This window comes from Monomorium pharaonis, chromosome 1 (assembly GCF_013373865.1).
Source record: "Monomorium pharaonis isolate MP-MQ-018 chromosome 1, ASM1337386v2, whole genome shotgun sequence".
NCBI lineage: Eukaryota > Metazoa > Arthropoda > Insecta > Hymenoptera > Formicidae > Monomorium > Monomorium pharaonis.
In genome coordinates, this window is record NC_050467.1 from 30,967,310 (window position 1) to 31,039,398 (window position 72,089).

At 46.3% G+C, this 72,089-nt stretch overlaps 4 protein-coding genes across 4 annotated transcripts; 2 read left to right on the forward strand and 2 right to left on the reverse strand.

Moving 5' to 3' along the window:
• Positions 1 to 29,946: 29,946 nt before the first annotated feature.
• LOC118646901 lies at positions 29,947 to 31,194 on the forward strand. The gene has a single exon (XM_036290833.1). The coding sequence runs from the start codon at positions 29,947 to 29,949 to the stop codon at positions 31,192 to 31,194; it is 1,248 nt and encodes a 415-aa protein (XP_036146726.1).
• A 2,723-nt stretch (positions 31,195 to 33,917) lies between these two features.
• LOC118646902 lies at positions 33,918 to 35,165 on the reverse strand. The gene has a single exon (XM_036290839.1). It carries the CDS (start codon positions 35,163 to 35,165, stop codon positions 33,918 to 33,920), a length of 1,248 nt encoding a protein of 415 aa, XP_036146732.1.
• A 9,556-nt stretch (positions 35,166 to 44,721) lies between these two features.
• On the forward strand, positions 44,722 to 49,977 carry LOC118646903. The gene has a single exon (XM_036290850.1). The coding sequence runs from the start codon at positions 44,722 to 44,724 to the stop codon at positions 49,975 to 49,977; it is 5,256 nt and encodes a 1,751-aa protein (XP_036146743.1).
• A 13,108-nt stretch (positions 49,978 to 63,085) lies between these two features.
• Positions 63,086 to 67,163, reverse strand: LOC118646913. The gene is made up of 6 exons (XM_036290860.1): positions 66,995 to 67,163; positions 65,389 to 66,905; positions 65,041 to 65,334; positions 64,675 to 64,982; positions 63,676 to 64,588; positions 63,086 to 63,526 (listed from the first exon to the last, which is right to left on the reverse strand). Exons 1-6 carry the CDS (start codon positions 67,161 to 67,163, stop codon positions 63,086 to 63,088), a joined length of 3,642 nt encoding a protein of 1,213 aa, XP_036146753.1.
• Between the last annotated feature and the right edge of the window lie 4,926 nt (positions 67,164 to 72,089).

The following is a 72,089-nucleotide window of genomic DNA, read 5'->3' on the forward strand; positions in this document are numbered from 1 at the left end:
GACACTTATTTTCTCTTACGAGTTCAATAAGATATTCATCGGCTTGCATCGTGCTTTACATAACTTCAATCCACTTCTTTTTACGTAAAATTGTAGTGCCGATCGAAATTGGTCGAGATGAGCAGTTTCGTATAAAAACACCGATATACGACTCACGACTAAAAGCCAGAGTAGTGCGCATGCTCCCGACTGCTCCTGACATCCGACACGTCTTACGACATCCATTGTAGACCAGACCTAAAGAAAATATAAAGGTGCCTTTTTGCCCAAAATTACATAGTCTATTCAATATCATATTATTTTATGTTAGGCTTGCAAATAAAGGTACTATGTATATATACATATAGTACCTTTACCGAACCACCATGTAGATACAGTCATGGGACTTGAGCGATTAGTTACTTTATTACAAGGGAAAAAATCAAATTATGATACTGATCTCTTCCAGCCATTGTTTGATGCGATACAAAAGCACTCTAATGCTCCAGAATACTGATCTAAAACAGGTAAAATAATTAGAATTAAAACTATTAAATATATATATATATATATATATATATATATATATATATATATATATATATATTGAAATAAATTATTAATAAGTACATTCTCCTATCGAGACATATTTTATATAATTTCAATGTTGCTGAATGCAATTCGTTAGGTACAAAAGATGAGAAAGAAAATGAAGAAAATTTAGTAAAGAAATTACATAATACTTCTAGTAAAATGGAGAAGGATTGAAATTAATCCCGAATTAACAGCAATCAGCGATTGGATGGCTCCTGTTCTAGTGGATGATTATAAATATCTACAATCCATATTGAAAGAATTGTAAGATGTAGATCTTTTAATTGTAGGGGAGGATGAAGAGTTGTGAGACATGGGGAGTTGTGAGACACGTCAATCTCCGCCATACTGAGAAAGTTAGAAATGTTCCAAGAAGTGTTAAATGTTTATCTTGACATAACATTACTTTTCCGTTAGCATTCGTCGCGTCAACAGGCATTCTAAGCGTCTCTGTATATAGTGATATAAAAAACATTGTTGAAAGTTTTTTCGACCATTTGTGTTTGTAGTAATTTAACTCAAGTTTAGAAGCTATTTGCAAAGCTAAGTACGTGCAAAATTATTATTGAGCGATTGCCTTTTCATACACATAAGGAATTTTGGACGAACATTCGGTGTGTCGATAGCGATGCAGTCAGTTTGAAAATGTCCAAAATGGGGAGTTGTGAGACACAAGAAGTGGGGAGTTGTGAGACACACAGTTTTTGACATTTCTCAACTTGAGTTTACATCTTTTATGCGTATTTCGAATTATTCATACATAATTTGAATGTTTAATCCAAATTTATTGTGAGTTCAGCCATTTTCTGATTTTTTTAAATTTATCCTTGATTTTTGTAGTCGTCATGCCGCGTCACAAATATAAAAATGGGACAAGTAAATCAGCAGATATTAATGCGATAGTGGCTGCCATCAAGGAGGTGACGATTGAGAAAAAGTCGTTGCGATCTGTTGGTCAAGCATACGACATTGATAAATCAAAATTGTCTCGCTACATTTCGAAGCTCACTCAAGCAATGTTAGACCCCGATTCGAATGAACAATTGGTCAATTTCGTTTCATCACTAATTGTAAGTGGCCAAACTGACGGAAAAACGGTTTGTTGAAATGTGCCCGCATAACAACTGGTTCTTATACCTGTGTTCACTGCGAATTGGACTAAGAAGATTATTTGGGCTAACCGGATTAAGTTAACCCTAAGCCGGCTTTGTTTTTTTTTTCAACATTTTCTTTTTCCAAATTGTCTTAATTTTTATTTTTCACAGCTTAAATAAAGATTAATCATAAAAATATGCCATTTTCTCCTATTTTTTGTTATGTCTCACAACTCCCCACCATTTATGAAAATTACATTGATAAAATTTCTAAAATCACAACTTTTTTGCGAACCATATAAATTTTTACAGTCGCTATGAATTTCAACGAACTGCTACAGCCAATGGTTGTATTTTTAAGTCTACTACATATCCTAATTTAAAAATTTACAAATTATCGATTTTTATGGTAGTTGTGCTTTAAAAAAAAACCCGTCTCATAACTCCCCACCTTTCCCTATCAATATATAATCACAGCAATAATTTTTTCAAGATCTTCACAAATTAACTTTCTAAATTTTGCACTATAAGAAATTTCGGCACGGTTGACGACAATTATGTGTATAATGTAATTAAATTAATTTCATTAAAACTTATTATTAATGAGCTTTATTGATTCCCCTTGGGGTTTACAATCTCAACATGAACTTATTCTATCTTAAACTAACTTATTTCTATCTTAAATCTAAATCCAGGTTGCTTTGGCAGCCGCTGCTGCCTCCACATCCTGTCCTCCTACGCACACACACACACACACCGCCTATCTGTGGACTTCCGTTTCCTCTGCCCTTTCTTTAATAAATCAACTATTTTTCCACTCTTCATGCTATCTTCTCCTCTCTCTATCCGTTCCCTCTCTCTCATCAAATCCCTAATCCAACTCTCTCCCTTCCCATCTGCCCTTAAGATTCTTCCTACCACCTCCTGCCAACTGTCTCTGTCTAAACCCCAATCTCTACACTCTTCCCATACATGCTCCCACGTTTCTACGCCACCTCCACATAATCTACACCTTTTCTTTTCCTCCTCCTCCCAATCCTCTTCCTCTATTGCCTCTCATCTCGTTACCCAGTCTACACCTTATAATTCTCCTCCACCTGCTCTCTCCCCACCATTTTTTCAAGTATTCTGGTATGCCCTCCTCCTTCACCATTTTATACCACCTATTATATTCCGAACCTACAATTCCCTCCCATCTTTCCTCTCTCTGCATTTTTTATCCTTCATAAATATCGTTTCTACTCTATCCTCCTCTCTTTCCTCGCTTAACTCTTCCAAACTCCCTCCCCTGTCCTCCCAAAAACTCCTTCTTTTCTCTTCCCAGCCACTCCCTACTTTTTTTATCCTACACTTTAACTTTATTTCTTCTAAACACTTTCTTGCTAGTTCACTACCTCCGCCCTCTTCTAAACTCCTTTCATATTTCCATGCCCTTCTACCCGCTTTCCCTTTCAATTTATCCCTTAGTATCTCCTCTCTTACCATATAGCCCGGCGTGTGCCAATCCAAGCCTAGCATCCATCTCAGGTACCTCTTCTCTAGCTTCTCCATACTGTCTCACTCCTTCCATCCTCAAATTTCTACCCCGTATCCCATAACCGTCCATACCAACCTGTCGAATAACCACACCCTCCTTCCCCAATCACCCCCGTACCTTCTCTTCCCAATCCCCCAAACTTAACCCATCACTGCCCCGCCCTTCTTACCCTATCCTTTATTTGCGCCATTAAAATTTTAATCACTGCAAATTCCACATCTCAGCGCAAGACATTTTTTCGTGATTTTTTAATAATGGGTCCTCGTGCTGCAATATCGAATTCGAAAATTATAAAAACCTTAATTCAACTCGAAATTTGTGACAATCGAACCGGTAAATTAAAATCAAAATTTCATTCTGTTTGGAAAGATATATGCATAACTTGGGAAAATAGAATGAAACCTACGAATTTATATTTTTACGTTTTTCAAAACCGACATGACGTTTTTAAGCCTATAAAAAGATCAAAAACGTAACTAACTTTAATAATTTCAGAGAACAAAGTATTATTCTTAGTGAAACTGACGGGTGGCACTCACTTGGACACGGTTCAAATGACCACGGTGCATTTGCACACGGTGCATTTGCACACTGTGCATTTGGACACAAAAGAAATTTTATTAAAAATGTACACCAGTTATATGCACACGTAAAATTTGACCACCGGATATTTGCAGACAAAAAAATAATCACCGTTTATTTGGACATGTAAAAGTTGCACACCATTCAATTGCACACCGCTCACTTGCACATCATTCACTTGCACACCGTTCACTTGCCCACCACTCATTTGCACACCAAGAAATGCGCACCGATCATTTGCACACGGAAAGATGCACACCAATCATTTGCACACGGAAAGATGCGCACTAATCATTTGCACACAGAAAAATGCGCACTGATCATATGCACACTGTTCATTTGGACACGGTGCTTTTGGACACCGTTTATTTGCACACCGCTCAGTTGCACACCGATCATTTGCACACGAAAAGATGCACACTGATCATTTGCACACCGTTCATTTGGACACCGTTCAATCAAATATTGAATATTCATACATTATGGCTGCGTTTGCAATGTGTACATGGGTTAGCTACTTGGACGGGGTGGGTGCGGGAGGGGGGGGGGGTCGAAGACCCCCCTCGCACCCCCCTGTGTGTGTGCGTGCGTGCGTGCGTGCGCGCGTGTGTGTGTGTGTGTAAAGCATTTACTGCACCGCATGGGTTTGCGACTTAAATGGTGTGCAATTGAACGGTGTGCAACTGAGCGGTGTGCAAATAAACGGTGTCCAAAAGCACCGTGTCCAAATGAACAGTGTGCATATGATCAGTGCGCATTTTTCTGTGTGCAAATGATTAGTGCGCATCTTTCCGTGTGCAAATGATTGGTGTGCATCTTTCCGTGTGCAAATGATCGGTGCGCATTTCTTGGTGTGCAAATGAGTGGTGGGCAAGTGAACGGTGTGCAAGTGAATGATGTGCAAGTGAGCGGTGTGCACTTGAATGGTGTGCAACTTTTACATGTCCAAATAAACGGTGATTATTTTTTCGTCTGCAAATATCCGGTGGTCAAATTTTACGTGTGCATATAACTGGTGTACATTTTTAATAAAATTTTTTTTGTGTCCAAATGCACAGTGTGCAAATGCACCGTGGTCATTTGAACCGTGTCCAAGTGAGTGCCACCCGTCAGTTTCACTAACAAGGGAACCTCGCGAACTCGAAAATTCTGATTTTAATGAAACTTGGCATAAATGTAGAGGGGGTAAATACATGAATTTAGAAATTTATTGTAGCTGCCCATAAACGGTTTAAAGGGGTGAAACCACCCTTCAAAGATTGAGATATTTTTCGTTTTCTCGATATATCTCGTAATCTAAACAAAATATTAAAAAATGTTTTATACAAAAGTTTTACAATAAAAGTACTTCTATCTAACTACAGTAATTAAATTTAAAATAATTTTTTTTTAAACAATTGTTTTTTAATTTTTGAAAAAAAATTTTTTTTTTTAATTTTATTAATGTAGTTAGATAGAGATATTGTTACCATAAAACTTTTGTATAAAACATTTTTTGATATTACAATACTTTTCGAGATATATTGGAAAAAGCAAAAATCTGCTCTACGCTATGCACTGAAAAAAGCATGAGAGAATGCAATAGCACCGCGACGGAGAGCGTTAAAAAATATTTTAAAGAAATTTTTTATTAAGGTTTATTTATGATATTGAATATAATATAAGATACTAAAAATATAATAAAATAAAGTAATATAAATTAATAATATTTTGTATAATATAATAATATGTAATAATATAATATAATAATGTCGCACGTGAATGCATGCTGATGTGAGTGAGAGAGAAAGAGTAAATAATATTAATATAATATAGTAATATAATAATATAATATAATATAAAATATTTATATCCAGACTTCTTTGTCCGGATCCATTAAAGAAGATTTCTGGGATATTCCTAAAAGCCTATTAAAGAAGCTTAAAAAACTTTGATTTCTACTCCTACCAAATTGTCAAGTAAAAAAAAGAAACGATCTTCGATCTAGATCAAAATTAATGTAATCTATGATCTAGATCAAATGTATGAAAAATGATCTGTGATCTGATCTAGATTTAATATTTTGATAAAGATCTTGATCTGATCTAGATTATTTATTTAATGATCTATTACAACACTGGAAATAAGTAATGCGATATTTTTCATTGCGCATTACTTTTGAAATAAGTAATGCGATATTTTTCATTACGCATTACTTTTGTAATAAGTAATACGATTTTTTTTATTACGCATTACTTTTGAAATAATTAATGCGAGTTTTTTTATTACGCATTATTGTTTTAATAATTAATGAATAAAGAAATAATTACTTATTAAAAAATTAATAAGTAATGCATTATTTTTTAATTTGCATTTTCATTACCCTGATTTAAAGTATATTGTTGTTCAATGTATAATGCCACACTAAAATATGTTAATTTTGTATCTAGACATGGATATATCTTTATAACATCCACATACATGGATTTATCAATATAAGAAAAAGATTTTGGACGCGATACTTTTGCAAGATCGACAGAGAGCGAAATAATGCCTTAATTGACAAATCATATGGCCGATTTGGATTGGCAGATGTCGTCGATCTGCGTCGACTCTCTGGCATGTCACCGCTAATGGATCCGGACCAAGAAGTCTGGATATAAATATTTTATATTATATTATATTATTATATTACTATATTATATTATTATATTACTATATTATATTAATATTATTTACTCTTTCTCTCTCACTCACATCAGCATGCATTCACGTGCGACATTATTATATTATATTATTACATATTATTATATTATACAAAATATTATTTTATATTACTTTATTTTATTATATTTTTAGTATCTTATATTATATTCAATATCATAAATAAACCTTAATAAAAAATTTCTTTAAAATATTTTTTAACGCTCTCCGTCGCGGTGCTATCGCATTCTCTCATGCTTTTTTCAGTGCATAGCGTAGAGCAGATTTTTGCTTTTTCCAATATATCTCGAAAAGTATTGCAGATATCAAAAAATGTTTTATACAAAAATTTTATGGCAACAATATCTCTATCTAACTACATTAATAAAATTTAAAAAAAAAAATTTTTTTTTAATTAAAAAACAATTGTTTAAATAATTTTTTTTTTAATTTAATTACTGTAGTTAGATAGAAGTACTTTTATTGTAAAACTTTTGTATAAAACATTTTTTAATATTTTGTTTAGTTTACGAGATATATCGAGAAAACGAAAAATGTCTCAATCTTTGAAGGGTGGTTTCACCCCTTTAAACCGTTTATGGGCAGCTACGATAAATTTTTAAATTCATGTATTTACCCCCTCTACATTTATGCCAAGTTTCATTAAAATCAGAATTTTCGAGTTCGCGAGGTTCCCTTGTAAGAATAATACTTTGTTCTCTGAAATTATTAAAGTTAGTTACGTTTTTGATCTTTTTATAGGCTTAAAAACGTCATGTCGGTTTTGAAAAACGTAAAAATATAAATTCGTAGGTTTCATTCTATTTTCCCAAGTTATGCATATATCTTTCCAAACAGAATGAAATTTTGATTTTAATTTACCGGTTCGATTGTCACAAATTTTGAATTGAATTAAGGTTTTTATAATTTTCGAATTCGATATTGCAGCACGAGGACCCATTATTAAAAAATCACGAAAAAATGTCTTGCGCTGAGATGTGGAATTTGCAGTGATTAAAATTTTAATGGCGCAAATAAAGGATAGGGTAAGAAGGGCGGGGCAGTGATGGGTTAAGTTTGGGGGATTGGGAAGAGAAGGTACGGGGGTGATTGGGGAAGGAGGGTGTGGTTATTCGACAGGTTGGTATGGACGGTTATGGGATACGGGGTAGAAATTTGAGGATGGAAGGAGTGAGACAGTATGGAGAAGCTAGAGAAGAGGTACCTGAGATGGATGCTAGGCTTGGATTGGCACACGCCGGGCTATATGGTAAGAGAGGAGATACTAAGGGATAAATTGAAAGGGAAAGCGGGTAGAAGGGCATGGAAATATGAAAGGAGTTTAGAAGAGGGCGGAGGTAGTGAACTAGCAAGAAAGTGTTTAGAAGAAATAAAGTTAAAGTGTAGGATAAAAAAAGTAGGGAGTGGCTGGGAAGGGGAAAGAAGGAGTTTTTGGGAGGACAGGGGAGGGAGTTTGGAAGAGTTAAGCGAGGAAAGAGAGGAGGATAGAGTAGAAACGATATTTATGAAGGATAAAAAATGCAGAGAGAGGAAAGATGGGAGGGAATTGTAGGTTCGGAATATAATAGGTGGTATAAAATGGTGAAGGAGGAGGGCATACCAGAATACTTGAAAAAAGGGTGGGGAGAGAGCAGGTGGAGGAGAATTATAAGGTGTAGACTGGGTAACGAGATGAGAGGCAATAGAGGAAGAGGATTGGGAGGAGGAGGAAAAGAAAAGGTGTAGATTATGTGGAGGTGGCGTAGAAACGTGGGAGCATGTATGGGAAGAGTGTAGAGATTGGGGTTTAGACAGAGACAGTTGGCAGGAGGTGGTAGGAAGAATCTTAAGGGCAGATGGGAAGGGAGAGAGTTGGATTAGGGATTTGATGAGAGAGAGGGAACGGATAGAGAGAGGAGAAGATAGCATGAAGAGTGGAAAAATAGTTGATTTATTAAAGAAAGGGCAGAGGAAACGGAAGTCCACAGATAGGCGGTGTGTGTGTGTGTGCGTAGGAGGACAGGATGTGGAGGCAGCAGCGGCTGCCAAAGCAACCTGGATTTAGATTTAAGATAGAAATAAGTTAGTTTAAGATAGAATAAGTTCATGTTGAGATTGTAAACCCCAAGGGGAATCAATAAAGCTCATTAATAATAAGTTTTAATGAAATTAATTTAATTACATTATACACATAATTGTCGTCAACCGTGCCGAAATTTCTTATAGTGCAAAATTTAGAAAGTTAATTTGTGAAGATCTTGAAAAAATTATTGCTGTGATTATATATTGATAGGGAAAGGTGGGGAGTTATGAGACGGGTTTTTTTTTAAAGCACAACTACCATAAAAATCGATAATTTGTAAATTTTTAAATTAGGATATGTAGTAGACTTAAAAATACAACCATTGGCTGTAGCAGTTCGTTGAAATTCATAGCGACTGTAAAAATTTATATGGTTCGCAAAAAAGTTGTGATTTTAGAAATTTTATCAATGTAATTTTCATAAATGGTGGGGAGTTGTGAGACATAACAAAAAATAGGAGAAAATGGCATATTTTTATGATTAATCTTTATTTAAGCTGTGAAAAATAAAAATTAAGACAATTTGGAAAAAGAAAATGTTGAAAAAAAAAACAAAGCCGGCTTAGGGTTAACTTAATCCGGTTAGCCCAAATAATCTTCTTAGTCCAATTCGCAGTGAACACAGGTATAAGAACCAGTTGTTATGCGGGCACATTTCAACAAACCGTTTTTCCGTCAGTTTGGCCACTTACAATTAGTGATGAAACGAAATTGACCAATTGTTCATTCGAATCGGGGTCTAACATTGCTTGAGTGAGCGTCGAAATGTAGCGAGACAATTTTGATTTATCAATGTCGTATGCTTGACCAACAGACCGCAACGACTTCTTCTCAATCGTCACCTTCTTGATGGCAGCCACTATCGCATTAATATCTGCTGATTTACCTGTCCCATTTTTATATTTGTGACGCGGCATGACGACTACAAAAATCAAGGATAAATTTAAAAAAATCAGAAAATGGCTGAACTCACAATAAATTTGGATTAAACATTCAAATTATGTATGAATAATTCGAAATACGCATAAAAGATGTAAACTCAAGTTGAGAAATGTCAAAAACTGTGTGTCTCACAACTCTCCACTTCTTGTGTCTCACAACTCCCCATTTTGGACATTTTCAAACTGACTGCATCGCTATCGACACACCGAATGTTCGTCCAAAATTCCTTATGTATATGAAAAGACAATTGCCCAATGATAATTTTGCACGTACTTACTTTTGCAATTAGCTTCTAAACTTGAGTTGAATTACCACAAACGCAAATGATCGAAAAAACTTTCAACAATGTTTTTTATATCACAATATACAGAGACGCTTAGAGTGCGTGTTGACACGACGAATGCTAACGGAAAAGTAATGTTATGTCAAGATAAACATTTAACATTTCTTGGAACATTTCTAACTTTCTCAGTATGGCGGAGATTGACGTGTCTCACAACTCCCCATGTCTCACAACTCTCCATCCTCCCCTACAATTAAAAAATCTACATCTTACAATTCTTTCAATATGGATTGTAGATATTTATAAACATCCACTAGAACAGGACCCATCCAATGGCTGATTGCTGTTAATTCGGGATTAATTTCAATCATCCTTTTCCATGTTACTAGAAGTATTATGTAATCTCTTTACTAATTTTCTTCATTTTCTTTCTTATCCTTTGTACTTAACGAATTGCATTTAGCAACATTGAAATCATAGGAGAGGAGGTTTTTTGTGGTGGGTATTATGGAACGGGTGTTGGGAAGGAGGGCGACAGTGGACAAGGTGGATGAAAAGAAGGGGGAGGAGGAAGATGGGTGTTAATAACAGAGATAGAAAGGGATGCGGATTGAGAAAAGATACTGGCAAAGGGAGGAGAGGTGAAGGGGACATGGGAGGTAGGAGTGGATGAGTACTTGACGACGGAGGAGAGAAGAATGAGGTGGAGGATCTTGGAGGCGGCGAGAAGGGAAAGAGCGAAAGGAAAAAAGTGGAAGTATCAAATGGTTGTGGAAGAGAGGAAATGGAGTTGGGATGGAGAGGGGATTAGTTGGAGAGAGGAGGAAAAGGATTAAGGGACGAAGAAGCAAGAAAGGGGAGAGGGAAAGAGAAGAGGAGAGGGAAAGAGCTGAGGGAAGAGTTAAGAGGGAGAGGGGGGATAGACAGTGAGCAGTGGATTAGAGAAAGTGAAGGGAAGGAGTAAAGAAGGGAGGGTGAAAGATACTGTATTGCTGTATGTTCTTTATAAAGCGTGTTTTATTCTGTAACAGGTGGCAGAACGGCGGAGGAGAGAGAAGGAGGAAACGACGAGAGGAGGAGGAGAGGGGAGGGAGGAAAAGAATGTAAGGTCGCATATGGCCAGGCCGCGTAGTAGGAAAAGATAGAAAGGCAGAAGTGAGAGGCGAAGGAAAAGTAATACTGGAGAAGGCACAGAAGGACGAGAAGGAGGAAGGAGGCGTAACACAAAGGAAGAGGGAGAGAGAGCGTGATGAAAGGGGAAGAGTTAATTCAGAGAGGGTTTGGTGATGGGTGCAGTAAAGTGTATGATAATTAAGGATGTAAATAGTTTACAACATTTTTGATGAAAATGAAATGTATGTATATATGTATAAGAGGAGACTGCAAACCCTGAGGGGACGCAGTAATAAAGTCAAGTATATATATATATATATATATATATATATATATATATATATATATATATATATTGTGACGTGACAGCCGCAGGCTGCTGTCCGTCACAAGGGCCTCATTGGCCCTTACGCGTTAACATAACGCGAGTCCTGCGTCCTTCCGCTCGGGAGCGGACGCAAAAGTGTGTTTTTGTGTGTGTGACGTCCCGTGTGTTGTCCGTTTATTAATCGTTAAGATTTTTGCGAGCGCTACATCGCGAGTGTGGCGGGAATCGATGGCCACAGCAATCTATCTTGTAATTTTTGAGCGTCTTGTCTCGACGGAACCTTCCCGGAGATCACCGAGTGAGTGGACATCGAGGGAGTAAAGAAGACCCTTTTTGAGCGAGGATCCGCAGGTAATACCGCCCTTATCTTGCCTACAATTCGTGTCATTCGAGAATTCTGATACTGCCGCTGACTTGTGCTTTCAGGATCCAGCGAAGGCGCGAGACGGGCGCCCCGACGGGGCGACGTCAAATCCGATCCCGCACGATTCCAGCAGATATCGCGACAGCTTGCCATCAGTAAACGCCCTAGTCGAGAAAGAAATAACGTCCCGGTGGTGGAGAAGGCGCCCGACCAGGAGGAAGAAACCTGCCAGAAGAAAGCGCCAGAAATTCCCGCGCACGCGGCCCAACAGTGTCGACCACCGCGCCTGGATCGATCAGCCGGCGACGGCGTGCACGCCGCGCGTTGCGCAAAAATCGATTTTTGGAAAATCGAACAATAAGGGCCCGGAGTATCTTGGGCAAGATGGGGCGCGTCGCCGAGCGGCCCCCACAGGATCCAGGATTCCGCACTCAAGCTGTGGACGTCGTATTGTCTTGTGTGTGCGATCCAGATCCCGAGCTGAGATATCATGTAAGAGGACGCAGGAGCCGGAAACCTCCCGATCCGGACGAGGCCGAGACGAAGGAGCCGGCTTTGTGAGACGAGCGTCGCAAATTGTAAAGCCACCGATTTTGCGATTGGGCGACTCACGATGGAGTCACAAATTTATTACGATCTTGTAGTCATTAGATTAGAGACGCGAATTTATTACGCTTAGAAAGTAGTATTGGATTAGAGTTACGAATTCGTTACAATCTTGTGGTCATTAGACTGGAGTCACGAATTTATTAAAGTATCGTTGTTTCGCTCGATCGCACCCGCCCGCGTGAGTTCGCTCCGTGCTGTCCGTTTCGTGTTACAATTACGTTGCGTGTGCGTACCGATCCGCAGCCGAGTTGTAATTTCGTCCTATAGTTGTGTCGCGAGTCATTAACCGCGCTGTGAATTGTCGCGCATTTATAATTTATGGTTAGTAAAATATTGATTTAATTTGTCGCATGGGTATCGCGAATCTCAGTTAATTGCGCTTTGTCCGACTTCCTTTCCTTGTTTTGTATCGTTGGCAAGCTCATAAGAATTATTGCGCATATCATTCGCGGGATCTTGTAACGTGCGGAGGAGCACGAGCCCGTCACGTGTCACGTGGGCTCGGAGCTACTGTTCGTCCCGATCGCCCTTGGCGACACTGTTATTTCATCGGGAGTTGGCGTCCACCAATAAAAAGCGTAGACCCGTCGGAGAATTCCCGCGTACGTAAAATCATCCGTTCATTGATTATCCCGTATTCGCGACATGTAACTTCAAGCGATCGTCAGTCTGTAACGCGCGCAGGTCACCATTGCCACTTAACAGAGCCGTCTAACTCTGTATTATTTACTGTCAAATACATTTGTTAATTTTATTGTTAAATTTATATTGTTTCAATAGTTCTCTCGCCTTCCCAATTTCATCCGCCCGCGCCGAACCTCCCCCTCTGCCATTTTAGGGCTGAGCTGCTGGATATCGGAGTCGCTAACGTCCCGGTTGCCTACGAGGCTTATTCTTTTCGCGGCTTAGTTAATTTTAGAGCAATCTCCCGCAAATTACGAGAAGAGTGGTACGCTTAACGTACCTGGCGCCCAACCGAATATTTGTGTAGAAAACCTTGCTAGAAAAGGTCGCCCCGACACCCGGGCGGCTAAGGGCCGCGACCAGGGACGGAGGCAAAGTTGGCTGTCGCTCGCGAGCACGGTTACAATATATATATATACAGATCGGTTATTTTGGGGACCTTTTTTTTTCGATTAAGGTGACAGTTGATTTCGATGCGTAATTAACTGCTGATTAACGTATTTTATATGTACTCAATTTATGATGCGTAATAATGGATATACGTTCGAATAAATATAAAGTGATTATTTCGGGGACTTTATATATATACATATTGATCACTTCAGGGTATTTTATATTTTAAGTTATTTTAACTATAATGTAGCTTTATTTTGGTTTCAGTTTTGAACAAAATAAGAATAAAATCAGTTTCTATCGGAAATAAAGTAAAAATATGTAAGTGCTTATGAACTCTCGCATGACCAAGTGGTCCTCGCGCGACTCTAATAAACAATTTTTATTAATCAAAGATCCTTTGAGATTATAAAATTTTGTTTACAATGTAAACATTAATTTTAATTAATGAGAAAGCAGTTATTTTTAAAATGTAAACAATGTTTGGTTTTCTATAATAATATTTCTAAAAAATCTGTATCTTCGAAAAATTGGTTTTATGAAAATAATCGACATTAATATAATACGTATAGTAAATTCTACATCAATGCGGATAAATCAGTGCGGAATGAAATCAGCAGAATGAACGTAACAACAAAGATCGAATTAATTACAAGCGTTTCGCCAATTCCGTATTACGCATTTTCTACATAGGATCGCGCTCTAAAGACGAGTGCCTACATGAAAAAACACCTTAATAATAAGTGGTTTATGGTGGTTTACGGCCGGTTGTTCCAACTTGTTGGTAAATTTACCTATCAGATAAGCATGCGTGTATCATAATTTTTTTCTTGAATAAAGACAAACACATATTTATGTGACAGGTAAGTTTTCCAAAAAGTTGGAACAATCGATCCTTAATAACACGTCCAGTTGATATCGCCGTTACAGCAGGTTAGTAAATTCAGGTTAAGTTTTGCACGTGCAGTTAACTCATTGAATTAATATTGATTAATATTCACACACACACACACACACACACACACACACACACACACACACACACACACACACACACACACACAGACACACACACACACACACACACACACACACACTCTCTCTCTCTCTCTCTCTCTCTCTCTCTCTCTCTCTCTCTCTCTCTCTCTCTCTCTCTCTCACGCACGCACGCACGCACGCACGCACACACACACACACACATTCAGATTTATTAAATAAAAATATTATTTTTTTAGCAGAAATGAAAAACCTATTTTACTTTTTAATAAAAAGGAATAAAAATTATTGTGTGAGCACAAAAGGAAAGATAAGGAAAACCGATATTATTTTGGTTAAACATGGTACTCTTTTTACTTAAACTGAATAATTCTTATACAATTTTTGTAATAATGCTTTTATAAGGAAAATACATATATTATTATTATACTACTTTTTTAGAAAACCAAAATATACTTGAAAATACTGCAAAAAACTTAAATATGAAAATACCTTACATAAAAATAAGAATGTGTGACAAGAAAATGGGTAAGAAAAAAAAGAATATATGTATATATTTAAAGTATGATTTAAAAAATAATAATTTGTTGTAATAGATGCAGTTTTTTGTGTACAATTATATACAATTGATTATATACGATTATGGCTGGTATTCATAGTTGAATTTCTTATTTCAAGATTGTCTCAAGCAATGTCTTAAGATGCTAATACGGCTCTGTGATTAGCTGATGGCATCTTAAGACGGTACTTAAGATAATCTTAAATATAAGACCCGACTATGAATACCGGCCTATGTGTCTTTCGCTATATTTTTTATCATTTATACTTATTTTTATACATAAGAAAGATCAATGATTTTAATGCTGCTGATTAATGATTAATGTAGAAAACAAAACAAATATTTTCTAAATATTTAATTAAACTATTCTTGTTGTTGAAATAAATAATTATTAAAAATATTTTTAGTTTTTTGAAAGTTATGTCAAATGAATGTTATTCAATATTTTTAATCATTATGTAATTCTGATTGTTTAGATGAAATGCATTTGAAAAAGCGGCAACGTCCAATAATAATAGAAGACAAAATATTGAGCAAAAATTTTAAAATAAAAGGTATTTTTTAAAATAATTTAAATGTTACATCACATGAAGTATCATACGTATAGTATTTTACATATTTTACGTAAAGTATCATACTTTCCGTTATGTAAAAAATTACACAGAAATGAATTAGAAACAGAAAAATGTGTAAGAAATAGATAATAAAATATATTAGAAATATAATAATTATTTGATTTATCAAATATATAGATTTATCAAATATAGTTTGAATATTTTTCTTATTTTAATCTCTGTAACAAATTTGACACAAAAATCAATGACTAATGTTACAAATTACAGTATAAAGATTTTTAAGAGTTTCTAAGATACTTTCATCTTGTATTTTGTTAATCACTAAATGCTTGTATAAATAGAATTCTAATTTTGTATTATCATATTTTACATTATATTTTTATTTCATTTCCAATATACACGTATATATATGTACATGTATATAAATATATATTATATTTTTTCTTAAATTTTATTTATATTCTTTTGATTATTGTGATGTCAAACTATTATTAACAATTTATTAATAACATGTCATAATTTTTGAAATTGTCAATTACAGTTTTAAAAAATAAGTTTAATACAACTCCTGAAAAAAAAAGAGAAGACGAAATTGAAATAATGATCAATAATTCTAAAACAGACAGAGATAAAAGGGAAAATTTAAAGTATGAATTATATGAAAATGCACATAGTAAATTAGGAAATGCAGGTATATACTGTAACCGCCGCTCACGAGCGACGGCCAACTTCGCCTCCGTCCCTGGCCGCGGCCCTGAGCCGCCCGGGTGTCGGGACGGCTATCCTCGCGAGGTTTCCCGACGCAACACTAAGTTGGGCGCCAGGTACGTTAAGCGTACCACTCTGTGTGCACCAACTCGCAAACCAATGTTTCGAGACGTGAATCTCGGGAAAGACGGGCGCACGCTAGGCGACCGGGGCGTTAGCGGCTCCGAGATCCAGCTGCTCAGCCCTCAAATGGTAGAGGGGGAGGTTCGGTGCGGGCGGATGGAATCGGGAAGGCGAGAGAATTACTTGTACGACACAGATGTAACAAATAAAAATAACAAGTGTATTTGATCGTAAATAATACAGAAACTACCGACTCTGCGGAGCGGTGGTGGCTCGCGCGCGTTATCAGCGGGTGTCCGCTGGATATCAAATTCTTCGAGAACGGTCTGTTAAACGAGCGGGTTATGATGCGTACGCGGGAACTCTCCGACTTGTCTTACGCTTGACTCGGCGCCGTTGGAGGACGCCGACTTCCGTCAGGGTGACCTCGCCAAGGGCGAACGGGACGGATCGCAACGCCGAGCCCGCGCGACATGCGACGGACTCGTGTTCTCCCGTGCTCGAACGATTCTCGCGAAGATAAGCGCGATGATGACTAATGCTTCTCCCGCACGGCGGGATACGACAAACGCGTCGACAATTATCCGAATATACTCCCCGAAGGGCTCGCAGTCACAGTGCGATTGACCAAATTTTACAGCATTGACGAACAAAATCTTCTACGACGCGACAAGATACAGCGCGGGAATAACCCGCGACACGACGACCGGACGCAACAACAATTGACTCGGCTGCGGATCGGGACGCACACGCAACGCGAAACGATTCAGAAACACACGGCACGTAGCGAAATCACGCGGACGGGCGCGATCGGGCGAGACGACGAAGCTCCGTGGAATCCGGAAGCTCGAGATTCTCATAAACGCCGAGAGATTTTGCGACAAGTACGCGATTTCCTCGCGGCTCGCCCAACCCGCGAAATCGGTCGCTTTACAATATGCGCGACGCTCGTCTCACCACTTCGACTCTCCTCTCGTGGCCTCCTCCGGGTCGGGATAACGTTCTTCCCTGCGTCCTTCTGTACAGCTAGGCTCGGGAGCTCGAAAACGCACACACAGTTTTACGAATACGTCCGCAGCACGAGTGAGGAATCCTGGATCTCGCGGGGACCGCTCGGCGGTGCGCCCCACCTTGCCCCCGGCGTTCCCGGCCCTTATTGGCGGATTTCGCGAAAATCGATTTTCGCGCAGAGCGCGGTGCCCACGCTGTCGCCGGCTGATCGATCCACGCACGGCGGTCGATGTTTATGGGCCCCGGGCACGGGAATCCTGGCGCTTCCTTGCGCGGCCGACTCTTTTCTTTTCGCCCGGCGTATCCTCCGCCATCGGGGCGTCATTTCCTCCTCGACGGGGCGTAGGCGGATCTTGAGTTGTCGTGATTCCTTCGCCGCACTTCCCGCGGTATCGGGTCTGCAGTCGCCCCGTCGGGATGTCGGCCTCGCGCGCCGTCACTGGATCCTGAAAGCGTGATTCAGCGGCAGTATCGGAATTCTTACATGGCACAAACGGTAGGCAAGATAAGGGCGGCATTACCTGCGGACCCCCGCTTAAAAAGGGTCTTCCTTGACTCCCTCGTTGTCCGTTCCTCTGCAATCTCCGGGAAGATTTTCCGTGGAGACGAGACGTCCGACAACTACAATGAGATCTTCACAGCCACCGATCTCCGCCGCAACCGCGGTATAACGCTCGCAAAAATCTTAACACGTAATTAAATGGACAGCGCGTGGGACGTCACACACACAAAAGTACAGAGAATACGCTTTTGCGTCCGCTCCCGAGCGGGAGGACGCAGGGCCCGCGTGATGTTATTGCGTAAGGGCCCTCAGGGCCTTGTGACGGACAGCAGCCTGCGGCTGTCACGTCACAATACATATATTTAATTTTTGTATTTATATATTCTTATTATTATTAATATATGATATGTATGTATATTTAGAAGTATTTTATTTATATTTCCTTTTTAATTTAATTTCTATAAAAAACCTATAATTAAGAAGATATAATATTAACATTGTATATTAACATATACAGTTTAATTAATATATACATATACATATATACATTGTAATGACCGTTTTCGCGCGGAGATCTTAGCTCGTCGGAAAAATAAAGGCCAGGGCGAAAAAGGCTCAGAAACAGCAGAAACGCAATGGATAGTTTAGATGATACAGTTTTATTACTTTATTATAATACAATGACGGTTACGGATATTTACAACGCGAATGAAGTATATACAATGGTCGGGCTATGTACAGCGATGTTTCCCGGTGATCAGGAACGGAGTGCGTGACAGCGGGCCGATCAGCTGTCCGGTATGGCGGGATGTCGGCGGTGCGCGGTGAGGCGGGCGGCGCGTGTAGTGAGCCCGACGTTCGGATTCGGTGGCCGGCGGGCGCGCGGTGTGGAACCGGGTGTCTCGCGCCCCGACGTTTTTCTATGAATTGCTACGGCAATTCTTCGAACGGCGGCTTGGTTTTCTGGAACGGCGTCGGCCCCGAGTACTCTCGGGGGGAGACGGAGAACACTCCGTGCCGTTTACCGGGCCGTGAGGATGCGGTCGGGAAGGATCCCTGCTAGCTGCCGAGAGCTCTCGGCGGAGACAGAGCACGCTCTACCCCCGTTGTCTGCTTAGCAAGGAAGGAAGTCAGGCGAGCTAGGCCGAGAACTCTCGGCGATGAAGGAGAACACTCCACCGTTTTGCTGGCTCGTAGGCTTGTCTTCTCGTCGGAACGTATCGGACGGGATAACGAAAAGTGCAGTTTGTCGCTGCCGGGCGGCCTTATATATGGTCCCCGGCAGTGACTCGGGAGTTTTTGGAATTCCTCGGCCTCCTCTCGGTTACATCTCCGGGATGCTGGTTCGAGAGGAGGGAGGCGAAGCGCCTCCGAGATGCGCGTCATCTCGATGGCGTGGAGTGCTTATGGCGCGTTTTTGCCCGTTTCTCGGCCCGTTTCCTGGCCCGGCGGATGGTCGGCCGGGCCTTGCGGTCGTTGTTAGCCGCTTAGGAACGCGGTTCGTTACAACATTATTTATTAATATAAAAAAAATTAGCGACAAAATAAACAACTTGGATAAAAAATTTAAGTTTTTAATTGTTACAAAATGAGTTTGCCAAACGCCCAGCGTTTGCCAAAAAAGAATTTTTAAGTATACTTTAATTTAAAATAGAGAAAATTGTTAAGAAATTTACTTATAAGTTTTGAAATAATAATTACGTTACGTATGTATAATTTGTATACATGTATATATTTATATATATATATATATATATATATATATATATATATATATAAAACACATGCTATTTTAATATTATTTATACCTATCTTACAACGAAACTTAAACTTTTTTATCTGAGCATTTTTTTGACACTTTTATTTAAAATATTTTACAGTTTTTGTTTATTTATCAAATTTATCAGTTTTTGTCTATTTTTTAAATCTGTTCCTTTAAATATTAAATTTCTTATTTTAATTTTTCCTGTTTACTATTATTTTTTTTATAGATCACCCATTTTTACTTGCGGCATTTAACCGTGCATTTTATAAAGATTTATCAAATGATGAAAATTCTAATAAAGATATGACATGTAATAATAAAAGTCTAAAATAGTAACAATACAAACAGAAATGTGCAGGTAAATATTTATATTTTTATATCTATACATATAAACGCGCCTTTGATATTGTATAACATTAATGTTATAATTCTAAAATTATCAAACAACTTGTTAGTTATTTCAGATATGTAAACTATTTCTTCTGGAGTTGCAGAGTTAAATTATGTGACGACGTTATTTATAACCAAAAGCAAATCTGTAGTAAAATATATATTGTAAGCAAGTATAAAATAAAATATTACCTAATTTGTGTAATATTTTGTATATATTTTGTGTGGCTTGCGTGTATTTTTTTATAACATTTCATAACATACATAAATTGCTTACGTGTCGTTATTATATGCTTTATAAATTATTATATTGTTAAGAATATTTTTTTGGTGCAGGAAAAGAAGCTTTTGTGCAAAGCATGTTTTTCTATTTACTAAACAATTATTCTATTTACTAAACAATATTTTTTATGATTTCCTATTTTCATTTTTTTGTGTTCAATTTACTCACGTTATTTATTATAAAAATATTTTTTTGGTGTGATAGAAAAAACTTTTGTGTAAAACATGTTTTCTATTTATTAAGCAATTACATATTTTTTATGCTTTACTTACGTTATTTATTATGTTTTTATATTTATTTTATATACTTTATATATATTTTTATATACAATACAAAAGTCAGATCGTAAATATATGTATTTGATTTCAGGAATCGATCTCAAAGCGATCTATCCAATTTAAGTACATTTAGCGAACAATTTTTAAAAGAGATTGCAAATAATAATAACGAAGAAAATGAAAACAATTTATTCGACTTTATGAATATGTCTTTTATAATAGATGAAACTGAAAATGAAAGTTTCAATAAATCATTTACATTAGAAAATTTTCCTGAGGATATTATTGAAAGTAAGTTAATAATAATTCAGATTTTATTAATGTTTTACTTAAATAGGCTTGTTTTATTAAAACGGTATTTACATATGTAATTATATATGTAGAAAATATTAATTTATAACATAATATACATATAATATATACAGTATAATATATTTTACATAGAATATAACGTATAAAACATAACGTATGATACGTTATATACAATGTACATATACATTGTGCACAGGGTATTATAATTAAAATTGCAATTGGTTTATTACTATCCACAAGGCGCTATGTGGAAAAGTAACACCACGGTTAACTCTCCTTTGATTTGCTTAAATATGTGTTGGTAAATTATTTGACTCTATGTTCTAAATCATTTCTCTCAATTTTGATAAAAAAAATTTTAAGAGAAGCAAATTGAAATTTCATACAATTTATATAAAAATGGCAATAACTCAAATAACATATTTCCGGACTTATACTAACTTTTTTCTTGTTTTTGAATCCTTAATTATCCTCAAGCGATTAAATTCCACTTTTGAGAAATGTAATATAATATGGTATTATAATACATATAAAAGGCTCATTTTTCCAACATCAAGTAACTTTAACTTGGTTAATATAACTATATTGTCTCTTTTTACAATTTATCTAAAAAAAAAAAAAATGAAAATAGTTACTAACGAAGTTAAAATTACCTGACGTTGAAACAATCTTTTATGATGACTAATGACATTATATATGTTACATATGTATATACCATATATATTATATATACTGTAACCGCCGCTCGCGAGCGACGGCCAACTTCGCCTCCGTCCCTGGTCGCGGCCCTGAGCCGCCCGGGTGTCGGGGCGACTATCTTCGCGAGGTTTCCCGACGTCACACTAAGTTGGGCGCCAGGTACGTTAAGCGTACCACTCTGTGTGAACCAACTCGCAAACAAATGTTACAATACTTGAATCTCGGGAAAGACGGGCGCACGCTAGGCGACCGGGGCGTTAGCGGCTCCGAGATCCAGCTGCTCAGCCCTCAAATGGCAGAGGGGGAGGTTCGGTGCGGGCGGATGGAATCGGGAAGGCGAGAGAATTACGTACACGACACAAATGTAACAGAAAAAGTAACAGTTGTATTTGACCGTAAGAATTACAGTAGATGACGACTCTGCGGAGCGGTGGTGGCTCGCGCGCGTTACCAGCTGGCGTCCGCTGGGTATCAGATTTTGCGAGAACGGTATTTTGAACGAGCGGGTTATGATGCGTACGCGGGAACTCTCCGACTTGTCTTACGCTTGACCCGGCGTCGTTGGAGGACGCCGACTCCCGCCAGGATGACCTCGCCAAGGGCGAACGGGACGGATCGCAACTCCGAGCCCGCGCGACACGCGATGGACCCGTGTTCTCCCGCGCTCTAACGATTCTCGCAAAAGATAAGCGCAATAATTATGAGTTATTCGACAGTCCGGCGGTATACGACGATTGCGTTGATAATTATCAGAGTACACTCCCCGAGGGGCTCGCAGTAACGGTGCGATCGACCAAATTATACAACAGTAACAATTAAATTTTTCCACGACGCGACAAGATACAGCGCGGGAATAACCCGCGACACGACGACCGGACGAAACGACAATTGACTCGGCTGCGGATCGGAACGCACACGCAACGCGAAACTATCATGAAATACACAGCAGGTAGCGAAATCACGCGGACGGGCGTGATCGGGCGAGACGACGATGCTCCGCTGAATCCGCGAGCTCGTGATTCCAATGAAAACGCCGAAAGATATTGCGATAAGTACGCGATTTCCTCGCGGCTCGCCCAACCCGCGAAATCGGTGGCTTTACAGTTTGTGTGACGCTCGTCTCACCACTTCGCCTCTCCTCTGCTGGCCTCCTCCGGGTCGGGATAATTCTCGTCCCTGCGTCCTTCCTCACAGCTCGGCTCGGGAACTCCGAAACGCACGCACGCACAGTTTTTACGCTTACGTCCGCAGCACGAGTGAGGAATCCTGGATCTCGCGGGGGCCGCTCGGCGGCGCGCCCCACCTTGCCTCCGGCGCTCCTGGCCCTTATTGGTTGATTTCGCGAAAATCGATTTTCGCGCAGAGCGCGGTGCCCACGCTGTCGCCGGCTGATCGATCCACGCACGGCGGTCGATGATTATGGGCCCCGGGCACGGGAATCCTGGCGCTTTCTCGCGCGCCCGACTCTTTTCTCCTCGCCCGGCGTATCCTCCGCCATCGGGGCGTCATTTCCTCCTCGACGGGGCGTCGGCGTATCTTGAGTTGTCGTGATTCTTCCGCCGGACTTCCCGCGGTATCGGGTCTGCAATCGCCCCGTCGGGATGTCGGCATCGCGCGCCGTCGCTGGGTCCTGAAAGCGTGATTCAGCGGCAGTATCGGAATTCTTACATGGCACAAACGGTAGGCAAGATAAGGGCGGCATTACCTGCGGACCCCCGCTTAAAAGGGTCTTCTTTGACTCCCTCGTTGCCCGTTCCTCTGCAATCTCCGGGAAGATGTTCCGTTGAGACGAGACGTCCGACAACTACAACGAGATCTTCATAGCCTACCGATCTCCGCCGCACCCGCGGTATAACGCTCGCAAAAATCTTAACAAGTAATTAGATGGACAGCACGTGGGACGTCACACACACAAAGTACAAGAGAATACGCTTTTGCGTCCGCTCCCTACCGGGAGGACGCAGGGCCCGCGGGATGTTATTGCGTAAGGGCCCTCAGGGCCTTGTGACGGACAGCAGCCTGCGGCTGTCACGTCACAACTCCCCCCTCCCCGGAGAGGACCGAGGAGGTCTTGGCTTTTGACGAACACGTCAACAGCCACCAACTTCTTCCCGTCACGCGCGAATCCGAACCGATACCGAATTATAACGCGAACCAAGAATGATAGAAAATAATAGTAATAAAAAATTATCGGGGGGGGGGGGTTTCTAGCCGCGTCCGGCTACCACCGCCACCCGTAGACACCAAGACGCCAGATAACATGGGAGTTTCTAGGCCCGGGAAGCACGCCGTCCATCTCGTGGACCGGACATACCTTTTCTCCGCGGTCCACCCACGATCTCGCGAACACCAAAGAGGAAGGATCGACACGGCGGAGAATTCTTAGGATCCTCATCTTCACGAATGAAACTCCGATTTCACTGACGATCGGCCGCTCCACCGCCGACGCTAAGCCTCGATTTCCCCCCTTTTCCGTGCGACCTTCACCTGCCACTGCCAATCCAAAACAACAAAAGAGATAGAAAGAAAAAGAACGAACAAACGAAACAGGACAAGACAGAATGAAGAACAAGGTGTCCTCCCGGTAAATCCGACACCGCCCCACGATTCCGTGTAATGGTTAGCGTTCTCTTAAAGGTTTGAGGTTCGCAAGGAAAGGAATTTGGGACAAAAAAAAAGAAACACCCTGAAAGTAAGCCTCAGTGCCCTTTATTACGCTCCACCTCCCAGGAGGGAGCGAAGGAGAGACCGAAGGAGCGACAGAAAAGGAAAATTTAATGGCGGCACCTTTCGAGGGCCCGATCAGGGGCCTGGGGTCCTCCCGCGTCACGCCACCCCGGTCCGCACTTGGGGCACCGCCGCAAGGTGGTCCCGCGCCGGCCGCAGCGGTAACAAAAGTCACCCCGCTGGCCGAGGGGGCATTCCGAGTAGCGGTGGGCCCCTCCGCAATTCCAGCAGCACTGGCCGCGGCCCGTCTTCCGCGGCTTCTCCGCCGGGTCCTTCGCCGCTCTGGCGACGCTGCTTCCCTCGGGTGGCCCTTCCTCCGCTACGGCCGCGCCCTCCCATCCCGTGGTCTGGTCCGGGCCCGTCTGGGTCGCTCGGTCCTCCGTCTTCCTAGGTGCGGGGGCGTCGGTCCCGACACTGCGTCGCTCTGCCCGCTCCTCCCGCCACAACTCCATCACCGCCTCCAACATTCGGGCCGACCGCGGCGTTTCCCCGCGCATATCCACCAGCGCCGCCGCCAAGTGGAACTCCACGTAGCGCCCCTGCATCCTCCCCCAGGATAATGTGCGGGACTCTGGTACGATAATCTTCGGTGTTGAAAGGATTCCCCGGACGGACACAAGAAAGAATAACACAACAACACAAAAATATCAGTCCACACAAAAATATCAGTCGGCACAATGATACGGTTTTAGGTCTTTTATGTGGACTTTCCCCGCTCCTGAATTATCCAAATTTGATAGCTCGTACACCACGGGAGATAAAATTTTCGCGATTTTAAAGGGGCCATGAAATCTCGGTGACAATTTTGCGGCAATGTTCTGAGATGCCGAAGAAAGCGTGTGCTGTCGCCGTAATACCAACTCCCCCACCCCAAAGGATCTGTCACGCCTCCGCGCGTTATAATAAGTCGATTGTTTTTGATAGGCAAGCTCCAGATTTTCGTTAACCCACCCGTGTAGGGCCTGTAGGTCTTTCATTCGCTTTGACCACTCTCCCGCATCGCTTTGTTGTACTTCGGTAACATTTTCACGACGGCGACGTACCGTACGGGAAGGCTCCAATTCTCTACCGCAGTTCAAGAAAGCTGGCGACGTTCCTATCGACGAATGATGCGCGGTATTGTATGCGAAGCGAAAATCGCTCAGATGTACGTCCCATTCCCTATGATCTCTATCAAGGAATGCTATAATCATCGTCTTTAGAACGCGATTCACTCTCTCCACGGGGTTAGCTTGTGGATGATATGGCGGAACGGTAGTGTGCTTGATTTCGTAATCGTCGGCAAAAGAACGCAGCGTACGATTAATAAATTCTGTCCCGTTGTCGGTGAGTAGAAATTTTGGCGTTCCCCATCGCGCGATTACTAGATCTTCTAATGCCTCCCGTATTAATTTCCCGTTCGCGGCTCTTAACGCACGGCATTCTATCCACTTCGTAAATAAATCTTGAATGACTAAAATATACGCGAAACCTGATTTGCTACGCGGAAGCGGTCCCATAATATCGGCAGCAATAACGGTCCACGGGACTTCTACGACTCGACGGCCCATGAGTCCCGCAGAGCTCGCCTGCTCGACCTTCGTGCGCTGGCACGTGCCGCACTCTCCCACGTAAGACGCGACGTCCCTAAACATGTTAGGCCAGTAGTAGGCAATGATCAATCGGTGATGAGTTTTTTCCACCCCTAAGTGGCCCGCCTGAGCATCGTCGTGTGCCTCCCGAAGAGCCTCCCCCCGCAATTCCGACGGTAACACCAATTTCCACTCATTCAAATCATCGACCACGGCTGAAGTCGTAGCACGCGGTCGCGAATAATATAATTGTCCGTCCACTATTTTCCAATCTAGAAACCTATGTGGAGTTTCAGATACGTCGCGAACTCGATCGAGATACCAACGGTCACGTATGTCGTCGGGAATCTTAACATCGACAACGGCGGCAAGGGGGATCTCGGTGTCACTCTCGAACATTCGGGACAACGCGTCAGGCACGTGATGTAGAGCGCCTTTTCTATGCACGATCTCATAGTCGTATTCGAGCAGCTCCAGTACCCAACGAGCTAGTCGACCTGTCGGATTCTTCAAATTATGCAACCACCTTAGACTACTGTGGTCCGTTATTACCGTAAATTTATATCCCTCTAAGTACGGGCGGAATTTCTGAATAGCTCACACAACTGCTAAACACTCCTGTTCTGTTACCGAGTATTTTCTTTCGGGATCCGACAAGGCACGGCTCGCAAACGCGATAATATTTTCTACGTCCTCGATCTGCTGAATCAGGACAGCACCCAGCCCAACGAAACTAGCGTCAGTCTATAATACGAACGGAATCTGAAAGTCGGGACACGATAAAGTCGGAGCGGACGCCAATCGGTCGCGGATCTGCGCGAATGCGCGTTCCTGCTCCTCTCCCCACTCCCAGCGCTGCGCCTTCTTCAGCAATCGAGTCAGAGGCTCACTTACAGTCGCGAAGTGCGGTATGAATCGACGATACCATGATGACATGCCGAGAAAACGTCGTAATTGTTTAAGGTTGCGCGGCGCCGGATATTCAAATATCGGCTTGGCTTTGTCGGGATCAACAGTTAGGCCGTCCCGCTGCAAAATAAATCCTAAATAACGAACCTGTGAGCGGCAAAATTCACACTTCTCGGGATTTATCGTAAGACCGGCAGCCGTGATTTTGCTGAGAACGCGCTCTAGCCAATCTAAATGTTCCTCGAAGGTGGGCGTAACAATCACAATATCGTCTAAATACGCGAACGCATGGGGTTCCATTTCCGGCCCGATTAATTTATTCAAAAGATGCTGGAACGTCGCGGGAGCTCCGGTTAATCCATATGGCATTCTCGTGAAATGATAAAGTCCTTTCCCGGGGACGCTAAACGCCGTGATTTCTCGACTATCCTTCGCCAAGGGTATTTGAAAGTACGCCTGGCTCAGATCAATCGTAGAAATGTAACGCGCCGATCTCAATTTATCCAGTATACCATTCATATTTGGTAACGGATACGCGTCCTTTTTTGAAACGCTGTTAACTTTGCGAAAATCTAAACAAAACCGATATTTCCCGTTTGGTTTTCGTACCATAACGATGGGATTAGACCACTCACTAAACGACGGCTCGATAATTCTGGCCGTTAACATTTTATCAACCTCCCCGCGAATCGCTTCCTGCACTTTAGGCGAAACCAAATAACAACGCTGTTTAATAGGAGCGTTTTGACCAACGTCGATTCTATGCTCCGTAAGAGAAGTGACACCGGGATCGGTAACCGCGTCAGGTATCTTATTTTCCAGGAACTGCCTCAACCGATTTTCCTGGTCGGGGGTTAGTTCGGATAGTCCACAGCAAACGCAAACGCCATCATCGTCGGTAGGATCGAAGGAACGACGCTCCCAAGGTCGGTTCGCGAAATACCAGCCCCGCGACGCGAAATCCAAGCCAATACCGAACGCGCAGAGAAAATCCATCCCCGCAACGCATGAAACGGCCAGGGCCGGCAATAGGCACACGGTAACCTCACGCTGCAAATCGTGAAGTGAAAGCGTAAGCGAAACTTCCTCTCTGATTTCCGTTATTTGTCCGTTCGCGTTGCGAATCCGGAGATCGCGCGCTCTAGTCGTCGGCAACGCTAATCGTCGTACGATTTTAATACCCTCGTCTCCAAAAATTATTCGGCTAGACCCTGAGTCGACCAGCGCCATTAACGGGAATTCTCCGATAAAAATACGGAAATACCGTAACGGCGGTAATTCTAGGGCGCGAAACGTTAAGTTCAAATATTCAACGTCGTCAACAGAATCAATGTCGCGGGTCTCAACCGATTCGGCAGGAGTCGCGACCACCCGCTCTAGCGACTCGCCTCCGCGTTTCCCGTACACGTCGGGCAAGTTCTCACTGTGACGTCTTTCTTCCCGCATCGATAGCAGTGCACGCGGCGAGTCTCTGTGCATTCCCGCGCGACGTGCCCACTTTTCTCGCAATTCCAACAACGAATGGTCGAGGTACGTGCCGGATTCGCGGCGGCGGTCGTAGCCGGTACGACGGCGGTGGTCGGGACCTCGGCGGCCCTCACCGGCGCGCGAGCTCGTCGACCCGATCTTGTATTTCCCGTCGGGCCTGACGCGGCGAGTCTCGCCGTCAGGGTGTCGGTAACGCGAGATGACTTTTTCGGCGGCCTGTACGCTAGGTCAGGGAACAGAGACTTCTCGGGTGGCGTGTAGTTGCAGAACCGCGAACGAGACTCGTAGCTCGCCTCCACTCGAATGGCTAGTGTCTCGAAGGTCACGAAGTCGCGGAACTCATCGCGGCGCAGGGCCATCTGCAAGTGCGGCTGCATGTTACGATGGGCGTAATTAAGCTGTTCCTCGACAGTCCACGGGGGACTCAAACGCTCGAAGAACGATTGCATGCAGGAGAGGTACTCCGCGACCGGCTCCTGTTCCCCCTGCACGCGTCTCAAAATCTCATCTCGCAACGCGAACTGAAAGTCCGGTTTACCAAAACGCGCACGCCACGCGGCCACGAACTCTTCCCAAGTTCTCCATCCATCGCGCCGATTCCTAAACCAATACAGCGCGGGTCCCGTCAAAAAAGGCGGTAAGCATTTAAATAACTCGGCGTCGTCGACCGGGCACATGGTGCGGCCCTCCTCAATGCGATCGAGAAAGGCCTCCGAGTTACTTCCGCGCGCCCCCGAAAATGAGGAATTCCACCTACGCAGCGTGTGGTACATGTCCATCGCGTCATTTCGCTTAGGTAAGCGCGGGAGCGAATGGCGGGCGCGAGGGAGGGGAGGGGAGGCGACGGGCTCCATTTCAGCCACGTCGTCCTCGTCGAATTGCCCCGGGCTATCGGGTCGCACGTCCGCGGGTGGCGACAGGTGTAATAAGTTCGACGTACCCTCTCCCGCACTTGTCGAGGCCATGGGCTCTGCCGGGATACCGAGCTCGAAGCGCAACAGTCGGTCGCGCAAAATAGTACCCTCGCCCTCGCTCTCCTGGCCCCGCTGCAACAACTCCTCTCGCAATTGCTCCGTCGTTAATTTGTAAATCCACCCGTAACGCGCTCGTCCCTCCGACATCCCGAAAATATTATTTACGCCCAATAAAATATCCCTCAAGGATGCTAGAACACGCGGGCTCGCCGTGGACCCTCCGCTACGGCCTTCGATGACGCACAGCTGACAATTGATGATTCTTATAGTGGCACAAAGAAATACTATTGTCTTTACTGTAAATGTCTAAAATCAAAAATTGCAAGACATCTCGAAAATGTACATCGTAATGAAGATGATGTTAAAAAATTTATTCAGTTACCAAAAGGATGTCTTGAACGCAAAAAAATTATTGAAACACTACGTCGCGAAGGAGAATTTCAATTTAATACAAACAGAATGTTAAATGATGGCAAGTTACATGTTGTTAGACGACCAAATATTAAATTTAATAGAAAGGCTGATCAATATGGAGTTTGTGTCAAGTGCCATGGATTTTTCTCGAAAAACACTTTACGAAATCATACTCGGAAATGTTTAAATTTAAAACATTCTAATAATCGAATAATCACAGTTCTCGGCCGTGCAATTCTCGGGAGAATTAATGGAATAGCTTCTCAAACTTTAAAAAAAGTGATTTTTCCAGTACTAAGAGAAGATTCTGTTACGCGTCTTATAAGATACGACGAACTAATTATTCGATATGGCAATAAACTTTGTATGAAATACAAACCGCAGCACCAACACGATATGGTGCGAAATCGATTACGTACACTTGGAAGGTTTTTAGAAGCATTAAAAAGCATAAACACTGAAATTACGGATTTTGCCTCATTATACCAGCCAAAATATTATGATGACTGCATTAAAGCGGTATATGTAGTAGCTCGATTTGATCCAGAAACTCAAAAGTTTGGTGCTGCTTCTACAGCATTTCAATTGGGAACATTACTAAAAGAAGTTGGCGAATTGTGGCGATCACAATGTATAAAAAATCACGATCCTGTTAAAAAGACTCTCGTTGAAGATTTTCTTTCGCTTCGTAAAGAAGACTTTGGTCATTCAGTCAACAAAACGATAATGGAAACAAGAGCCCATATGACACGGCAAAAAGTGGAAGTAGCTCCAAGTATGAATGATATAAAAAAACTTTCTTATTATGTAAATACTAAACGACTTGAAGCATATAATCTTTTAAAAGAAAGATTTTCTTATAATATATGGCAAACTCTAGGTGAATGTACTTTAATCTCTATGCAAATATATAATAGAAAACGCGCGGGCGAGATACAAAGGATTTTATTGGAAGATTTTAAAACTTATGAAGGTTTAAATGAGCAAAGTGACCCGGATCTTTTTAAATCGCTTTCAGACTCAGCTAAAGAAATTGCACGCAAATACGTACGATTTCAGATTAGAGGAAAGCTAGGTCGTTCTGTTCCCGTTTTGTTACAATCTGATGTTTTAGATTGTATAAAATTATTTCTACAATTTCGAAATCAAGCTGGTGTACATCCAAAAAATCCGTATGTTTTTGGTATAACAGGTTTTTATAAGCAAAGATTTAAAGTCATAAGAGCATATGAGCAGATGCGGAAATTTGCATACGAATGTGGAGCTGATCATCCTGAAAGATTGCGAGGCACTCTTCTTAGAAAACATATCGCAACTAATTGCCATAAATTAAAAATAACAGAACAAGAAGTATCCGAATTAGCTAATTTTATGGGACACAAAGAAAATATACATAAACAATACTACAGATTACCTCAAAAAGAAGCCGATATACTTAATATTAGTAAATATTTGGAAGCTGCACTTGATTTAAATAATAACAAGTCTGATATTGATAGCTCTGATACAGATGATACAGACAATAGCAATATTGATGATGACAATAATAATAATGGTTATAATAATAGTAACATCAGTCTAAATGATACAAATACTGACAATGATCTGATTTATAATAATGATAACATGCAAGGTATGAAATAGCAATCATTATTTCTGATTTATAGCTTTTAAATATTATGTAAGAAAAAATAATTGTTTATATATACACATAAATATTATATTATTTATAGAATTATCCTATATGAGTAACAGCAGTTCTCTTATGAAAAGAAAGAAAAATAAAATTACAAAAAATCAAAAAAAAGTATACAACAGTAAGTTTACTAATTCTATATACATATATACATATATCGAATTCGAAATTATTTATTTACATATCATTTTAATTTTACGGATTTTAATTTATACATATTTCTATCTATACATATTTATGATTTATTTTATATATATTTAATAATTGGCAAGTAAAAACGGCATGATTAAAAATTACTTTAAAATTTGAGATGCATATTAGAATTTTTCAAGCAGAAAGCGTGAAGCAAAAGATTACAGTTGTACATTTTTTAAATTCAAAGATACGCCATCTGATTTTGAATTTATTGCATTATACGCATGCTTCTTTTTGTCTTACATCAGTCTAGTCATAAACAGGTTCATTGACCTAACAATAAATTTTGACACTAATTTACGCTTTTTGCTTGAAAAAAAAAATCTCATAACTGTACGTATTTTGAATTTAAAATTACTTTCACTCACACTGGTCATTTTGATTGCTTGCCAAAGTCCAACCTGTGAATAGAAGATAATACCACTTGTACATTGGGGAGTGGCTCAATTGGACGCAGGTGGACACGTTGCAAATGAACACAAAGAGTAATGTACATGGTTCAAATGGACACGGTTTATTTGGATACAGGAATTTTGTACACCGTAAAGTTGTACACCGCAAAGTTGTACACCGTAAAGTTGTACACCGTACATTTCTATACCCTTCTGTTTAGGGCATCCCTATCGACGGGGTGAGTGCGGGAGGGGGGCCGAAAGCCCCTCTTGCACCCTTTTGTGTGTGTGTGTGTGTGTGTGTGTGTGTGTGTGTGTGTGTGTGTGTGTGTGTGTGTGTGTGTGTGTGTGTGTGTGTGTGTGTGTGTGGGGCCACGGTTACGGTGTACAACTTTACGGTGTAGAAATGTACAGTGTACATTATTTTGTGTCCATTTGCACTGTGTCCAATTGTACTGTGTCCAAGTGAAGGCCACTCGTATATTGTAGTCTACTAATCGTCTCCCTTATGTAACAATGCATGTCCGTGATTTGGAAATTGCGCATACAGATTAATTTATCGGCTTGTACTTTGATTGTAATTGAATTAGTCCAAATAAAACTTTCTTTTTATATCAATAATTGTATAATATGTATATACATGGATATTTATATCTATATGTATACACATATGTGTACACGGATACGTGTATCCATATATAGATCTACATATCCATGTATATACATATTATATAATTGTTGATATGAAAAGAAAGTTTTATTTAGATTAATTCAATTTTATATATAATTCTATATATACATATATATTTATTTAATAAATTAATTTTCTTAATTTTAGAAAATGAAAATCAAATAAAGTACAAACGTACACGTTGGAATGATGCAGAAAAAAGTATTGTGCTGAAAAAATTTGGCTCATATTTAAATACTTATAAATGTCCCAATAATAAAGAAACAGCCGCTTTAATAGCAGCTAATCCTTGTTTACAAACACGAAATGTTAGCCAAGTAAAAACTCTGAGACAGACATTTAATAAACCAACATTTTTAGACATTTATCAAAACACAAACTTCTGTCATTTGTTAAACATATAAAATCACACACACACACACACACACACACACACACACACACACACACACACACACACACACACACACACAAAAGGGTGCAAGAGGGGCTTTCGGCCCCCCTCCCGCACTCACCCCGTCGATAGGGATGCCCTAAACAGAAGGGTATAGAAATGTACGGTGTACAACTTTACGGTGTACAACTTTGCGGTGTACAACTTTACGGTGTACAAAATTCCTGTATCCAAATAAACCGTGTCCATTTGAACCATGTACATTACTCTTTGTGTTCATTTGCAACGTGTCCACCTGCGTCCAATTGAGCCACTCCCCAATGTACAAGTGGTATTATCTTCTATTCACAGGTTGGACTTTGGCAAGCAATCAAAATGACCAGTGTGAGTGAAAGTAATTTTAAATTCAAAATACGTACAGTTATGAGATTTTTTTTTTCAAGCAAAAAGCGTAAATTAGTGTCAAAATTTATTGTTAGGTCAATGAACCTGTTTATGACTAGACTGATGTAAGACAAAAAGAAGCATGCGTATAATGCAATAAATTCAAAATCAGATGGCGTATCTTTGAATTTAAAAAATGTACAACTGTAATCTTTTGCTTCACGCTTTCTGCTTGAAAAATTCTAATATGCATCTCAAATTTTAAAGTAATTTTTAATCATGCCGTTTTTACTTGCCAATTATTAAATATATATAAAATAAATCATAAATATGTATAGATAGAAATATGTATAAATTAAAATCCGTAAAATTAAAATGATATGTAAATAAATAATTTCGAATTCGATATATGTATATATGTATATAGAATTAGTAAACTTACTGTTGTATACTTTTTTTTGATTTTTTGTAATTTTATTTTTCTTTCTTTTCATAAGAGAACTGCTGTTACTCATATAGGATAATTCTATAAATAATATAATATTTATGTGTATATATAAACAATTATTTTTTCTTACATAATATTTAAAAGCTATAAATCAGAAATAATGATTGCTATTTCATACCTTGCATGTTATCATTATTATAAATCAGATCATTGTCAGTATTTGTATCATTTAGACTGATGTTACTATTATTATAACCATTATTATTATTGTCATCATCAATATTGCTATTGTCTGTATCATCTGTATCAGAGCTATCAATATCAGACTTGTTATTATTTAAATCAAGTGCAGCTTCCAAATATTTACTAATATTAAGTATATCGGCTTCTTTTTGAGGTAATCTGTAGTATTGTTTATGTATATTTTCTTTGTGTCCCATAAAATTAGCTAATTCGGATACTTCTTGTTCTGTTATTTTTAATTTATGGCAATTAGTTGCGATATGTTTTCTAAGAAGAGTGCCTCGCAATCTTTCAGGATGATCAGCTCCACATTCGTATGCAAATTTCCGCATCTGCTCATATGCTCTTATGACTTTAAATCTTTGCTTATAAAAACCTGTTATACCAAAAACATACGGATTTTTTGGATGTACACCAGCTTGATTTCGAAATTGTAGAAATAATTTTATACAATCTAAAACATCAGATTGTAACAAAACGGGAACAGAACGACCTAGCTTTCCTCTAATCTGAAATCGTACGTATTTGCGTGCAATTTCTTTAGCTGAGTCTGAAAGCGATTTAAAAAGATCCGGGTCACTTTGCTCATTTAAACCTTCATAAGTTTTAAAATCTTCCAATAAAATCCTTTGTATCTCGCCCGCGCGTTTTCTATTATATATTTGCATAGAGATTAAAGTACATTCACCTAGAGTTTGCCATATATTATAAGAAAATCTTTCTTTTAAAAGATTATATGCTTCAAGTCGTTTAGTATTTACATAATAAGAAAGTTTTTTTATATCATTCATACTTGGAGCTACTTCCACTTTTTGCCGTGTCATATGGGCTCTTGTTTCCATTATCGTTTTGTTGACTGAATGACCAAAGTCTTCTTTACGAAGCGAAAGAAAATCTTCAACGAGAGTCTTTTTAACAGGATCGTGATTTTTTATACATTGTGATCGCCACAATTCGCCAACTTCTTTTAGTAATGTTCCCAATTGAAATGCTGTAGAAGCAGCACCAAACTTTTGAGTTTCTGGATCAAATCGAGCTACTACATATACCGCTTTAATGCAGTCATCATAATATTTTGGCTGGTATAATGAGGCAAAATCCGTAATTTCAGTGTTTATGCTTTTTAATGCTTCTAAAAACCTTCCAAGTGTACGTAATCGATTTCGCACCATATCGTGTTGGTGCTGCGGTTTGTATTTCATACAAAGTTTATTGCCATATCGAATAATTAGTTCGTCGTATCTTATAAGACGCGTAACAGAATCTTCTCTTAGTACTGGAAAAATCACTTTTTTTAAAGTTTGAGAAGCTATTCCATTAATTCTCCCGAGAATTGCACGGCCGAGAACTGTGATTATTCGATTATTAGAATGTTTTAAATTTAAACATTTCCGAGTATGATTTCGTAAAGTGTTTTTCGAGAAAAATCCATGGCACTTGACACAAACTCCATATTGATCAGCCTTTCTATTAAATTTAATATTTGGTCGTCTAACAACATGTAACTTGCCATCATTTAACATTCTGTTTGTATTAAATTGAAATTCTCCTTCGCGACGTAGTGTTTCAATAATTTTTTTGCGTTCAAGACATCCTTTTGGTAACTGAATAAATTTTTTAACATCATCTTCATTACGATGTACATTTTCGAGATGTCTTGCAATTTTTGATTTTAGACATTTACAGTAAAGACAATAGTATTTCTTTGTGCCACTATAAGAATCATCAATTGTCAGCTGTGCGTCATCGAAGGCCGTAGCGGAGGGTCCACGGCGAGCCCGCGTGTTCTAGCATCCTTGAGGGATATTTTATTGGGCGTAAATAATATTTTCGGGATGTCGGAGGGACGAGCGCGTTACGGGTGGATTTACAAATTAACGACGGAGCAATTGCGAGAGGAGTTGTTGCAGCGGGGCCAGGAGAGCGAGGGCGAGGGTACTATTTTGCGCGACCGACTGTTGCGCTTCGAGCTCGGTATCCCGGCAGAGCCCATGGCCTCGACAAGTGCGGGAGAGGGTACGTCGAACTTATTACACCTGTCGCCACCCGCGGACGTGCGACCCGATAGCCCGGGGCAATTCGACGAGGACGACGTGGCTGAAATGGAGCCCGTCGCCTCCCCTCCCCTCCCTCGCGCCCGCCATTCGCTCCCGCGCTTACCTAAGCGAAATGACGCGATGGACATGTACCACACGCTGCGTAGGTGGAATTCCTCATTTTCGGGGGCGCGCGGAAGTAACTCGGAGGCCTTTCTCGATCGCATTGAGGAGGGCCGCACCATGTGCCCGGTCGACGACGCCGAGTTATTTAAATGCTTACCGCCTTTTTTGACGGGACCCGCGCTGTATTGGTTTAGGAATCGGCGCGATGGATGGAGAACTTGGGAAGAGTTCGTGGCCGCGTGGCGTGCGCGTTTTGGTAAACCGGACTTTCAGTTCGCGTTGCGAGATGAGATTTTGAGACGCGTGCAGGGGGAACAGGAGCCGGTCGCGGAGTACCTCTCCTGCATGCAATCGTTCTTCGAGCGTTTGAGTCCCCCGTGGACTGTCGAGGAACAGCTTAATTACGCCCATCGTAACATGCAGCCGCACTTGCAGATGGCCCTGCGCCGCGATGAGTTCCGCGACTTCGTGACCTTCGAGACACTAGCCATTCGAGTGGAGGCGAGCTACGAGTCTCGTTCGCGGTTCTGCAACTACACGCCACCCGAGAAGTCTCTGTTCCCTGACCTAGCGTACAGGCCGCCGAAAAAGTCATCTCGCGTTACCGACACCCTGACGGCGAGACTCGCCGCGTCAGGCCCGACGGGAAATACAAGATCGGGTCGACGAGCTCGCGCGCCGGTGAGGGCCGCCGAGGTCCCGACCACCGCCGTCGTACCGGCTACGACCGCCGCCGCGAATCCGGCACGTACCTCGACCATTCGTTGTTGGAATTGCGAGAAAAGTGGGCACGTCGCGCGGGAATGCACAGAGACTCGCCGCGTGCACTGCTATCGATGCGGGAAGAAAGACGTCACAGTGAGAACTTGCCCGACGTGTACGGGAAACGCGGAGGCGAGTCGCTAGAGCGGGTGGTCGCGACTCCTGCCGAATCGGTTGAGACCCGCGACATTGATTCTGTTGACGACGTTGAATATTTGAACTTAACGTTTCGCGCCCTAGAATTACCGCCGTTACGGTATTTCCGTATTTTTATCGGAGAATTCCCGTTAATGGCGCTGGTCGACTCAGGGTCTAGCCGAATAATTTTTGGAGACGAGGGTATTAAAATCGTACGACGATTAGCGTTGCCGACGACTAGAGCGCGCGATCTCCGGATTCGCAACGCGAACGGACAAATAACGGAAATCAGAGAGGAAGTTTCGCTTACGCTTTCACTTCACGATTTGCAGCGTGAGGTTACCGTGTGCCTATTGCCGGCCCTGGCCGTTTCATGCGTTGCGGGGATGGATTTTCTCTGCGCGTTCGGTATTGGCTTGGATTTCGCGTCGCGGGGCTGGTATTTCGCGAACCGACCTTGGGAGCGTCGTTCCTTCGATCCTACCGACGATGATGGCGTTTGCGTTTGCTGTGGACTATCCGAACTAACCCCCGACCAGGAAAATCGGTTGAGGCAGTTCCTGGAAAATAAGATACCTGACGCGGTTACCGATCCCGGTGTCACTTCTCTTACGGAGCATAGAATCGACGTTGGTCAAAACGCTCCTATTAAACAGCGTTGTTATTTGGTTTCGCCTAAAGTGCAGGAAGCGATTCGCGGGGAGGTTGATAAAATGTTAACGGCCAGAATTATCGAGCCGTCGTTTAGTGAGTGGTCTAATCCCATCGTTATGGTACGAAAACCAAACGGGAAATATCGGTTTTGTTTAGATTTTCGCAAAGTTAACAGCGTTTCAAAAAAGGACGCGTATCCGTTACCAAATATGAATGGTATACTGGATAAATTGAGATCGGCGCGTTACATTTCTACGATTGATCTGAGCCAGGCGTACTTTCAAATACCCTTGGCGAAGGATAGTCGAGAAATCACGGCGTTTAGCGTCCCCGGGAAAGGACTTTATCATTTCACGAGAATGCCATATGGATTAACCGGAGCTCCCGCGACGTTCCAGCATCTTTTGAATAAATTAATCGGGCCGGAAATGGAACCCCATGCGTTCGCGTATTTAGACGATATTGTGATTGTTACGCCCACCTTCGAGGAACATTTAGATTGGCTAGAGCGCGTTCTCAGCAAAATCACGGCTGCCGGTCTTACGATAAATCCCGAGAAGTGTGAATTTTGCCGCTCACAGGTTCGTTATTTAGGATTTATTTTGCAGCGGGACGGCCTAACTGTTGATCCCGACAAAGCCAAGCCGATATTTGAATATCCGGCGCCGCGCAACCTTAAACAATTACGACGTTTTCTCGGCATGTCATCATGGTATCGTCGATTCATACCGCACTTCGCGACTGTAAGTGAGCCTCTGACTCGATTGCTGAAGAAGGCGCAGCGCTGGGAGTGGGGAGAGGAGCAGGAACGCGCATTCGCGCAGATCCGCGACCGATTGGCGTCCGCTCCGACTTTATCGTGTCCCGACTTTCAGATTCCGTTCGTATTATAGACTGACGCTAGTTTCGTTGGGCTGGGTGCTGTCCTGATTCAGCAGATCGAGGACGTAGAAAATATTATCGCGTTTGCGAGCCGTGCCTTGTCGGATCCCGAAAGAAAATACTCGGTAACAGAACAGGAGTGTTTAGCAGTTGTGTGAGCTATTCAGAAATTCCGCCCGTACTTAGAGGGATATAAATTTACGGTAATAACGGACCACAGTAGTCTAAGGTGGTTGCATAATTTGAAGAATCCGACAGGTCGACTAGCTCGTTGGGTACTGGAGCTGCTCGAATACGACTATGAGATCGTGCATAGAAAAGGCGCTCTACATCACGTGCCTGACGCGTTGTCCCGAATGTTCGAGAGTGACACCGAGATCCCCCTTGCCGCCGTTGTCGATGTTAAGATTCCCGACGACATACGTGACCGTTGGTATCTCGATCGAGTTCGCGACGTATCTGAAACTCCACATAGGTTTCTAGATTGGAAAATAGTGGACGGACAATTATATTATTCGCGACCGCGTGCTACGACTTCAGCCGTGGTCGATGATTTGAATGAGTGGAAATTGGTGTTACCGTCGGAATTGCGGGGGGAGGCTCTTCGGGAGGCACACGACGATGCTCAGGCGGGCCACTTAGGGGTGGAAAAAACTCATCACCGATTGATCATTGCCTACTACTGGCCTAACATGTTTAGGGACGTCGCGTCTTACGTGGGAGAGTGCGGCACGTGCCAGCGCACGAAGGTCGAGCAGGCGAGCTCTGCGGGACTCATGGGCCGTCGAGTCGTAGAAGTCCCGTGGACCGTTATTGCTGCCGATATTATGGGACCGCTTCCGCGTAGCAAATCAGGTTTCGCGTATATTTTAGTCATTCAAGATTTATTTACGAAGTGGATAGAATGCCGTGCGTTAAGAGCCGCGAACGGGAAATTAATACGGGAGGCATTAGAAGATCTAGTAATCGCGCGATGGGGAACGCCAAAATTTCTACTCACCGACAACGGGACAGAATTTATTAATCGTACGCTGCGTTCTTTTGCCGACGATTACGAAATCAAGCACACTACCGTTCCGCCATATCATCCACAAGCTAACCCCGTGGAGAGAGTGAATCGCGTTCTAAAGACGATGATTATAGCATTCCTTGATAGAGATCATAGGGAATGGGACGTACATCTGAGCGATTTTCGCTTCGCATACAATACCGCGCATCATTCGTCGATAGGAACGTCGCCAGCTTTCTTGAACTGCGGTAGAGAATTGGAGCCTTCCCGTACGGTACGTCGCCGTCGTGAAAATGTTACCGAAGTACAACAAAGCGATGCGGGAGAGTGGTCAAAGCGAATGAAAGACCTACAGGCCCTACACGGGTGGGTTAACGAAAATCTGGAGCTTGCCTATCAAAAACAATCGACTTATTATAACGCGCGGAGGCGTGACAGATCCTTTGGGGTGGGGGAGTTGGTATTACGGCGACAGCACACGCTTTCTTCGGCATCTCAGAACATTGCCGCAAAATTGTCACCGAGATTTCATGGCCCCTTTAAAATCGCGAAAATTTTATCTCCCGTGGTGTACGAGCTATCAAATTTGGATAATTCAGGAGCGGGGAAAGTCCACATAAAAGACCTAAAACCGTATCATTGTGCCGACTGATATTTTTGTGTGGACTGATATTTTTGTGTTGTTGTGTTATTCTTTCTTGTGTCCGTCCGGGGAATCCTTTCAACACCGAAGATTATCGTACCAGAGTCCCGCACATTATCCTGGGGGAGGATGCAGGGGCGCTACGTGGAGTTCCACTTGGCGGCGGCGCTGGTGGATATGCGCGGGGAAACGCCGCGGTCGGCCCGAATGTTGGAGGCGGTGATGGAGTTGTGGCGGGAGGAGCGGGCAGAGCGACGCAGTGTCGGGACCGACGCCCCCGCACCTAGGAAGACGGAGGACCGAGCGACCCAGACGGGCCCGGACCAGACCACGGGATGGGAGGGCGCGGCCGTAGCGGAGGAAGGGCCACCCGAGGGAAGCAGCGTCGCCAGAGCGGCGAAGGACCCGGCGGAGAAGCCGCGGAAGACGGGCCGCGGCCAGTGCTGCTGGAATTGCGGAGGGGCCCACCGCTACTCGGAATGCCCCCTCGGCCAGCGGGGTGACTTTTGTTACCGCTGCGGCCGGCGCGGGACCACCTTGCGGCGGTGCCCCAAGTGCGGACCGGGGTGGCGTGACGCGGGAGGACCCCAGGCCCCTGATCGGGCCCTCGAAAGGTGCCGCCATTAAATTTTCCTTTTCTGTCGCTCCTTCGGTCTCTCCTTCGCTCCCTCCTGGGAGGTGGAGCGTAATAAAGGGCACTGAGGCTTACTTTTAGGGTGTTTCTTTTTTTTTGTCCCAAATTCCTTTCCTTGCGAACCTCAAACCTTTAAGAGAACGCTAACCATTACACGGAATCGTGGGGCGGTGTCGGATTTACCGGGAGGACACCTTGTTCTTCATTCTGTCTTGTCCTGTTTCGTTTGTTCGTTCTTCTTCTTTCTATCTCTTTTGTTGTTTTGGATTGGCAGTGGCAGGTGAAGGTCGCACGGAAAAGGGGGGAAATCGAGGCTTAGCGTCGGCGGTGGAGCGGCCGATCGTCAGTGAAATCGGAGTTTCATTCGTGAAGATGAGGATTCTAAGAATTCTCCGCCGTGTCGATCCTTCCTCTTTGGTGTTCGCGAGATCGTGGGTGGACCGCGGAGAAAAGGTATGTCCGGTCCACGAGATGGACGGCGTGCTTCCCGGGCCTAGAAACTCCCATGTTATCTGGCGTCTTGGTGTCTACGGGTGGCGGTGGTAGCCGGACGCGGCTAGAAACCCCCCCCCCCCGATAATTTTTTATTACTATTATTTTCTATCATTCTTGGTTCGCGTTATAATTCGGTATCGGTTCGGATTCGCGCGTGACGGGAAGAAGTTGGTGGCTGTTGACGTGTTCGTCAAAAGCCAAGACCTCCTCGGTCCTCTCCGGGGAGGGGGGAGTTGTGACGTGACAGCCGCAGGCTGCTGTCCGTCACAAGGCCCTGAGGGCCCTTACGCAATAACATCCCGCGGGCCCTGCGTCCTCCCGGTAGGGAGCGGACGCAAAAGCGTATTCTCTTGTACTTTGTGTGTGTGACGTCCCACGTGCTGTCCATCTAATTACTTGTTAAGATTTTTGCGAGCGTTATACCGCGGGTGCGGCGGAGATCGGTGGCTATGAAGATCTCGTTGTAGTTGTCGGACGTCTCGTTTCAACGGAACATCTTCCCGGAGATTGCAGAGGAACGGGCAACGAGGGAGTCAAAGAAGACCCTTTTAAGCGGGGGTCCGCAGGTAATGCCGCCCTTATCTTGCCTACCGTTTGTGCCATGTAAGAATTCCGATACTGCCGCTGAATCACGCTTTCAGGACCCAGCGACGGCGCGCGATGCCGACATCCCGACGGGGCGATTGCAGACCCGATACCGCGGGAAGTCCGGCGGAAGAATCACGACAACTCAAGATACGCCGACGCCCCGTCGAGGAGGAAATGACGCCCCGATGGCGGAGGATACGCCGGGCGAGGAGAAAAGAGTCGGGCGCGCGAGAAAGCGCCAGGATTCCCGTGCCCGGGGCCCATAATCATCGACCGCCGTGCGTGGATCGATCAGCCGGCGACAGCGTGGGCACCGCGCTCTGCGCGAAAATCGATTTTCGCGAAATCAACCAATAAGGGCCAGGAGCGCCGGAGGCAAGGTGGGGCGCGCCGCCGAGCGGCCCCCGCGAGATCCAGGATTCCTCACTCGTGCTGCGGACGTAAGCGTAAAAACTGTGCGTGCGTGCGTTTCGGAGTTCCCGAGCCGAGCTGTGAGGAAGGACGCAGGGACGAGAATTATCCCGACCCGGAGGAGGCCAGCAGAGGAGAGGCGAAGTGGTGAGACGAGCGTCACACAAACTGTAAAGCCACCGATTTCGCGGGTTGGGCGAGCCGCGAGGAAATCGCGTACTTATCGCAATATCTTTCGGCGTTTTCATTGGAATCACGAGCTCGCGGATTCAGCGGAGCATCGTCGTCTCGCCCGATCACGCCCGTCCGCGTGATTTCGCTACCTGCTGTGTATTTCATGATAGTTTCGCGTTGCGTGTGCGTTCCGATCCGCAGCCGAGTCAATTGTCGTTTCGTCCGGTCGTCGTGTCGCGGGTTATTCCCGCGCTGTATCTTGTCGCGTCGTGGAAAAATTTAATTGTTACTGTTGTATAATTTGGTCGATCGCACCGTTACTGCGAGCCCCTCGGGGAGTGTACTCTGATAATTATCGACGCAATCGTCGTATACCGCCGGACTATCGAATAACTCATAATTATTGCGCTTATCTTTCGCGAGAATCGTTAGAGCGCGGGAGAACACGGGTCCGTCGCGTGTCGCGCGGGCTCGGAGTTGCGATCCGTCCCGTTCGCCCTTGGCGAGGTCATCCTGGCGGGAGTCGGCGTCCTCCAACGACGCCGGGTCAAGCGTAAGACAAGTCGGAGAGTTCCCGCGTACGCATCATAACCCGCTCGTTCAAAATACCGTTCTCGCAAAATCTGATACCCAGCGGACGCCAGCTGGTAACGCGCGCGAGCCACCACCGCTCCGCAGAGTCGTCATCTACTGTAATTCTTACGGTCAAATACAACTGTTACTTTTTCTGTTACATTTGTGTCGTGTACGTAATTCTCTCGCCTTCCCGATTCCATCCGCCCGCACCGAACCTCCCCCTCTGCCATTTGAGGGCTGAGCAGCTGGATCTCGGAGCCGCTAACGCCCCGGTCGCCTAGCGTGCGCCCGTCTTTCCCGAGATTCAAGTATTGTAACATTTGTTTGCGAGTTGGTTCACACAGAGTGGTACGCTTAACGTACCTGGCGCCCAACTTAGTGTGACGTCGGGAAACCTCGCGAAGATAGTCGCCCCGACACCCGGGCGGCTCAGGGCCGCGACCAGGGACGGAGGCGAAGTTGGCCGTCGCTCGCAAGCGGCGGTTACAGTATATATAATATATATGGTATATACATATGTAACATATATAATGTCATTAGTCATCATAAAAGATTGTTTCAACGTCAGGTAATTTTAACTTCGTTAGTAACTATTTTCATTTTTTTTTTTTTAGATAAATTGTAAAAAGAGACAATATAGTTATATTAACCAAGTTAAAGTTACGTATGTTTGGGATTCGACGTTAACATAATGTTTTCCGATAAACAAAAATATTTGTCTCTAGTCGTGAAATTGTTATCGGGAATTCGTCATCTCATCTCGCCGAGCCGGAGCGTGGACCCGTGGATTTCACACGTCCACGCCGTGATCGCGTGAGGTACCGGGCCGATCAGCTGCTTGCTCTTTCCCGATCTTCACCTCCTAACAACGAATATCGGGGGAGAGTAAGGCGCGTTACCGAATTTCGGCGCGAGGTTGAGTCAGTCTTGTGTCTGCTCTTGATCGCCAAGCCTCTCTCAATTCTCTAACATTCATTACTCGGGGTATCCCTCGACTAGATTATCAATTTCGAATCTCATTCACGTTTGAGTTAAGATCTTTCTATTATATTGTGAAAATGTCGCGAAATCGCGAGTGCGCGGCGTGCGTTGTGACGTCGCGGGAAGCAACGGTGATCTCGTGTTCGCGATCGAACGTCTGCCTCGCGATTAGTTTTTCGGTCTCGTTCGCGCTCAAGATCTCCGTCCCGTTGGGGTGTCCTGACAAGCGCCCGGCAAGATATCCGCCGCGCAATTAAAGGCAGAAAGGACAACCGTTCGACCCGAAGATTTCCGATCGTTCATAATTGACTCGTCGTTCCCGCACGCTCGCGTCTTCCGCGATTCGCGCGAATTGTATGGTTAATTATTTAAGAAATAAATGGTGCTTCTGACTGTGAAAACCAATCCTGCCTGTTTTTCATTCGTGTTTGTGGAACCTCCAGCGAGTCCGCGGATTCGCGCAACACGTCCTCCGCGCTCAATTCTGAGCGGTTCCGGCCTCTAGCGCATCCGGTTGCCGTCGGCAAACGATTTCGCGCGCACATTTGTTGGTCCTTCGAGCCGGATCGCGAGAGCGTGTGGAGGGACTACATTCGTCTTCATTACGGTGCATCGCATCATGTCTCTCACAGCATCTCAAGCGTTATCGAGTCAAGGGGTGCGACAGCACTCTATTGAACGAGCTCTTGATAACTTTAAGAAGCTCGGTCGAAACAATTTGACGGCGGCGAAAATTCGGTCGCGCGCCACGTCTCTCAAGGAAATCTGGCGTTCATACCAGGAAGGTCACTCCACGTTAATGCAGATAGTTCCTGTCGCCTCCCAGTCTACAATAGAGTATTTCAGCAAGGCTCAATACGACCAGACCGAAGAAGTGTACAACACGACGTTGGATTATATGATGGACTGTCTGGAGGATATCGAGCCAGTAGTGAGTCACCACAATCAGTCTCTCGAGGCTGGACCTGCCGTTCATGACGCGACTTCGCTCTCATTAGTGCATTTGCCGCCTATAAATCTGCCGCCGTTCGACGGGAACTATGCGGATTGGGAAACATTCCGCGATCGCTTTACTTCCTTAATCATTAATAATAAAGACTTGAATGATTTCGGACGCATGCATTTTCTCGTGTCGTCGTTAAAAGGCCGTGCTAAAGAACGTCTCGCGACTCTCGCGGTTACCGCTAACAACTTTAAGCTTGCGTGGCAAACATTAACCGCGCGGTACGAGAGTAAACGACGATTACTCTCGTTTCATTTATCCGCGCTGCTCGATTTGCCCAATGTGAGTCGGGAATCCGCCAGCGAATTACAACTTTTATGCGACAAAATTAATATAGCGATTACCTCACTGCAGAAACTCGATCGCACTCCGAGTGATCTTTGGGACGACTTCCTCGTATTTCTGACGTCACAAAAGTTAGATTCGGCCACTCGTAAAGCGTGGACACTTCATACCACTCACGCCGACGCGCCGTCGACGTACGAAGCATTAAGTCGTTTTGTCGCCTCTCGCATCAGCGCACTGGAAGAATGCTCTCCTGATAGCAACTCAAAATCCGCCTCTAAGTCTGCGGCTTCGTCGCGCGTCCACCTTGCTACGTCCGATAACGCAGCGCTAACTTGTCCGCTGTGCAAGTCCCGTCACTTTATTAATTTATGTCCGCAATTCATCGCGAAAAATGCGAATCAACGGCGGGAACTCGTCAAGCGATTCAAGCGCTGCGTCAACTGCCTTAGCAGTCGTCACTCCGCGTCCGATTGTACAAGTAAATATACCTGTCGTCTGTGTTCTAAGAAACATCATACGATGTTGCACATCGATGCGGAAGCGAATTCTGATGCGGCGACGAGCACCTCACAACATGCGAAGGTGTCGTCCGACGCGGCGCCCGCAGTCGAAGTGAATTCATTGGTCTCCTCAGCGCAACCGCGCACTAATGTTCAAATACTTTTAGCGACCGCATGGGTCACTGTCAGGGTCGCTTCCGGTCGATCTGTATCCGTCAGAGCTTTGCTTGATCAGGGCTCTGAAGCCACGTTCATCAGCGGGAACGTGGCTCAATTGCTGCGCGCGAAACGCATCCGAATGCCGGTTTCCATCTCTGCCGTCGGCGGGACTCATGTCGGCACGGTGCAACACGCCGCCGCGATCATTATATCTCCTCGTGCGTCGACTACGCCGGCTTTCGAAACGACGGCGCTTGTCCTCAACTCGCTTACGTCGTACGCTCCGAAATTCGTCTCGGACTTTTCCGGCTTTCCGCATCTCGCCGGCTTGTCATGGGCGGATGCTAAACCGACTAGCTCCGACCCGATTCAACTCATTATCGGCGCCGATCTTTACAGCGACGTAATCTTGGAGGGCGTTCGAAAAGGGCAAAGCGGACAGCCCGTCGCTCAAAATTCCGTATTCGGCTGGATTATCTCCGGTCCTCTCGCGCCGACGATCGACTCGTCGCGAGCTTCCGTCGTTCACTCGCCGCCTCATCAATACTCCGCTCACCTCACAGTACACAACTGCTTGCTCGGTCAGTCTCTCGCCGAGGAAATCCGGAAGTTCTGGGAAATCGAGGAGCTCCCTCAGTCTCAGACTCTAACGCCGCAAGATGAGTCATGCGAGGCTCACTTCCGCGACACTCATTCGCGTCGGGAGGACGGCCGATATATCGTGCGATTACCCTTTAAAAGGGGCCCGCCAATCGACATCGGTCGCTCGCGGGCTGTTGCCGAACGATTATATCATTCGCTATTACGCCGTTTCCGCCTGCATCCGGAGTTGGAACAAGAATACGACCAATTTATGCGTGAATATGAACAGCTCGGGCACATGCACGGGGCATCGCTCTCGCAAGACGCCTCTCATCAATCTGTTCATATTCCGCATCACCCGGTGTTCCGCGAAGGAAGTGCGACGACGCACTTACGCGTCGTGTTCAACGCGTCGAGCGTCACGTCAAACGGGTTATCGTTGAACGATTGCTTGTACGCGGGTCCGAAATTGCAGACGGATTTGCCCGCGATTATTCTGCAATGGCGCCATTTCAAGCTCGTTTACATGGCTGATATCGCGAAAATGTATCGCCAAATTTTGGTCGATCGGCGAGATATAGACTACCAGCGTATTGTCTGGAGGGGTGCTAACGATCAGCCTAGCGATTATCAGTTGCTCACCGTCACCTACGGTATGACATGTGCGCCGTTCCTAGCACTTCGCGTCCTCCGCAGTCTTATCGACGACGACGGGCACCGTTTTCCGTTGGCCATCCCCATTCTGCGCAATCAAATTTACGTCGACGACGTTCTATTCGGGGGTGATGACCAATCCGGCGTCCGAGAATCTCGCGACCAACTCGTCGACTTACTACGCTGCGGTGGATTCGAGTTGCGAAAATGGGCAAGCAACTCGCCGGCATTGCTCAGCGACGTCGATCCGTCGGATCACGGACTCGCTTGCGACCGACATATTGCGACCGATGAGAAAGTAAAGGTTCTAGGCATCGTATGGAATCCGGCGCGTGATGTCTTTCAAGTTAGAGTCTCTCTCTCCGAATCAGTTCCTCGGTGCAAACGAGCAATTTTGTCAACAATCGCAAAGCTATACGATCCCCTGGGGTGGGTGACTCCCGTCACCGTCTCAGCTAAGATCTGTATGCAGCAACTTTGGCGTCTTAATGCGACCTGGGACGAAGACATTCCTGAGACTCTTTTCCGTCAATGGCATTCCATCTATTCTCGGTTTTCCTCACTAAACGATCTCAATATCGCGCGGTGGACAGGAGTCCAATCAAACGTCTCGCATATCGAGCTTCACGGCTTCGCCGATGCCTCCACCCTCGCCTACGCGGCAGCCGTCTATCTGAAGGTTGTCTCCGCCTCGGGTGCAGTGACGCTCTCGTTGCTCGCCGGTAAGTCGAAGGTTGCTCCCATTGCGCCTCTTACCGTCCCTCGCCTGGAACTGTCCGCGGCTCTCTTGCTCGTCCGTCTCGTAAACTTTGTATCTGGTTCGCTCGCGATTCAATCTGTTCCGTGTTTCTGTTGGACGGATTCAACCATCGTGCTTACGTGGTTGCGCGCCCATCCATCACGATGGAAAACATTCGTCGCCAACCGCGTCAGCGCGATTCAAACTCAGTTACCGGACGCTGAGTGGCGTCACGTGCCGACCTCTGATAATCCCGCGGATTGCGCATCGCGGGGCTTGTTCGGTGACGAATTGGTTCATCATGCTCTGTGGTGGCGGGGACCACCTTGGTTGCAAGCCTCACGGGAGGATTGGCCTCGCGAGCCCGCCTCGCCGGTTGTGGATGCTCGCGCCGAGGAGAAACTCGTATCGTTAAATGTAACTTCCCCGCCCGCCCGGTGGGATCTTGCGACTCGGTATTCTTCGTGGCTCAAACTTATTCGTATCACGGCGTATCTTTTCAAGTTTATTAACGCCTGTCGACGCCGTAGCGTCGATTCCTCTTCTCTCATTTCCTCACTTCACACCCCTTCACTCCTCGAATGTAAGTCAGCCAAAACATTTTGGCTCAAAAGCATCCAATCGGAGCTTTTTTCGGTTGAGATTCGCGCTCTAACCGCCGGTAAAACCGTCCCTACGAGGAGCTCGTTGGCCGCTTTGACGCCTTTTCTCGATTGCGACGGGATATTACGCGTGGGAGGTCGTCTCCGTCACGCTCCTCTCCCATATAAAACACGCCACCCCGTTTTGCTGACGTCGCACCCTCTCGTGAACCTCATTGCATTGCAAGCTCACTTGCGAGTTCTGCACGGGGGGCTGCAGCTCACCCTTAACACGCTCCGTCACGAGTATTGGATTGTTCGCGCTCGAAGTTTGGTCAAGGCGGTCATCCACAACTGTACCGTTTGTTGTCGAGAGCGAGCCGCGATTCCGGTTCAGCTAATGGGGGATCTCCCCAAAGCGCGCGTTTCAACTCCGTCTCGGCCGTTTTCTCACTGTGGTGTCGATTACGCCGGGCCCGTACAGACACGCGCGTCCGCCGGGCGCGGTATAACGTCGAGGAAGGCATATATCGCTGTATTCATATGCTTGGCCACACGCGCCATTCATTTGGAGTTAGTCGGGGATTACTCGACCCCGTCGTTTCTTAATGCGTATCTTCGTTTTTGTTCGCGACGAGGCCTCCCGTCGGCAATGTACTCGGACAACGGCACGACGTTCGTTGGCGCCGACAGGGAGCTGCATTCCGCTTATCAGCATGCCCTGCGCGATCCTGACTTCCAAAGTAAAACTGCATGCGATAACGTCTCGTGGCATTTCATCCCCCCGTCTGCCCCGCATTTCGGTGGATTGTGGGAGGCGGGTGTCCGCAGCATGAAGCATCATCTGCATCGAATTTTAGATCGTACCACGCTCTCGTTTGAAGAGTTCACTACGCTTTTGTGCAGGATCGAGGCATGCTTAAACTCACGTCCAATCGCGCCGTTGTCCGATTCATTCGACGACTATGAGAGCCTTACTCCGGGACATTTCCTGATAGGCTCCGCTCTCAATGTTCCGCCTGAACCTTCGCTGCTGCAACTTAACGAAAATCGGTTATCGCGGTGGCAACTTATTCGTCACCTCTCTGAACGATTTTGGAAGCTATGGGCGACCGATTACGTCAACACGTTGCAGCAGCGAAGCAAGTGGCGAAAGATTCACCCGAATCTAAAAATCGGGAAAATAGTTCTATTGCGCGATGCGACGCTACCTCCGTGCAAGTGGAAGCTCGGGCGAGTCACGCAGCTTCACCCCGGTGCCGATGACATAACACGCGTCGTCACCGTGAAAACCGCAACATCCGAGTTTAAGCGCCCAATCGGGCAACTATGCCTCCTTCCCGTCGAGGACGTAACGTCGAGCGACTAACTCGTTCGCTTCGGCGACATCCTATTCTAAGTAGCGTCGTTAAATTTATCTTGTTTCGACATGTTAGATTTAGTTTAGCTTTAAGTCACATTTAAGCATTAAGTGTTATTCGCCTATATCTTAAGGAGCGTTCGTTCTTTTGTACTTCACTCATGTCATTAAGATACATTGTTAAGTATGACCTTTATCATTTTCATTCCATGTTTGCGCTCGCGGCCGTCGACCGGCTCGCGTCTTCTTGCGATTGTTTTCTCGTTCCTTTGAAACGAGCGTTTCAAGGCGGCCGGTATGTTTGGGATTCGACGTTAACATAATGTTTTCCGATAAACAAAAATATTTGTCTCTAGTCGTGAAATTGTTATCGGGAATTCGTCATCTCATCTCGCCGAGCCGGAGCGTGGACCCGTGGATTTCACACGTCCACGCCGTGATCGCGTGAGGTACCGGGCCGATCAGCTGCTTGCTCTTTCCCGATCTTCACCTCCTAACAACGAATATCGGGGGAGAGTAAGGCGCGTTACCGAATTTCGGCGCGAGGTTGAGTCAGTCTTGTGTCTGCTCTTGATCGCCAAGCCTCTCTCAATTCTCTAACATTCATTACTCGGGGTATCCCTCGACTAGATTATCAATTTCGAATCTCATTCACGTTTGAGTTAAGATCTTTCTATTATATTGTGAAAGTGTCGCGAAATCGCGAGTGCGCGGCGTGCGTTGTGACGTCGCGGGAAGCAACGGTGATCTCGTGTTCGCGATCGAACGTCTGCCTCGCGATTAGTTTTTCGGTCTCGTTCGCGCTCAAGATCTCCGTCCCGTTGGGGTGTCCTGACAAGCGCCCGGCAAGATATCCGCCGCGCAATTAAAGGCAGAAAGGACAACCGTTCGACCCGAAGATTTCCGATCGTTCATAATTGACTCGTCGTTCCCGCACGCTCGCGTCTTCCGCGATTCGCGCGAATTGTATGGTTAATTATTTAAGAAATAAATGGTGCTTCTGACTGTGAAAACCAATCCTGCCTGTTTTTCATTCGTGTTTGTGGAACCTCCAGCGAGTCCGCGGATTCGCGCAACACGTCCTCCGCGCTCAATTCTGAGCGGTTCCGGCCTCTAGCGCATCCGGTTGCCGTCGGCAAACGATTTCGCGCGCACATACTTGATGTTGGAAAAATGAGCCTTTTATATGTATTATAATACCATATTATATTACATTTCTCAAAAGTGGAATTTAATCGCTTGAGGATAATTAAGGATTCAAAAACAAGAAAAAAGTTAGTATAAGTCCGGAAATATGTTATTTGAGTTATTGCCATTTTTATATAAATTGTATGAAATTTTAATTTGCTTCTCTTAAAATTTTTTTTATCAAAATTGAGAGAAATGATTTAGAACATAGAGTCAAATAATTTACCAACACATATTTAAGCAAATCAAAGGAGAGTTAACCGTGGTGTTACTTTTCCACATAGCGCCTTGTGGATAGTAATAAACCAATTGCAATTTTAATTATAATACCCTGTGCACAATGTATATGTACATTGTATATAACGTATCATACGTTATGTTTTATACGTTATATTCTATGTAAAATATATTATACTGTATATATTATATGTATATTATGTTATAAATTAATATTTTCTACATATATAATTACATATGTAAATACCGTTTTAATAAAACAAGCCTATTTAAGTAAAACATTAATAAAATCTGAATTATTATTAACTTACTTTCAATAATATCCTCAGGAAAATTTTCTAATGTAAATGATTTATTGAAACTTTCATTTTCAGTTTCATCTATTATAAAAGACATATTCATAAAGTCGAATAAATTGTTTTCATTTTCTTCGTTATTATTATTTGCAATCTCTTTTAAAAATTGTTCGCTAAATGTACTTAAATTGGATAGATCGCTTTGAGATCGATTCCTGAAATCAAATACATATATTTACGATCTGACTTTTGTATTGTATATAAAAATATATATAAAGTATATAAAATAAATATAAAAACATAATAAATAACGTAAGTAAAGCATAAAAAATATGTAATTGCTTAATAAATAGAAAACATGTTTTACACAAAAGTTTTTTCTATCACACCAAAAAAATATTTTTATAATAAATAACGTGAGTAAATTGAACACAAAAAAATGAAAATAGGAAATCATAAAAAATATTGTTTAGTAAATAGAATAATTGTTTAGTAAATAGAAAAACATGCTTTGCACAAAAGCTTCTTTTCCTGCACCAAAAAAATATTCTTAACAATATAATAATTTATAAAGCATATAATAACGACACGTAAGCAATTTATGTATGTTATGAAATGTTATAAAAAAATACACGCAAGCCACACAAAATATATACAAAATATTACACAAATTAGGTAATATTTTATTTTATACTTGCTTACAATATATATTTTACTACAGATTTGCTTTCGGTTATAAATAACGTCGTCACATAATTTAACTCTGCAACTCCAGAAGAAATAGTTTACATATCTGAAATAACTAACAAGTTGTTTGATAATTTTAGAATTATAACATTAATGTTATACAATATCAAAGGCGCGTTTATATGTATAGATATAAAAATATAAATATTTACCTGCACATTTCTGTTTGTATTGTTACTATTTTAGACTTATTATTACATGTCATATCTTTATTAGAATTTTCATCATTTGATAAATCTTTATAAAATGCACGGTTAAATGCCGCAAGTAAAAATGGGTGATCTATAAAAAAAATAATAGTAAACAGGAAAAATTAAAATAAGAAATTTAATATTTAAAGGAACAGATTTAAAAAATAGACAAAAACTGATAAATTTGATAAATAAACAAAAACTGTAAAATATTTTAAATAAAAGTGTCAAAAAAATGCTCAGATAAAAAAGTTTAAGTTTCGTTGTAAGATAGGTATAAATAATATTAAAATAGCATGTGTTTTATATATATATATATATATATATATATATATATATATATATACATGTATACAAATTATACATACGTAACGTAATTATTATTTCAAAACTTATAAGTAAATTTCTTAACAATTTTCTCTATTTTAAATTAAAGTATACTTAAAAATTCTTTTTTGGCAAACGCTGGGCGTTTGGCAAACTCATTTTGTAACAATTAAAAACTTAAATTTTTTATCCAAGTTGTTTATTTTGTCGCTAATTTTTTTTATATTAATAAATAATGTTGTAACGAACCGCGTTCCTAAGCGGCTAACAACGACCGCAAGGCCCGGCCGACCATCCGCCGGGCCAGGAAACGGGCCGAGAAACGGGCAAAAACGCGCCATAAGCACTCCACGCCATCGAGATGACGCGCATCTCGGAGGCGCTTCGCCTCCCTCCTCTCGAACCAGCATCCCGGAGATGTAACCGAGAGGAGGCCGAGGAATTCCAAAAACTCCCGAGTCACTGCCGGGGACCATATATAAGGCCGCCCGGCAGCGACAAACTGCACTTCTCGTTATCCCGTCCGATACGTTCCGACGAGAAGACAAGCCTACGAGCCAGCAAAACGGTGGAGTGTTCTCCGTCATCGCCGAGAGTTCTCGGCCTAGCTCGCCTGACTTCCTTCCTTGCTAAGCAGACAACGGGGGTAGAGCGTGCTCTGTCTCCGCCGAGAGCTCTCGGCAGCTAGCAGGGATCCTTCCCGACCGCATCCTCACGGCCCGGTAAACGGCACGGAGTGTTCTCCGTCTCCCCCCGAGAGTACTCGGGGCCGACGCCGTTCCAGAAAACCAAGCCGCCGTTCGAAGAATTGCCGTAGCAATTCATAGAAAAACGTCGGGGCGCGAGACACCCGGTTCCACACCGCGCGCCCGCCGGCCACCGAATCCGAACGTCGGGCTCACTACACGCGCCGCCCGCCTCACCGCGCACCGCCGACATCCCGCCATACCGGACAGCTGATCGGCCCGCTGTCACGCACTCCGTTCCTGATCACCGGGAAACATCGCTGTACATAGCCCGACCATTGTATATACTTCATTCGCGTTGTAAATATCCGTAACCGTCATTGTATTATAATAAAGTAATAAAACTGTATCGTCTAAACTATCCATTGCGTTTCTGCTGTTTCTGAGCCTTTTTCGCCCTGGCCTTTATTTTTCCGACGAGCTAAGATCTCCGCGCGAAAACGGTCATTACATTGGCGCCCGAACAGGGACCGATAAACCGCTCCGAGAGACAGCAGAAATGCCGAAAACGTGGGTATACCTCGCGTCAAAAGCCGACTTAACACAAACGCTCGAATCGCTCGGTCTCGACACCACCGGAACATTAGACGACCTCCGTCGACGAGCAAGCGACTACGTAAACCGACACCCCGAAAAATTCACTGATGTACTCTCCCTACCAGGGCCCGCGATGGAACCCCCGCAAATTAACGTCACGGCCGTAGACCCCGAACCGGGCGCAGAGGCGCGCGCGAAGACGATGAATCAGATACGTAAGTGGGGGTGCCACTTCGATGGCAAAGACCCCCTATCATTCCTGGAGCGGGTCGACGAGCTCAAAGACGAGTACGGATACGGGGACCACCAAATGCTGCGAGGGTTACCTGAATTATTGAGGGGGGACGCCCTGCTGTGGTACCGAAACAACCGGACGACCTGGGGGACATGGGACGAATTCGTAGCCGAGTTCCGCGATTACTATTTACCGCGTCGATACTTTAGCCAATTGCGTCGCGACATACAAGCCCGCGTACAGAAGACCGACGAACCATATCGGAAATACGCCACTGAGCTTCTCACCATGATGAGACGCGCGGGGGGATACGCGGCCACCGAACAAATCGATATACTGTACGAAAACATGGAACCGCGCTATAAGCTGTACGTACGACGAGGCGACATACACCGCGTAAACGACCTACTACGAGGCGCGGAAGAGTTCGAGACCTTGGATAGCCAGTGCTGAGCCCGGCAGACTGCACCGAAACCCAGCGCAGCCGCAGCAACCGCATACGATAAAACGGAATGCTGTTGGCGGTGCAAGCAGAGAGGACACACGCGCTTCGATTGCCTACGCATTCCCCGGAAGTTCTGTTCCCAATGCGGTAAGGGCGGCGTACTTACGCGAGATTGTCACCCTCCGCCGGGAAACGCCGCCGGGGCCGAGGGCAGCGCGGTCGCACCCCGTCCCTTCGAATAACGTACCTTCCGCGACCGCACCTGCATATTGGAGTCCACCACCTATCGTTTCTCGCGCTGCTCGATACCGGGTCCGAGGCGTCATTTGTCAGTCCGCAGACCGCCACCGCGCTTCAGAGCATCGGACTGGTTATCCGACCCGCCACCGGCAACGTCCACCTCGCGAACCAGACGGTCACCCAGATCTCCGGTTGCATAACCCTTCCGGTCACGACAGGGGGGCGGAAGATCTGGCATGAGATGCAGATTATGCCGCATCTCGATGCTGACGTGTTATTAGGCGTCGACTTCTGGGCTCGCTTGCGCCAGGCCATCCCGCCGCCGCCGATACGCCGCGACCCCGCGACTACGCCACCGCACATCTCCGGAACAAGCTACGGGAGCCTCGCACCGACCGAGAGGGAAAAACTCCGCGAATTCCTGGAACGCGAGTTACCGCTTTTTGACGACATACGGGGGCCCACCGACCGCGTCCAGCATACGATCCGCGTCCGAAATAACACCCCTATTAAACAGAGATACAGACCCCGCAATCCCGCCATGCAAGCGATTATCGACGCCGAGGTCGAAGAAATGCTCCGCGACGGCATTATTGAGCCCTCCCGCAGCGCGTGGAGCTCACCGATCGTAATCGTACGAAAAAAGGACGGGAAACCGCGTTTTTGTGTCGATTTCCGCCGGGTGAACGAGGTCACCGAGCCCGATGCGTATCCGCTCCCGCAGATCACCGCCACTCTAGATAAGCTGCGAGGGGCCAGATACCTGACCACGCTGGACCTGCGGAGCGGGTACTGGCAAATCCCACTCGCCCCTGAGAGCCGCCCGGTGACCGCGTTTACTGTTCCCGGCAAAGGACTTTTTCAATTTCGAGTAATGCCGTTCGGATTACACTCCGCGCCCGCGACGTTCCAGCGGCTGCTGGACGCGGTCCTGGGACCTGAGCTGGAGCCGCGGGTTTTCGTGTATCTAGACGACATCATTATCGTGACTCCCTCACTCGAGGAGCACCTCGAGACGCTACGCGAAGTATTCCGGCGGCTGCGGGGGGCCCGCCTGCGGCTGAATCCGGAGAAATGCAAATTTGGGGTAAACCGCCTCACATACCTCGGGCACGTGGTCGACCGCGACGGGATTCGGACCGACCCGGAGAAAACCGACGCGATTGCGAAATGGGAGAGACCCACGACCGTCCGACAGGTGCGACGATTCCTGGGGGTCGCATCCTGGTATCGACGGTTCGTCCGGGACTTCGCCGCCGTCTCCGCCCCCTTGACACAGCTGACGCGGAAGAACGTCAAATGGCAATGGGGAACCGAACAACAAACAGCCTTTGACTCGCTAAAAAACACGCTCACGTCCGCGCCGGTTCTCGCGTGCCCGGACTTCACCCGCCAGTTCGTCGTACAGACAGACGCGAGTGCGTCAGGGTTGGGGGCGGTCCTCACCCAAGACTTCCCCGAAGGGGAACGCGTGATCGCGTACGCCAGCCGGACGCTCAACGCCACTGAACGAAATTACAGCGCGACCGAACTCGAGTGCCTCGCGGTCATCTCGGGCGTCCGGAAATTCCGCTGTTATCTCGAGGGCTATCGGTTCAGGGTCGTCACCGACCACTAGTCCTTGCGCTGGCTCCGAACGTTGGATTCACCGACCGGTCGGCTGGGCCGATGGGCCTTTGAATTACAATAATACAACTTCGAGGTCAAATATAGAAAAGGGGCACTAAACCGCGTAGCCGACGCGCTATCCCGCCAAACCGCCGTAAGCACAATCACACGCCCAAAATGTCCCTGGTACCGGCGCATGTGGCAGGCCGTTAGAAAGGCACCTCGAGACGTTCCGGATTATAGGATAGAGAGGGGCAAACTTAAAAAACACGTGCTACATACCCTAAATTTCAAGGAAACACCGCCCGAATCGCAGTGGAAGCACTGCGTCCCTACCGACGAGCGCACCGAGATCCTGCGCCGGTACCACGACCAACCGACCGCGGGGCATCTCGGGATCGCTAAAACTATCGCCCGCGTGGCGGAACATTATTACTGGCCGGGGATGTTCCGCCACATCGCCCGGTACGTCCGCCAATGCCCGGAATGCCTGGCGCACAAGCCCGCTCAGACGCGACCCGCCAGTCTTTTACACCCGACTCCGGTGACACGGCCCTGGCAGCAGGTGGCGATAAACCTCGTCGGCCCGTTACCGCGCACCACCCGGGGACACACGTGGGCGCTCACCATGCAGGATCGGTTCACCAAGTGGCTCGAAGTCCGCGTCCTGCGTCGCGCCTCCGCGAATAACATTGTCGACAAAGTCACCGAGGCAATAATTCTGCGACACGGGTGTCCGGAGGAAATACTGTCCGACAACGGGACTCAGTTACGATCCACGCAGTTTGAGCATCTGTTAAAAAAGAACGGTATCCACCACCGGCTCACACCCGCATACGCCCCGCACTGCAACCCAGTGGAGAGAACAAATCGGGTATTAAAAACAATGATCGCTCAATACCTCCGGCGGAACCACCGCACCTGGGACGAGCACGTCAGTGAGTTACAATTCGCGTATAATACGGCAACGCACGAGGCCACCGGGTATACCCCCGCGTTCCTGATTTACGGACGAGAGCTCCGACGACCGACCGAACCCCCCGCCGAAACCGAACGCGGACCGCCACACGCATTGCAACGCCGGCTCCGCGACGCATACGAGGTGGTCGGAATCCAAAACGCGCGCGCATTCCAGAAGCAAGAACGCCATTACAACCTCCGCCGCCGAAACTGGCAACCAAAGGCGGGGGAATGGGTCTGGAAGCGCGACCACCCTCTGTCTAAACGCGCGGACGCGTTTAACGCGAAGTTGGCGCCTAAGTTCATCGGCCCGCTGGAAGTCCGACGCATCATCTCCCCCGTTATAGTCGACCTGCGAAGCCGGGGGGGTGGTACCGACACGTCCACGTGCAAGACCTGCGGGCTACCGACAACCAAAGGCACGATGACGACGATACCAGCACCGACGACGAACAATAGGCCGATCACGCGGACCGCACGAGGCTACCGAACGAACGGGGCGCCGCGGAAGCTCGCACAAGCAGCGGCCAAGGCACACTTCGTCTCGAACCACCCGACCGGGAACAATGGACCACGACGACGTACTCGCAGCCATCAACGCGCTCCTAGACGAGCCCGAGGGCTACGATCCAGCACAACCCGTGTTCGACCGGCCAGTGGCCGCCCCGGAGTCGACGCCGACAACCACCAGTCGGCCAGCGGTCCGCGTCGCCATGGCCGGGTACCGCCAAGGACGTCTGGTGCAGCCGTCCGACCGCCGTAACAGCGAGAGAAACGCTTGGATGTTCCAGCCGCCACCCGCACCGCCACGCCGACTACCGACGCCTCGTAACCAGCCGGTGGACCAGCGCAGGCCGACTCTTGAGCCGCTCAGGGTATACGGCCCGGCACCGCCACCACCGATTCCAGTAGAAGTGGAGCCGGGAACCATCGTCGACGTGCCCCATTTTGCCATCCACGTCAGCCGGCAATACAAGGCCCGGATGGGAAATCAGCGGTGGCACCTGCGGTTTGACCGCTGCGGACGACTCCGATCCTGCCGCGAAAAATCCCACCCCCCGGCCTCGAGCCAAGAGTAAGCGCCATAAGGTCGGCGCCACTCTTAAGGAGGGGGTGGTGTAACGAACCGCGTTCCTAAGCGGCTAACAACGACCGCAAGGCCCGGCCGACCATCCGCCGGGCCAGGAAACGGGCCGAGAAACGGGCAAAAACGCGCCATAAGCACTCCACGCCATCGAGATGACGCGCATCTCGGAGGCGCTTCGCCTCCCTCCTCTCGAACCAGCATCCCGGAGATGTAACCGAGAGGAGGCCGAGGAATTCCAAAAACTCCCGAGTCACTGCCGGGGACCATATATAAGGCCGCCCGGCAGCGACAAACTGCACTTCTCGTTATCCCGTCCGATACGTTCCGACGAGAAGACAAGCCTACGAGCCAGCAAAACGGTGGAGTGTTCTCCGTCATCGCCGAGAGTTCTCGGCCTAGCTCGCCTGACTTCCTTCCTTGCTAAGCAGACAACGGGGGTAGAGCGTGCTCTGTCTCCGCCGAGAGCTCTCGGCAGCTAGCAGGGATCCTTCCCGACCGCATCCTCACGGCCCGGTAAACGGCACGGAGTGTTCTCCGTCTCCCCCCGAGAGTACTCGGGGCCGACGCCGTTCCAGAAAACCAAGCCGCCGTTCGAAGAATTGCCGTAGCAATTCATAGAAAAACGTCGGGGCGCGAGACACCCGGTTCCACACCGCGCGCCCGCCGGCCACCGAATCCGAACGTCGGGCTCACTACACGCGCCGCCCGCCTCACCGCGCACCGCCGACATCCCGCCATACCGGACAGCTGATCGGCCCGCTGTCACGCACTCCGTTCCTGATCACCGGGAAACATCGCTGTACATAGCCCGACCATTGTATATACTTCATTCGCGTTGTAAATATCCGTAACCGTCTGATAGGTAAATTTACCAACAAGTTGGAACAACCGGCCGTAAACCACCATAAACCACTTATTATTAAGGTGTTTTTTCATGTAGGCACTCGTCCTTAGAGCGCGATCCTATGTAGAAAATGCGTAATACGGAATTGGCGAAACGCTTGTAATTAATTCGATCTTTGTTGTTACGTTCATTCTGCTGATTTCATTCCGCACTGATTTATCCGCATTGATGTAGAATTTACTATACGTATTATATTAACGTCGATTATTTTCATAAAACCAATTTTTCGAAGATACAGATTTTTTAGAAATATTATTATAGAAAAACGAATATTATTTACATTTTAAAAATAACTGCTTTCTCATTAATTAAAATAAATGTTTACATTGTAAACAGAATTATATAATTTATGCATATATTATAATAATATAATAATATAATATCCCAGAGAGAGATAGCACAGCATATTATCATAAATATTTATAAATATTTTACAAATTTATCTTTAAAAAATATTTTTTAGAGATTATATAATTATTTTTCATCTAACACTTAGGAATGGTACAAAAATTATTATTAACAATATGTAGAATATACTTTTAAAATGTACTGAAATCTATTTCGGATATATGAAACTCGAAATATTTTTTATATATTCTTTAATAATAAAATAGTGTAAATATATTTTTTAAATTTTTTCGTAAATATTTATCATAATTTTTTTTGTACCTAAAACTCGGACATAAAAATATGTACAAAACATTCATCATAAATATTTTTCCTTATAAATATTTTATCAATATTTTATAAATATTTTGTGCTCTCTGGGTAGGTAATATAATTATATATATAATACTGAAATTATTATATTTTATATTATATTTAATCATATTTGATTATTTTTCTGACATCGATTATTCTTTTAAATCGTAATTGGTTAATTTCTTATGGTTTGTATTACAATCTACGATACGCTTAATGTAGATCTAATTTGATACACAAATTCCGTAACTCCGCGCAGTTGTCGTTGAAATTCTGTTAAAAAACCTTCCAATATCGACTATTGGTCGATATTAACATAATAACTTGTATTATTATTTATTTTATATTTTCTTATATATGTTGAGAAATATTTATAATAAAAATTAAAGAAAAAACATGTGTAGGTAGTCTATATAACTTAATTTCTTACTTTTGATGTTTAATCTCTTAATGAAAGTTTAACATCTCAAATAATTTTAGATCTCATATAATTTTGTTAGATATAAGTTCCTAATGTAATCTTTATGTATATATGATTACTTTGGGGACAGTCCCCAAAGTAATCTTTATGTATATATGATTACTTTGGGGACAGCCCCCAAAGTAATCCATTTGTATGTAAAATAATGAGGACAGTCCTGAAAGTAATCGCTTGTCCCCAAAGTAATCGGAGTATATAAGATTTTGTCCTCAAAATAACTGATCTGTATATATATATCACACGAAACTATTCTGGCGGGCCACCTAACCGATAAAGTCCAGGCGATGTTCTCCCCCGTCTCCAGGCTCGTTCCGTCGCCCTCGCTGAGACCTCACACACGCCACACCGATAATTCCGCCTTTCGGGGCACAGCACGCGACCTTACACCTAGGACGCTCGCACGCAAAAGCGGGGTGGATCGCGGTCGATCCCGGATCGACGCCGCGACCCCCCGTCCAGTCATGCGCATTGTTTCCGCACCGCGACCCAAGTGCTGCAAGGCACGCAGTCCTGCGTACGCAGGGACGTGCGCGCCATAATCCTTCCGGGGGCCTCGCAGGCCCCCGCAAAATTTTCTTTCTCCCGCTGGGCCACTTCCCGAGCCGAGGCAGTGCCCGCGGAGACCTCCGTTCCTCGCGAGAGGACTTGACGCCTCCCTCGACGCGTTTGGTCCCATCCGGGCTCCTCCACAGCCCTCCGAGATGTTCCGTCGTGGTGTTGGCGGGCACCGCCGCTTTAGGCTCCGGCCGTGGCTCTCCCAGGGCCACGCCGAATTCCCGTGCGGGCCGCGTGCTCGTCTCTCTCGGGCACCAGTGGCGTCCTTCCTCCTTCCTCGCATCGCCGTCGCTCATTCTCCTCCTCTCTCGCTCTCTCGCCGAATTCCATCGAGAGGCGGTCGCCGCGCAAAGAAATCAAAAATATGTAACATTAATAATACGCTCTCTAGGCCCGTCGCGGTTTCCCATGGAGATCCTCTCTCGCCTCTCGCCTATTTTCCCCGTACGGCGCGAATTCGCAGCCTGTGACGGGGGAGGGACGCTGCTACCCGTGGCAGCTAAGCTACCACGTCACAACTCCCCCACGCCAAGAGGATCCCTACCGGCTCGGCGGCCCGCCCTGCGGCCACCGGCCAGCAAGAGCGCATCCGAGATCTCCACGGGTCACCCGACAGTTTAGGCCACACCAAGGACGAAACACCAAAAAGAAGAAAAAAAAACTTTAATTCGTCTTGCGGCTACTCTAATCCTGTTGCCTTTTAGACAAACCATAAAAAAAAAGAAACCAAAACAAAAAAAAAATTAACCACAAATAGCAAATTAACTCTCGCGATTCCGTCGACACTCCCCGCACGCACGGTTCGCTCTCGGGGCGCGCCGCAGCGCTACCCCGTTCCCGCCCCTCTTGCGGCCGCACGACAGACTACGACCGCCCGGGTCAGGGCGCGGGGAAATCAGGAGGATCTCGCAAAAAAAAAAAAAAACGCAGGCTCATTACAGTCTCCTATTCTCTTTATTCATTAGCCCCCTTTGGGGGGGGGGGTTACAGGGGCTCTACTAGTCCGATACCGATTCTAGGCCCGTGGTCCATAACAAAAGAGAAAGAAAAGAAAAAAAAAACAACAAAAGAGAGGGATGACGGCCAGAAAAGAAAAATTGGACACAACAAAAAAAAACAGAAAAAAACAAATCAATAAAACAAAAAAAAGTACTCAAAAGAAGACAAGGGGCGGGGGGGGGGTCTCGGACGGGCGCGGGGCTCTACTTTCGCGGAGGGTCCCCTCTCTCCGTGGGTCGTCCCTCCGCCGCTCTCTGTCCGCGTCCCACGTCGATACTGCCGGGGGGGTCTCGGAGGCTTCCTGGTGGTCCTCCCCTTCTGCGTTTCGGCTCCGGGCCCTCCCGACCCTGTTCCGGGACATAGGGTCCCTGGGCTTCATAGCCCTCTCGACAGTGGCGGCACGTGGCCGCCGTGCATCCCGGCTCTCCGCACCGATAACAGTGGTCGTCCCTCCGGGGTCGGGGGCATCGCTTCGAGAAGTGATAGTAGAGAGAGCCGCAGTTCCAGCACTTCTTGCGTTCTCGGGGTACCGTCGGTTCCTCCGGCGATGGTTGTCGGGGGGGATTCCCCCGTCGCCGGGCCCCGCGCGGCTCGACCCGAGGCGGCCGCGGCCGCCGGTGGTGCTCCAAAACTCAGGGGCATTGACTGGGGTGTCGTCTCCAACAGGTGTGCCAGCACCCGGCACCCCAGTGCCGCGGCTCCGCCGCGGTGGTCTTCGTCTGCGATGCCGCGTCGACCGTTCGGGTCCCCTCCGTCTGAGTGCTCCTCTCGGCGGACGGGCGATCCTCCGTCTGTGTTCCCCGTTCGCAGGTCTCTGGGAGCTCCCTCACTACGGCCCCTCTCGTTGTATATTGCCGGGCCCTCATGTCGCGGGCCACCTGCTCGAAGTCGGTCCACAACCCTGGATTCTCCTCGCCGAGCCGCCGGAACAACTGGTCCCACCGCGCCACGAATTCCTCCATCCCCCTTTCCGCGCGCGCCCCGCAGGACGTACTAACCGTCCCCACCTTTTTCTGGCCCGATACTCTCCTCCGCCCAACGCCGATAACTTGGGGTCCGCTTTTCAGGGGTACCTACACACCCAAGGAGTCAACATTCGCCACATTAATAATGACACCCAACACCAACAAAAAAAAACAATTTTTGCGAGGAGAGAACAGGAAGAGAGAAAAAAAAATATTATATCGTTCGCCTGGCGGGCCACTCGCGGACGCTCCTATACGTCCAAAGGTTCCTGGTAGGGCTTCAGGTCCTTTATGTGGACCTTCCCGATCCTTCCCCCCGTCAAATCGGCGAGCTCGTAGACCACCGGCGATAGGATCCTCCTTATCACGAAAGGGCCGTGAAACTTTCGCGCCAACTTTGCCGAAAAGTGTCGCGCCCCCGACGATAATACGTGGTGCCGCTTCAGCACCTGTTCGCCCACCTCAAATTGGCGGTCGCGATGCCGGCGATTATAATATTTCGCCTGTTTCTCTTGGGCCGCCTCGAGGTTCTCGACCACCCACTCCTGCAGTGCCTCGAGGCGCTCCATACGTTCTCGCCACTCGGCCGGTTCGGTTCGCTCGACCTCGACGGCCGCTTTGTCCCGATACAGTCCCACCGGCGGTGGCTCCCGTCCCAAATTCAAAAATGCCGGTGTCGCCTGCAAGGACGTATGGTGCGTCGAATTATACGCGAATCGAAATTCATGCACGTGCGCGTCCCACTCACGGTGATCCCCATCCACGAACGCGGTGATCATGGTCTTTAGTACGCGGTTCACGCGCTCGACAGGATTGGCCTGCGGATGGTAGGGCGGAACCGTCGCGTGGTGAATACTGCACCGCTGCGTCAAAGCCTGTATTTCTCTGTTAACGAACTCCGTCCCGTTATCGGTCAGAAGCACGCACGGCGTACCCCACCGATAAATGACCAACTCTTCTATCGCCTCGCGGATTCTCTTTCCGGTAGCTTTTCGAAGTGGGCAGCACTCTACCCACTTTGTGAAGAAATCCTGAAGGACGAGTAAATACGAATGTCCCGCTTTACTGGTTGGGAGAGGGCCCATAATATCTGCCGCGACTACCGTCCACGGCGACTCTATCACTCTTTGTCCCATTAAACCGGCCGCAGCGTCCTGCTCCACCTTCGTCCTTTGGCACGTATCACAACGACGCACGTACTCCGCCACATCCCGATACATGCGCGGCCAGTGATACCGCAAGCAATTCGCTGGTACGTCTTATCGACCCCCAAATGTCCGGCGTGAGGAGGATCGTGGTTCTCGCGGATCACTTCCCGTCGCGTCTCCCTCGGTACTACTCTTTTCCATTGGTTCCGGTCGCCGACAACCCTCGCGATGCCGCGCGTCTTTCTTACGTATAGCTCGTCGCCCTCCAATTTCCAGTCAGGGTACTGCCGCGGATTTCTCGTTACTTCTTCCGCCCGCCCGACGTACCATTGGTCGTCCGTCGCGATCACGGCGCAGAGTTCCTCGCCCCCTTCGTACATTCGCGAGAGGGCGTCAGGTACGTGATGCATGGCCCCCTTCCGATATTCAATTACACAAATTGTGCATCCACCGTAGGCTGTTGTGGTCTGTTACCACCGTGAAACGATAGCCCTCGAGGTAGGGCCTAAATTTCCGAATTGCCCAAACAACCGCTAAACACTCCTGTTCCGTCGTGGAGTATTTCTTTTCCGCATCCGTTAACGAGCGACTCGCGTACGCGATGACGTGTTCGGCTCCCCCGATCTCCTGCGATAGTACCGCGCCTAAGCCCACCGAACTAGCGTCTGTCTGCACTACAAACGGCTTCTCAAAGTCCGGGCACGATAGTGTGGGAGAGTTCACGAGACACGATTTTATCACCTCAAAAGCTTGCTTTTGAGTGTCCCCCTACTCCCAAGAGCGGTTCTTCCTTAAAAGGCTAGTCAATGGCTCCAATCGGGCCGCACACTGTGGTATAAAACGCCGATACCACGACGCCATACCGATAAAACGACGCAATTGACGAATGTTACGCGGCGGCGGGTACTCTAGAATAGCGACTGTCTTCTCCGGGTCCACCGTTAGCCCTTCGTGTTGCACCAAAAATCCGAGGTATTTGACTTGCGAGCGACAGAACTTGCTCTTGTCCGGGTTGATAGTGAGGCCCGCTTCTCCGATACGATTGAACACGCGCCCGAGCCAGTGGAGGTGTTCCTTGAAAGTTCTTGTTACGATAACGATATCGTCAAGATAAGCGAACGCGTGGGGTTCCATCTCGGGCCCTATCAATCTATCTAAAAGTCTCTGAAACGTTGCAGGGGCTCCCGTGAGCCCATACGGCATGCGTGTAAATTGAAAGAGCCCCTTCCCTGGGACTGTAAAGGCGGTATATTCCTTACTATTCTTTTCCAGAGGGATCTGGAAGTAGGCCTGACTCAAGTCTATCGTCGATATGTATCGCGCCGCTCGCAGCTTGTCTAATATCGAGTTCATGTACGGCAGTGGGTACGCGTCCTTTTTCGAGACGTCATTTAACTTCCGGAAGTCCAGGCAGAACCGATACGTGCCGTTCGGCTTCTTTATCATAACTCTGGGCGTTGACCACTCTCTATTCGAGGGTTCTATAATGCCGGCCTCCAACATTTTATCTACTTCCTCGTAGATAGCCTGTTGTATTTTCGGCGACACGGGGTAGTACCGCTGCTTGATCGGCGCGTGCCCCCCGACGTCGATACGATGTTCCGTTAAGGAGGTCGTCCCTGGTCTCTTAGGGTCCCCGACGACTTCCGACTTTAGAAACTCAGCTAATTCGCGACTTTCCGCGGCCGATAGTTCGCTCAATCCCCCCTGCGAGGTGTCGGGCGTTAGACTCGCGTTCGCCTCCTCGCGTTGTACCGCCCCTTCTCTCTGCGTCTCTCTAGAATCGTTTTCGCTGTCCGTCCGCTGACCGCCGGTCGCCCCCCCCGTTAACGCGGCCGATAACGACCGGGTGGTCTCGGTCTCCAGAGAGAACTGTCTCGTCGGGTCGTCCCCGAAAGCCCATGTCTTCGCCGAAAAATTCACGACCATCCCGAAAGCCGATAAAAAATCCATGCCCAGAATGCACGATAAGCCGACCATAGGTAGTGCGTACGCCCTCACCGTTCGTTTCTGATTACCCAGCTCGAACGGGATCTCTACCTCCCCCCTCACTCTTGTCGTTTGTCCGGTCGCGGTGGTCACCCGCCGATCCGCGGCCGGACGGAACCGAAAACCTAAGCGTTTCACCAAATCAATCGTCTCCGCCCCTAGTATGGTGCGGCTCGATCCGGAGTCCAACAGCGCACGAACGCCATGGCCCAATATCTCGACGTTAAGAAAGGAGAGATAGGAGTCCCTCACCCCGAACGAATTGTAGACATAGTCGGTTTGGATCGTCGCGACTGCATTTTCAGGGCCGATAGGTGCAGGAGTCGGACCGCCCCCGGGTCGCGACCCCCCTACGCGTTTCCCGAACACGTGGGACAAGTGCGCGTCGTGACCCCGGTCCTTCCGCACCGATAGCAGTGCATCCGCGGGGCCTCCTTACAATCGCGCGCGTAGTGTCCCGTTCCCTCGCAATTCCAACACTTTCCGGTAAGTGCCCGTGCCCCGCTCGGGCCCGGCGTCGTCGTAGACGTACTCGGGGCGGCCGGCGTGGCTTGCGCGCTCGCGTCGCCGCCCGCGGCCGGTCTCTTTTCCTTCTTGTTCTTCGACATTCCGCTCCCCCCCCCCCCCCGGGGGTCGACACTCTCAACGCGGCAATCGTATCCGTCGTCCGTCCGTGACGGTTCCCTTTTCTCGGCGGCCGATACGCGAGATCCGGAAATAATGACCTCTCCGGGGGTGGCGGGGCCCGGTACGTTTGGGCGGCGCGGTGACAGCTCTCCGCGCGCGCCGCCAGCAATTCTAACGCGTCCAAATCCGTCACCGCTTCTCGCGGCACCATCGCCTGTAGACGCGGCAGCATGTGGCGGTGTGCGTACCCGATCTTCTCGGCTTCGCCCCACGGCGGCGTTAAACGGTCGAACATCGTGCCCAAACACGTCAAATAGTCGACGACGGACTCCCGCTCCCCCTGGGTACGGTGCATTATCTCGTCCCGTAGCGCGAATTGGAAATCCGGGTCTCCAAAGCGCACTTGCCACGCGGCCTTAAACGCCGCCCAGGTCGTCAAGCGCGCCTTCTTACCCCGGAACCAGTGCAGCGCGATCCCCGACAAAAAGAACGGCAGACAACGCAAGATATCCGCATCGTCCAACGGAATGAACTCGCGCCCCTCCTCGATCCGTATCAAGAACGTCTCGGCGTCCTCTCCGCGCGTTCCCGAAAACTTCAAGTTCCATTTTCGCATAATATTGTATGCGTTACCCATGGAACCGCCCCCCCAATCCCGGGAGTAGTGACCCCCGCTTTTTCTCGAAGGCCTCTCGTGAACGTGACCGATCGGCCCCCTCGCAACTTCATATGGGCTATCCGGTCGGTCTCCCTCCCCCTCGGGTAGGACTAGATGGTCCGAGTCCGACATCTCACGGCTCTCGGCCCCCTCCGCAGACTCGCCCGTGACCGCGGCCCGTCCTCGGCGCAGTAATCGAAGCGCTAATACGGAGTCCGATCCGTCTGTAGATAACCGGCGCCGCTCTAATTCCGCGATCAGCTGTTCGCGGTCGGCGGTGAAGATCCACGAGTCGTCCCCCTCCCGCCGGTTCATGCGGTCTCCCCGGGGACGCTGCCCGCGTCCCTATTATTTCGGGCCGCCCCGCGATGCCCAGTGCCCGCACAACCCAACACCGGTCGCGAGCGCGAAGGTACACTCGTCGTGGATTACGCGAGAAGGACCAAATCGCCAGTGGTAAACGCGACTTCCGCACGAAAGTATCCCTTCGAATTATGACAATAATTCATACAAAAAAAACAGAGCACAATACAAAAATATTAGGAAGTAATATCAAAGGTCAGATATACTGATGATGTTTCCACAGGCACAAAAAGAATAGGTACGGGTGTGCAAATATTTGCCCCGTTCGCGAAATCAATTGGTCGGCCCGCGAAACAACACTGCGTCACACGATAGAGATCCGAAGGTATTCCGAGAGAGAAAGGAAAAGAAAAGTTTTTCAAATACTCCGTTCTGAAAGGTCAGTAGCTAAACAATCTCTCCTCACTAGGAGAGACCGACAATAATAACCGGGCGACCCCCCAAAAAAAATATTTTAGAGCCAGGCTCCCGCGGAGGTAATATTTGCACACTAAAATCGAGTATTAATTTATCGATCCCATCATCACACGTCAATACTGAATAGCCGGTGAAATGCCACGAAAAAGAAAAAAAAGTTGTTAGGATCCACACGATCGGAAGGCAAAAAAAAAGAAAGGAAAAAAAAACACATTAATTAACCGTAAATCAATCCGAACGGTCTCGTAAATCAATAAGTCACGAAAAAGGAAAAGAGGAAATCGATAAATCAAATATCTCACCTAAATGGCATAATTCACACAAAGATAATAAGGCACACAGTTCAAATATTAATCAATTAAATCACTGAATTCAGTAACTCAAATAAATCAGATACAACAGCGTACACCGAGGGACGAGAAATAAGTTCGAACAATATTTCGTATTTATGGCGATTCTCTTTCTGTTCTCTGCGCGCTCGCAACAACGCTCTTCTCGCAAATCACAACATCTCCGTCCTTGGTAATGTGAATCTAAGATCAACGTTACAGTCTCTCTTTCCAAAGTTGTCCCCGCGGCCGTTCGGCCGGAAAGTATTTACGTTCGAGCAACTCAGTAAAAGAAAAAAAAATTAATGATTAGAAACACGACATGATCTACTCGTGATATTGTTATCGCTTGCTCATTACATTGGCCGTTGGCAATTGGCCTTCCGATACTCAACTTCACTTTCCGGTATTTAATCCGTCGTGGGAAGAAGTCTCACGACTCGTACTCCGTGCTCTCTTCAAAGGCTCGATAATACAATGTGAGATAGAAATGGAAAACTTTCAGGCGTTTCTCACTAATATCCTTGCACGCTTTATCGCCACTTATTTTCTCCTCCTCCCTCGGCACTCGCCGACAGACACAAGAAATAGCAATATATCACAAAAAAAATATATCAAGATCAAAACACATTATAGTAAATAACAGAAGTCATAAAAAAAAATCACATCATATATCGATCGCAAATAATATTCATAATATCATAGGAGCGTACGCCGCGAGACGAGAAATAAGTGCGAACAATAATTCGTGTTTATAGCGATCTCGGGGCATTCCTTCCGTTTCTTTCCTTCTTCAACACAATAGGCTCGGCGATAGCTATCTTACTCGCTCGTCAACAAGATCTCAAGATCACCAAAATCTTCCTTGAGCCATTCAACAACACAGCGAACGGGACGAACTCGAGCGCGCTTCGAAATTCCAATCGTTGTTTTCGTCTTCTCGCTAATCCTTGCGCGGCCCGAAATTTACTCTTACTCTCGTATTTTAGCTCACAAGAAAAGAAAAAAAACTTCGCTCGTACCGACAAAAAAATTCTACAGAGCCTCTCTTTGCTCGTTTATTTTACTTAGGGAATTGCCCTCGCCACTTATTCCTCTCTCGTCTCCCGACGTAAGCCCGACAACCAACATAAATTTTCAATAATGTCAATTCAATATAATTCACAAAATATCAAACACAACATATGTAACATATTACCAAGAGAAAGGTTCGCAGGTGTAAGCGGGAAAAGGGGAGACCAAAAAAATACGTAACTCGGAGCCCCCCTCCTTTTCCCCGCGCCAGCCGCTCGACCCGATAGTGCGCGATAACCGTCTTGCCCCCCTAATTTGAGGGCCTCACGTTGGGCGCCAAATTTTTGTCACGACTTTTCCTGACCGGGAAAGCCGCGAGCAAAAAGCAGCGAGACCGATAGGGTAACCGGTACCCCCGATGCCGTGCTTGTCGCGCTCGAATCTCGGCCACACGTTATCACGAGAATTGTTGGGCGCCAGACGCGCTCGACGACGCGTCAATTCGCGAAAATCGTTACGCCAAGGTGTCCTCGATCCTCACGCGACAATCTCGACCAGCTCTGCCTAACGGTAGAGGGGCGGGGCAGATCGTAAGGGAGCAGGCGGCGGCGGAAACACGAACTGGTGGACGACACACCAAAAAAACTAGACTCCGAGCTTAACAAATAACGATCTTTATTAGAAATAAATGTCAGATAGAAACAATAATCTCACGGGACGCGGCATGCGGCGCTCCGACAATGCGGCGCCACGGCGCGAATTAGACCAAAAAGAAACGCGAACGATACGCGGGAAGCTCCCGCGGTAGGCACGCGGCCGACAAGGACGGGCGGCGGAATCTCCCGCGCACAATGAATTTCGGGCGTTCGAACGTGCCGACACTCCCGGCAACTATAGAACACAACCGTGTGGCTCACGAGGGTCACAAAGCAATCGCCGGCCGCGGCCGCACTTTACCCCGTCGTGAAACCGGAAGTCCCGTCCACCCGCTACTCGCGACACGATACTCGCTCGCGCGAGGGCTTTGCGGCGCACACGGTCGAGGGGAATCTCCGACGGAACCCGAGCGTCGCTACACCCGTCTCCCCCGTGGCTCGGCGCGTTGACGTCCCGCCCGCTTACATCCGCCAATTCCCCAATTAACCACGCGAACGTATGACCGCCCCGCGGCCCGCGCGAATCACGCACCAACACTAAAACGGATGCAGAACGGACGCGGGGACGCCCCGCTAGCCAGCAACCGCTCACACGAAACTATTCTGGCGGGCCACCTAACCGATAAAGTCCAGGCGATGTCCTCCCCCGTCTCCAGGCTCGTTCCGTCGCCCTCGCTGAGGCCTCACACACGCCACACCGATAATTCCGCCTTTCGGGGCACAGCACGCGACCTTACACCTAGGACGCTCGCACGCAAAAGCGGGGTGGATCGCGGTCGATCCCGGATCGACGCCGCGACCCCCCGTCCAGTCATGCGCATTGTTTCCGCACCGCGACCCAAGTGCTGCAAGGCACGCAGTCCTGCGTCCGCAGGGACGTGCGCGCCATAATCCTTCCGGGGGCCTCGCAGGCCCCCGCAAAATTTTCTTTCTCCCGCTGGGCCACTTCCCGAGCCGAGGCAGCGCCCGCGGAGACCTCCGTTCCTCGCGAGAGGACTTGACGCCTCCCTCGACGCGTTTGGTCCCATCCGGGCTCCTCCACAGCCCTCCGAGATGTTCCGTCGTGGTGTTGGCGGGCACCGCCGCTTTAGACTCCGGCCGTGGCTCTCCCAGGGCCACGCCGAATTCCCGTGCGGGCCGCGTGCTCGTCTCTCTCGGGCACCAGTGGCGTCCTTCCTCCTTCCTCGCATTGCCGTCGCTCATTCTCCTCCTCTCTCGCTCTCTCGCCGAATTCCATCGAGAGGCGGTCGCCGCGCAAAGAAATCAAAAATATGTAACATTAATAATACGCTCGCTAGGCCCGTCGCGGTTCCCCATGGAGATCCCCTCTCGCCTCTCGCCTATTTTCCCCGTACGGCGCGAATTCGCAGCCTGTGACGGGGGAGGGACGCTGCTACCCGTGGCAGCTAAGCTACCACGTCACAATACATAGTACCTTTATTTGCAAGCTTAACATAAAATAATATGATA

Excerpts from the sequence above, each read along its gene's own strand:
- LOC118646901 (XM_036290833.1), top strand. The coding sequence starts at position 29,947 with ATGGTGCGAAATCGATTACGTACACTTGGAAGGTTTTTAGAAGCATTA.
- LOC118646902 (XM_036290839.1), bottom strand. The coding sequence starts at position 35,165 with ATGGTGCGAAATCGATTACGTACACTTGGAAGGTTTTTAGAAGCATTA.
- LOC118646903 (XM_036290850.1), top strand. The coding sequence starts at position 44,722 with ATGTCTCTCACAGCATCTCAAGCGTTATCGAGTCAAGGGGTGCGACAG.
- LOC118646913 (XM_036290860.1), bottom strand. The coding sequence starts at position 67,163 with ATGTCGAAGAACAAGAAGGAAAAGAGACCGGCCGCGGGCGGCGACGCG. Across the intron at positions 64,983-65,040 it reads AGGGCTATCGTTTCACGGTG|GGGGCCATGCATCACGTACC; the intron begins GTAACAGACCAC and ends GAATATCGGAAG. Across the intron at positions 63,527-63,675 it reads CCTACCAGGAACCTTTGGAC|GTACCCCTGAAAAGCGGACC; the intron begins GTATAGGAGCGT and ends TTGGGTGTGTAG.